The sequence below is a fragment of the Cryptomeria japonica genome, chromosome 11, assembly GCF_030272615.1.
Source record: "Cryptomeria japonica chromosome 11, Sugi_1.0, whole genome shotgun sequence".
NCBI classification, from domain to species: domain Eukaryota; kingdom Viridiplantae; phylum Streptophyta; class Pinopsida; order Cupressales; family Cupressaceae; genus Cryptomeria; species Cryptomeria japonica.
This window is the reverse complement of record NC_081415.1, coordinates 589,928,372-590,000,460: the sequence shown is the minus strand read 5'-3', so window position 1 is coordinate 590,000,460 and position 72,089 is coordinate 589,928,372.

Sequence of the window (72,089 nt, the reverse complement as noted above, 5' to 3'; positions counted from 1 at the left end):
GAGTTTAGCAGAGTTTTTGATCAAACTCAGTGATTGATAATAAACCATGATTGATAGGTTTAAAATGATTTGATAGCTTAAGTTGCTTCAATTTGATTTGATTGGTCGATTGATTGATTTGATTGATTGATTGATTCAGTTTGATTTGATTGATTGATAATTGATGATTGAGTCAATTTGATTTGATTGATTGATTTCTCTTGAAAATAAGAGAAACTTGATGTTCTCCAGTGTCGGGAGAAATTACCAGCCATATGTCATTTAGTTCCAGAGTTGTCCCAGGATAAGATTAGACATATAGATGCCTGTGGTTTATGCCATTTATTATTTATGCCTGAGATTACACATAATAGAGGATTGTTGACTGCATTAGCCGAGAGATGGCACAGCGAGCATAACACTTTCCACCTGCCGACGGGTGAGATTAGTGTTACTCTTGAGGATGTCTACAGGATTCTGCACATCCCGGTGACTGGTGAGCTAGTGTAGTATGATTATCAGGATCGAGTTGGTACAAAGGCTTGCAGAGTCATTTTTGCTGATGAGAGCATCGGTAGAGGAGAGATCTGATGGGTAGATATGGTGATGTACTACGAGACTCTTCATGTTATTCTGGCTGGTTTGATTGGAGGATTCATATGTCCTTATAGGCGATCGTGAGGTTTTTCTGTTGGATGGGGTGAGGTTCTTCTCAGCATGATGCAACATCAGACGCGATATGCTTGGGGTGTTTTCATGTTGGCACATTTATATCATGATCTACACCAGGTTGTGTATGATGAGAGTGCTAGTTTATCGACATGATGTACTTTATTATAGATCTGGTGTTGGGAGCACATTGCTATTACATGGCCTATCCATCATAGAGTTTGTGGAGAGAGGCATCCATATGTTTATTTTTATGCAAGTATCCTTACTCAACATAAGCTGGGTAAGATGGAGTATTGGCGTTGGGTGCTTGATTCTTTAGATAGCATTACTTGGAGACCATATGTTGATTGTGAGCCATGGATGGATGATGCACAAACATTACTGCTTATTATGCAGAGTAGATATCTTATTGGTCAGACAACTTTCATTGTTGAGCAATAATTGATTGGTCAGATTTTGAGACAGTTTGGTATCATTCAGCTTATGCCTACTGGTGTGACTATATATGCGCGACAATACAAAGATAGGCGAGATTGGGGACCATCTTTGTCATTTGAGATTGCTCGTGCAAAGTTTATTACTACTCCGAGAGTGGCATATGATATGAGATTACACATTCTTGATTCTGGGGTTACTACAGAGTATGCTCAGTATTTATTAGCTCATCCATTTCCTCGGATTACGGATCCAACAGATCCTCCTCCTAGCTCAAGAGATGATGATGATGATTCAGATGATCCTATTATCAGGAGACGGAGATGTAGATGAGAGCTTAGAGCTTCTCATGAGGTTGGGAGAGGTGGAGATGATGGTGGGGATGGAGGTGGTGGTGGTGGAGCTGGATGGAGAGGACGTTGATTGAGAGTTCGTGGAGGATCATTTGGATCGACTGGCAGGATTGAGAGACCTCGTCCTATGGGTGGGAGAGATGGTGGATGGATTGGGAGGGATACTGGCAGGGTAGGGATGAGATCACCTAGAGGATTGCCATTGAGAGGAGGTAGAGTGACTGGTTTGGATGGGGGTTGCGGGAGAGGTATTGATTTTGGACAGATTCAGCCAGATCCTAGAGTTATTGCAGCTCATGGTGGTGATGATGAGGATTATGAGGATCATGTTCCCCTGATTAGATGATGGGTTCAGAAAGTTACTTGGACTGAGGTTCCAGCAGTTGGACAAGTTGGTGGTGAGGGGATTGGGGGTCGTGCACCACAATAGGATCTACCAGAGCAGGTTGCACCAGTGCAGGATATGCTAGATGTAGTTATACCAGAGCATGATGTGCCAGGGCATGATACTATTGACAGTCTAAGAGCACAAATTGATCAGCTTCGAGCATAGATACAAACTCTTATGACTGAGAGAGACACAACTGTTATGAGATAGCAGGATACTCAGGGTCTTATTGATCATATTTAGCAGGTTGGATCAGGTACTCTCTCAGCGGACACTATTAGAGAATTATTTTGGGCTGGGAACGAGACTTCTTACTAGCGATGACGATATGAGGAGGCAGTTGCAGAGAGCCAGAGAGCAGGTAGTTATTAGACCACCGTGTTGATGGATACTAGCAGTGGTGGGGTCATGGGACCTCCTCAGAGGAGTGGTGAGCATGGTAGACAAGCATCTAGAGGATCTTCTCACCCACAACCACAGAGACTGACAGATTCAGATGGTAGTAGTACATGATAGCCATGATTTGATTTGGAGCATTTGTATTGTTTATTTGATATCATTGTATACTTGGACTTTTATTGTTTTATGATGATCTATATGCAGACATGGATTCTATATGATGATGCTTTTTATTATGCATGTTACTTTATATGATGATCTATATGCTTATATGCTTTGATTTTATGGATGCAAATGAGTAGATGAATAATGATATGATGATAATAACTTACATGATGCAATGATAAATGTTTTTTCTTTGATTTTGATGACTTTGGATGCAAATGAAAAATGATTACTTAACTTAAATGATACAAATGCAAATGAATGATTGCTTAATGCTTATGATGATGTACATACAAATGGTCTTTATGAAATGTTTCTTTTGAATTTTTATGCATGCAACTAAATGATAAAATGGAATAATGATGATATACTCTATTTGATGATTTATATGGATTTGTACATGAATGATTGATTTGTTTTGTATTTATATGTTATGCTTATAATGATTATGAATCTAAGTGAAAAAGATGCAACTAAATGATCTTTATGAAATGATAATGATGATACTTTACATGGTTAATGAAATGCACTTAATTGAATGCAATTAATGCAATGATAAAATGCAACTAAAATGAAATGGATAATGATTAAAATGAATGCACCTACAATGATTAAATGCAAATTGTTTTTGTTTGTCCAAGTATACTCAATCTTTATTTATGATCGTTGATCTGTTAATGAAATGATATGCTTATAATGCAATGAATAAATGAATGCTTATAATGCAACGAATAATGAGCTAATGAAATGATCTAACTAAAATTTATACTACCATTCTTCATATGCTATCTTGTAATAGTGCTTGATTTCATCATTGAGCTTTAAAATGTTGTAAGAAAAATACAAGGAACTTGACATAATGATTCAAGATGACCTGAGTATTCCTTACATGGATTTTGATATAGCAAGTTAATACAAGCAACTTGATATAATGGATCAAGTTGACCTGAGTATTGCTTGCAGAACAAACAAGGATTATCTCCTTTCATGCATGACTTGGAACATCCTCCTTGATCTTTTGCCGATCATATCCTGAGACAAGTTCATACCATAGTAAGAGATAAACCATAGACAACAATCAAAGAAAATAATCATGCCCCATCATAGCTTCTCTAGTCATGGACATCCTTGAGTTGCATAGAGTACATGATTAGCAATAAAATCAAGATATAAACACTGAATCTTGTATGTCATTCACATGTTCTAATGGTCATTAACTGATATAATCATTTTAATGAATGATCTTGGATAATCTCGTATTAGTTGCTGATTGATTCTTCAGTTTCTGAGTTTCATGATTCAGTTGTTGATGAAATGCCTTGATTTTCATTTATTTGTTTCTCATTATCTGTTTCAAAATCCTAAGTGTTTTTGGATTTTCTAAATTTTTTGAATGTTTTTGGATTTCCAAAGATTCAAAAGATCGCCTTAGCAAAAGGAATTTGGATTTTGCCCCCCATCAGAAACAAAAATTTATTATGGATGTATGAATTTGATCAAGATCCAAACCATAAAGGGATACAAATGCAGATTGATAGATGCTGATAAAATCTAAGACAATGACTATGACAAGTATGTCAAAGATTGATAACTGTTGGTAGGCTGCATATTTTTTGCTAAATGGTTCAGAGAAATGGATAAGCTAGGATATATGGAAGCGATAGATGCGATAGGATGAAGTGGATAGGTGCGTAAAGCGATCTCATAGATAGAGGAACTCACTTTTTAGATAGTGCCTGTTTAGCAGGTTTTCACCATCTAAATTTATTGCATTTTTGTTGTATTTTATATATGCTTTTTATTGATTTTTTTTCAGGACTTTATATGCTTTTTTTCTTTTTCTTTTTTTAGGACTTTATATCTCAAGCATAGAATTTCTTGAGATGGATAGAATTGATAGGTTCATCAAACCAATCACCTTCTGGGGTAGATAATTTGTATGCTCTTGATCCATATCTTGCTACTATGACAAAAGGTCCTAGCCAATTTGGTTCAAATTTGCCCTTCTTTTCCCGATCTTGCTGATTTCTTGGATTTTCCCTTAGAACTATGTCTCCAATCTGGAAAATGCACGGCTTGACTTTGTGGTTATAGCTTCTTGCCATTATTTGTTGATATACTTTTAAATGATCTGTTGCATTTTGGCGACGTTCCTGAATCAGTTCTAGTTCTTGGAGTCGAGAGACTCTTTGTTCTTCTTCTGGTATAAGACCATGCAAGGATACTCGTAGAGAAGGTATCTCTACTTCTATAGGTAATATAGCTTCTGATCCATAGACCAAACAATATGGAGTTGCCCCTGATGGAGTGCAGAGACTAGTTTGATATGCCCAAAGAGCAGGATTTAGCTGAATGTGCCAGTCTTTTCCAGCTTCATTGACTGTTTTCTTCAAGAATTTTAAAATAGTTTTGTTTGATGCCTCAGCTTGACCATTACCTTGTGGATAATATGGAGTAGAGAACCTATTTTGGATATGAAATTTTTTACATAGCTCTTTTACATCTTGATTTTTGAATGGTCTTCCATTATCAGTGATAATGGTCATAGGAACTCCATAGCGACAGATTATATAATTTAGAATAAATGATGATATTTGTTTTCCTGTCACTGTTGTTAAAGGTACTGCTTCAATCCACTTAGTAAAATATTCAGTAGCAACCAAAATAAACTTATGTACATTAGAAGATGAGGGATTGATCTTTCCTACCAAATCCAGGCCCCACTGTGAAAATGGCCATGATCCTGTCATAGGATATAACTCTTGTGCTAGTGCATGAATTAGATTTCCATGAATTTTACATTGTTTACACTTTCTAGCATAGGTGAATTAATCTCTTTCCATAGTAGGCCCAAAGTAACCCATACGAATAAGTTTCTTAGCCAATGTTAAACCACTTGAGTGTGTACCGCAAATACCCGCATGAATGTCATTAAGAACTCTCTCGGATTCATCTTTTTCAAGACATCTCAATAATGTACCATCTAGACCATGCCTATATAGGATATCAGCAATAATGGTATAGCAAGAGGACTGACAGATAAAGTTTCTTCGTTGATTATGAGATAATTCCAAAGGAAGGATATGATCTTTCAAATATTGGTAGGTTTGACTGGTTCCTGATAAATGGCAAATTCGATAGGTATGTTGGAATTGAATGGTAGGGGTTAAGATATCTTCCACAATAAATTTGTAATGTTGTTGATTCTCTTTATTTTGCAAGAGAGATGCTATTGTAGCCATTGCATCTGCTGCTTTATTCTCATTTCTGGGAATCTGGGTGAATGTGATTTCTTTAAAATGTCCTTTAAATTCCTCCACTAGCTGTTTGTATGGCATAAGCTTATCATCCTTTGTTTGATATTCATCATTTATTTGATAAATGACAAGTTGTGAATTACCATAGACATGTAGTTCTTTAACATTCCATTCAATGGCCATTTTGAGCCCTATAACCAATGCTTCATACTCTGTAGTATTATTGGTGCATGGAAATCATAGTCTATATGATTTCAGAATTGTATGTCCTTGAGGTGTGATAAAAAAGATTCCTACACTTGATCCATATTGAGTATAAGAACCATCAAAGTATAATTCCCCAAAGTTTGTACTTACTGTCAAGATATCTGCATCAGGAAATTCGATGTGCAAAGGCATGTTATTTTGTAAAGGTGCATCAGCCAATTGATCAACAATGACTTGTCCCTTGATGGCTTTTTGGTCAACATATTCTATGTCAAATTCACTCAGTATCATAACCCCTTTGGCTAGTCTCCCCGTTAATGTTGACTTTCTCAACAAATATTTGAGAGGATCTATCTTTGCTATTACTTTTACAGAATGAATCAACATATAATGTCGTAGCTTTTGAGTTGCAAATACAACTGCTAGACATATCTTTTCAATTGATGAATAATTTAACTCATATCCAACAAGTGTTTTGCTGATATAATAAACTGCTCTTTCTTTTCCTTCATCATCATGTTGAGCTAGGAGAGCGTCTAATGATACACTTGTTGCTGAGACATAGAGTAACAATGATTTCCCTTTGGTTGGTGATATCAGTACTGGAGGACTCGTAAGATATTCTTTCATTTGTAAAAAGCTTCTTCACATCTTAGATCCCATTTGAATGGAACATTTTTATGTAGAAGATGGGTAAATGGAAGACATCTATTGGCCATTTGGGACACAAATCTCTGAATTGATTGCAACCTTCCTTGTAAAGATCGCAATTGACTTATGTTCTTAGGTGACTCCATCTCCATGATAGCTTTAACTTTCCTAGGATCAACTTCAATTCCACGAGCTGATATAATGTACCCAAGGAGCTTTCCAGAGGTTACCCCGAATGCACATTTCTTTGGATTTAATCTCAATTGATATCTTTCCAGCCTGTCAAAAATCTTGTTTAGAATGTTCAAATGTTCTTTTCTTGTGTGAGATTTTGCGAGTATGTCATCGACATAATCTTCCATGAATGTATGCACCATGTCATGAAAAATTATCATCATAGCTCTTTGATATGTCTCTCCTACATTCTTAAGCCCAAATGGCATAACATTCTAGCAATATGTTCCCCATGCACAGGTGAAAGCTGCCTTCTCTTGATCTTCAGGTGCGATTCTTATTTGATTATATCCCAAAAAGCCATCCATTAATGAAAACATCTCATGCTTTGCTGACAAGTCTACTATGATATCAATGTTTGGTAGCGGGAAATCATCTTTTGGACATGCTTTATTCAAATCTCTGAAATCTGTGCAGATTCTTATGCTCTTATCTGGTTTTGATACTGGTACAATACTTGAAACCCATTTTGGATAAGCAACTAGTCTTATGAATCCCACTTCCAATAGTTTCTTGAGCTCAATTTTTACAAGGAGAGAAATATGTGGGTGCGTCTTTCTTAGCTTCTTCTTAACATGCTTTTCTTTTAAATCCACATTAAGATGATGCATGATAAGATCTGGGTTAAGCCCTGACAAATCTGCATAAGACGAAGCAAAATTTATTTGTTGTTGCTTAAAGAATTCCATGTATTCTTTCCTCTCTTTTTTTGATAATGAGGTAGCAAAATGAAGTATTTTAGGATCCTTTGATGTATCAATGTTTAGTGCTTCTATTGGTTCTATCAGGATAGCAGATCTTTCTTGAAACTATGTAGGAAAAATGTCAAACTTTCCATCTTCTGACACCTCAAGGAGGTTTTCATCATCAGATACGCCCTTTATTTTCTCTTTTGATTGATCTAATGTTGCCATGAAATGGTTTTCAACAATAGGTCTCTTTCCTTGTTTTATTTCACTTTTGCGACTGAAAAGTTTGGCATTCTCCTGACTATGAAAAACATTACTTGATTCTGTAGTAGAAGATATCTTAGGTGGGATGGGTTCAATAGCATTAAGGTACACAACTAAGTCATGATCATTGGAAAAGACATTTAGTTCGGGGTTGTCTAAATTATCCCAATCGATTAGTTCAGGATGAAGAAGGGGTAAATCATAATCACTGTCATCATTAGGTGTTTCAATATTCATGACATAATGATCATAATTTAGCATAGAATAGGTATTATCATAGATTAGATGTTTTTGAGGATTGTCTTTCTCAAGCATTTCTGAATTAGTCTCAACAAGATTAATATTAGCATTTTGTAGTTCACACTCAAGTGGTTCTTCAATTGATGTTTGTCCCTTAAATGAATGGATTATATCAACACACATGTCTTTGGTACCGCAATTTTCTTCTTGATTGACTTCATTTTCATTTTGGAGTTGATAGACTTGTGTACATGATAAAGAGGATTCTTTTAATAGATTTTATCTCCTTTCAAACTCAGCTTCTTCTGGACTAATAGTTAATCCAACTTGACTATCTCTTATTTCTTCTATGGTTCTTGCATATCTGATCCTTGTTTGTGCTTCTTGTGGCATTGTGTCACTGTTTTTGTCATTTGCTTTTCTTTTTGCATACGCCTCTTTTCTCTGAATTCTGAGTTTCTCTTGTCTTCTTTCTAATTTTATCTTTTGTTCTGCAACAGACAAGTCTTCTTTTGTGATAGCTGCTTGATCTTCATTGTGTTCTTTTCTTGATGTAGTGGATAAGGTATCTGGACTCCATTCATATTCATTGGAATCTATTTCTGAATCCTCATCTAAGATTACTCCACTATACCATACTGGAATGTCATGTGGTGCAAAAAGTTCCTTTATTTCTGTCATTTCTATTTTTACTGCCTCTGGAATATCTTGTTCAAATTTTGCCTTATTTGTTATTTTTAGAACTTGTTGACAAGATTTTTCTTCACCTTTGATAGTAGTCTCTTCTTCTTTCTTTTCATGATCTTCTTGCTTCTTTTGCTTATTGGCTACTGTTTTGGCCACTTGATGTAGCTTTTCTTGCCAACTGTCTCCTTTAGAAACTGATTTCTTTCTCCATTTTTGCGGTTGAGTATTGTGTTGCTTTTGATTAGACTTCAGGTATCCCAAACCGGATTTATCTTCTGTGGATTGTGAGTGTGGACAAATAGGTTCTAAAATACCTTGATGTTGCTTACCAATTGGTCCTTTTCCTTCATATCCCATCTTTTGCATGATTTCATATCCTTTGCCATATTGGTTTATGGGAATATTGACTTCTGCTGTTGTTGCTATAGTTTTATCTTCATCTTTGTATAACCAACCAAGAATGTCTTTGTCTTCATTTTCCTCTTCAAGGGTTCTAGCACTAGCAAAAGTTCCTTTAAACATATGTTTTGATTTGCTTGATGTCTATGACTGAATATCTGCAGGTTTTCATATGACTTAGGGGAAAGTGGAAATTTATTCAAAGAATACTTTCCCATTCCTTCATCATTTAACTTGAGCTTTTCTTCAAAAGTTTCCCATAACTTTTCTTGAATTTCTTTAGTAGGATATACTAATTCTCTGTTATGTGGAACTCTTGTATCTTGTGTTGGCTTCAAATTATTGTAATATTGACTAGAATCTTCAATTATAGTGATCTCTTGCCCTTCGTGAGGAAATTTCACACATTGATGATATGTAGAAGGAACTGCTTGTATCTTGTGAATCCAGGGTCTTCCCAGAAGAATGTTGTAGGAGAGATTCAAGTCTAAAACTTAACACAATGTATTCTTTACCACGGGTCCTATCTTTATTGGTAGCACAACAGTTCCTTTAGAAGAACGTTCTGCTTCATCGTAAGCCTTGATGGTTATTTTCTTTTTCGGGTCCACTGCATTCTCTGAATATCCCAAAGCTTTTATCAAACTTAATGCACAAATATTTAAGCCAGTTCCTCCATCTATGAGTACACGTTTGACACAAGTTTTATTAATGGAGACTTCAACATACAAAGGAGCATTGTGAGGATGTTGTAAAGATGCATCATCATTTTCAGAAAATGATAAGAAATGAGGGGCTATAAGGTGTCCTACCATGTTTTGGAACTGATCTATATCCAAATCTTTTGAAACCGTTGTTTCCACTAAAGCTTTCTCCAAAATTTCCTTATGCATAGGTGAAATCTTGAGAAGTTCCAGAATTGATATTTGAGCGGGTATTCATTGTAATTGCTCTACTAAATTGTATTGTTGTGATGTGGATGTTGAGTCTTTTGCTATACCTGGAAAGGTAACCTTTGCTTTGCTTCTTGTGATAACGTTGATTGGTTCTGAAGATTGATTTTCGTTAACAATTATCACATTTACTACATCATCGTATGTATAAGTGTAATTTACTTTGTTTTTTCCTTTGTCATTTTCCAATTGGGATGATTCACCTTTATCATAGTTTGGAAGCGGAGTTTTAAAAGCCAAGTGCGATTCATTCGTCTTATGACTATCCACCGTGATGGTTCCATTATCAATTAGATCTTGGATAATGTGTTTCAATCTTTGGCAATCATTTCTTAGGTGTCCTTTATTCCGATGATAATTGCAAAAATGATTGTCATTCCACCAATTTGGCTTGAGTGATGGTTCATAAATTCTTGCTTCGAGTAAAATAATCAATTTATTAGCAAGCAAATTTTTTAGAGATGATTCTAAAGATTCTCCAATATTTGTGAATTTTCTTCGAGGATTAGAGAAAAAGGATTTGGCTTTATTGTTTTCTAGATTGTTGTTGCTTGGGATTTGACTTGATAGATTGAAAATTGGTTGTTGTTGTTTCACAGTATTGTTATCATCATTTCCTTCATTGCTGACATTCCTATTCTTTGACCAAAACTTGGGTTTGTCATTGTTGTTGTTGTTGTTATTGTTGTATGAATTATTGTAAAGTTTTAGTTCTCCTTTCTTTACCATTGCATTCTCTATTTTCAAACCATTTTCGATCATTTTGGCAAAAGAGGGAGGACATTGCATCCTTAGTCGATAACTCATTTCACTGATAAGATTATCAATGAATATGTCCATTTTTTCCTGATCAGGTACATCCCGGGGATACCTATTAAACATGTGTTTCCATCTTTGTAAAAAGATCATAAAGGATTCTCCATTCTTTTGTTTAACATTGCAAAGATCTAGCATTGTTATTTCATTCCTTATATTGTAGGAATATTGTGATCTAAACCTATTCACAAGTTCTTCAAAGGATTTGATTTCGGATGGTAATCTTGAAAACCACTCCATTGATTGTCCATTTAAACTCCTAGGAAAAAGATGCATAAGGCAAGTTTCCTCGTGAGCAAATTTCATGCTCATAGTATAAAACTCCCTAATGTGATCTTGAGGATCAGATTTTCCATCGTATTTGTCATATTTAGGGATCTCGCAATGTTGCGGAAATGGCATAATATTCAAATTTTTATCAAAAGAATATGGGCATATATCTTGTAATGAATACTTCTTGGAGCTTGTCCCATTTTGCATGTCTTGTATTTGCTGTTGTAGAGCTTGTTGAGTAAGGTTTGATAAGGGATTATCTGCATAGTCTCTCCTTGTTTCGTCATGAGTCTTTTTGTCACTACGCTCTTTTCTTTTATCATCCCTTTCTTTCCTTGTTTCTTTGTTGTTCATATCTTTGTTATTTTGCTCATCTATGTTTTGGGTGTTACTTGTCTCCATGTCTTGTTTTAAGCTTTCTATGTTAAAGTCTTGTGGTAGTTTAGCTCCAGATTTTGCCAACATCAAGAGATATTTTTCTTTTTGTTTTGCCAACAATTTTTCCATTAGCCTATCAAATTTGAAATCTTGTTCAAGGTCTCTAATGGTGCTATTGACTGCTTCTTCGTCAACATCGGTAAATCCAAAAGTGGTATCTTCTTCCTCCATTTGTTGTTGTTTTCTAAGCTGTTCGTATTGGGCTCTAGTCCAAACTGACATGTAATTATTTCAAAGTTGTCAAAAGTTCCCAAGGACAAGGTCAATAGGTGATTATTGGTTTAGGAAGATATGCTTTATTGATCTTACCACTATTGTTTGTTCATTGGGATAAAGCGTCTCTTTGTTGAAAAGCACATCTTTGTAGAGTTTCACCGTCAAATTTTGTACCGCAGCCATGTAAGTAGTGACGAAAATGGTGTAGGAATGTCCTATGTTTCAGCAAGATCTTGCAATTGATATACAAGAATCTTATTCTCTTTTGAGTAGCTTTGTAACTGGGTTTTCTTTTCTTAAGGTGATACTTAAAAGTCATATAAGCATTTGACAGTTTACAAGTTTGATTGATTCCAAAGTTGGTGCAATTTTGGTTTTGATGTAACCTAAGTTCAAAATAGGAAAGATATATCCAAGATTAGGAACCTAGTATAGATTGATCAAGCTTCGTGATAGAGGATTTGATTATCCCGATGAGAGACTTGACAAGGATGTTGATTTTTTTGCACTTAAGATGTTTGAATCAATAGCTTGTTGAATGTTGATGTTTATAGAACCTTTTGGGAATAACCTATAGGATTATCAACCTAGTTGTTTGAGCTATTTTGAAAATATGCGATGGTTTAGATACAAACCTACTTCAAGAATTATTTTGATATTTTGATGTTTTGATACTTTGATTTTGAGTTGGTGTTTCAAGTGTTGGAATGCTTTTTGTTTTATCCTTTTGATCACACTTTTCAGAAATTTGTTGATTTTTGATCTCTTGTAGATGATAATTTTCTTCAATTTTTGACCATTTGGAACATGTTACAGACATAGAAGACACAATTTTTAATAAATGAAAAGCACCAGCAAGTACAAATCCCTATGGCAGGCTGAGACAATAGTTGTTGAATCTCACATGGAGTTTCCCCCGAGGCTATGCTATTCAAAGCAGATATTTAGATGCTTGACCCCACTGGCTCCACCCTTGGCACTCACTTCTTCGGGGCAGCCAAGCACCAGTTTCCATGAAATCTCCTCATGACAAACTTTATATCTCTACTAGGAACCGTATGTGTGTGAGCCGCTTCAGAGGTCCAACCTCCTGCGCCAACAACTAGAAGGTTTTTGGCAACTAGTACAAATAGTTTTTAGTAAAGGCTTCCGGTCATGTGGCCATACATGCGGCACTTTCAGCTCTGTAAATACAGAAGGTTCCCAGCCTATAGAGGTTACGCTCCATAGGGTTTATGGGGAAACATAGTGTCGGTATGAACTTATCAGCACATGTTGTTTGAACTTTCGTCATAAACACTATTTATTTATAGTGGATTGAAAGGACTCGGTATTAGCCCGTTTCCACTTTAGGTCGTTCCCCTCTCACTAGCCCCCTCAAGGCAGCTCGGGAAGGCAGGCCCTCTAAAGGATTTAATTGCTTGAAAGTAAAGAAAGCATAAAAGAGTGAGTTTGGCTTTTTGATCACCCAATTAAGGGGAGAGCATATACCTACCACTTTCGAGACACATAATACAAGTGTTCTTTTTAACTTTCCATATCAATGTGATCTATCCTCTACTTGGAGATGTTGCTCCAACAAACATGGTGTTTATTTTAGCCCCATATAGCAAATGATTTTCTAAACTAGGAATTGGAAATCTTGGTCAACAAAATGAAAATTGTTGCAAAAAGTAACTTGCTTCATAAGAATAGACAAGTTGATTGTTCTTTTTAACTTGCAAAATATAAGATTGATTGTGCTTTTTACTTTTGCAAGAAAATAAAAGATTGTTGTTCTTTTTAGAGCCCAAAATTTGAGGTGTGAATCCTAACTTTGCAAGAAAGTAAATGTTTGATTTGTTGTTCTTTTTACCTTGCAAATGTGATTATTTTTAGAGCCCAAAAACAAGTGAGGTACTTTTTAGAACACCAAATTTGAAAAATGAAGTTCTTTTTTACCCAAAAGGAAATATGAATTCTTTTTAACCAACTTTGAAAAAGTTAGAAAAGAAATCACTATATCCTAAGTTACCTCCTCCAAATCTGCAAGAAACTGTTAGAAACTTGCAAAAAAAAACAAAAGAAGTTAGTGAAAATCCAAAACCTTAGGTGGGCTTCTACAAGCCTAAAGCTATCTATCAAAAGCACTAACCTGTGTTACAAAAGCACTAACTTGCATTACAAAAGCACTACCCTATGATGCAAAAGCACCGATTTTCAGACAAAAGTGCTAACCTACATGACATATGCGCTAACCTATGATGCAAAAGTGCTGATTTTCAGACAAAAGCGCTAACCTACATGACATATGCACTAACCAATGATGCAAAAGTGTCGATTTTCAGATAAAAATGCTAACCTACATGACATATGCACTAACCAATGATGCAAAAGCGCTAACCTATGATGCAAAAGCGCTGTCAAAATTCACACATGCGTGAATCTGCATTACAAAATATGTTAATTTTATTTTTGCGATATTTTTAAAGATATATGCGAGGTCCAACCCCACGGTGGGCGCCAAAATGTGTGAGCTTGAATTTCATCCTTATAATGTTACCTGCAATAAGTTAGTTTCACAAAATACAATGGAAATGCATACAGGAAATCCAAAATCCACCAATGAAACTACATGAAATAAATATTAAAATAAAATATTATTTTACCTTCATGACTTATGTCTCATTGTGTCCTAACTCCACTGTTCCTGGTTGCAGATGGTGTGCTCTCAGACAATGCACTGTTGGCTTCCAAGATGGCATATGAAGAATGGATTGATAACTTGTAGTTAACTGATAGTATGATATGAAAAGCTACATGATTGTGCTAAAATGATAATACTATATGATTATATTGCTAAAATGATATTTGCTATTTGCTTCAAAAACTCATGGATGCATAAGATTGGCTTGAAGACTATTTTTGAAGACTCACTTCCTCTCAACTGAAGCTCTTGATTTTATAGACTTTGAGAGGATTAGATGATGTGGCTTAGATCAATGGTCATGATCAGATCTACAGATTTGAATGGCTATGAGCAAAGGTGAAGGTTGAGAGAAAGGGGGAAGGAGAAGACAAGTGTAACTCATCTCACCTTGACTGGGTTGCTGACTGAGGGAATCTAGGGATGGTTGGAGGAAATTTAGGCATGGTAAAGTGGACTCAAGTCCTTCCCAAGATGTAGGGGGTGTTGGAGGGAATATAGGAAATGGTTATGAAATGTGTGTACGTACACAATTTCATTAATTTTGGAGGTTGAAGATAAATCATGAATTAATATTTAAGGAATATTAATTTCTTTAGCCACATGTTTGATGAGTTGGCAAAGGGAAGATGAAGTGGAGATGGAGGGTGAGTTGGAAAAGGGATTAAATAATTTTGAGAATTATTTAATATTTGAGACTATAGGATAGGAGAATAATATTAAATATTGGATATTTAATTGTTTGGAGAAGATAATTAAATATTAGATATTTAATTAATTAGAGGAATAAGATAATTAAATATTAAATCTTTAATTAATTCGGAAGAATAGGATAATGAATTAATTAATATTTGAGAATAATATTAAATATTTGTTTTGATTCATAATCTAAAGCATTGCAACAAGGCTTTTGGAGGGAAACTGATTTGGAAAATGTACACTAATCCTGTTTCCAAATGGTGCTAGATTATGTAAGCTAAATATCTGGACAACACTCAACCATCTAGAGTATTGACAATTTTGGATCCTCCAAAGGGGTCAGCTATTTGGAATTTCATGATGGATTCAAGAAATCTAATATCTAAGTATGTTTCATGGGAAATCAATAATGGTCTCAATGCTAACTTCTAGATAGACTCATGGTGTGGGCATCCTCCAATTGCTTAAATAGATAATATGGAAGATATTATGAATATAGCTATAGCTCATTGGGGTACAAAATTGAGTGAGTATGTGTCTGCTGTAGAAATATTTTCAGGAAAAATAATCTGGAAAGACCCAACTCTTCTCCCAATATCCACCCAACAATCCTTCTCCTTGGCAACTATCTTATTGAATAGGACAGTTCTCATGTCTAACAAAGAAGATGTGTTAATTTGGGCAGCTTCTAAATCAGGGCAATATTCAATTAAAGAAGGTTACAAAGCCTTACAATAGGGTTGTAGCAGTAAGGTAAGTAGTCAGGCATACTCATTCTATTGGAATGATATTGTTCTACCAAAAGCAGGTTGTTTTGCATGGTTAATGTTGAACAAAGAATCCTAACAACATATAGACTAGTAAAATTGGGCATTTCACAAGATTTTAATTGTGTATTTTGCGGCTTAGAGGAAGAATCAGTTGATCACTTATTTTTACATTGTACCTTTGCCTCTCAATGTTGGTTCTTCATCATGAATAAACTCCAAGTTATGATGCCCTTCCCAAAATCACTTTGGGATATGTTTAACTCTTGGCCTCTTTTACTTTTTTCATCAACTTTCTTAGACATTTGGAAATGTGCTCCTGCTCACATCATTTGGGCCATTTGGTGGGAGAGAAATAAAAGAATTTTTAGAAAAAACATCCTCTTCTCTGGATCAAGTTTTGATCAATTTGGAAAATTCGATTGCAGAAATTATAAATTCTTCTCTCACTAATTCCAAGGACATTCAATCATTCATCTAGTGGGATAAGGTAATTGAAAAATCATGGAATGGCATTATTTTGCCAATAGGGATTCCCCTGAATTGGTCCTCAGCTCATGTTAGAGATAGGTCTTCCATAAAATGGGTATCCCCAGCACCTAATTTCTTTAAGATCAACTTCGACGACTCTTCCCAGGGAAGTCGGGGATTGGAGTTTGCATTCGAGATCAATTTGGAAATATGTGTGCTTTCCAAGCTTCTCCCATCCCTCCGGGTACAAATAACTTGGCGGAGGCAAATGCCTTACTAGCTAGCCTGGTGTTAGCAAGGAAATGCGGTTTCTCCAACATACATATAGAAGGGTATTCATTAGTTATTATCAATTCAATTACATCAAAAATATCTAAGACTTAGCACCTTTCGTATGTTTTGAAGCATATCTTGGATTTACTTGACACATTTTTGGATTACATTGTCAGCCACACATTAAGAGAGGGCAACTCTGTTGCTGACAAATTAGCAAATATGGGCTGCAATGGCATTTCAGTTGAGTCAGTTGCATCTCCCACCAAACTATCTTCTTTTCCCAAATTGCTTCAACTGGTACAAAAGGAAAGTACAACACTCAAATCACAAATTACAACTTAATAAGTACTCGCATGTGTGCATGTAACCTGAAGCTTGCGAACATGATGACTGCCAAGACACTAGCATTTATGCATTTAAATGTAGTTTGCGGATGGTATGAATGAAAGATTAGTGCAAGTACTCTGAGATTTTCATGATGTCATTTCACATGGGGCAAAATAGATTTTGGCCTCTCACACATCCTCCCGAGTACATTACGGTCACAAGTTAATGCAAGAAATCGCAAACTTGATTTTAAAGTTTGATTAATTATTGCACTTCGAGATGTTAATTTTTGTTTATAAATGGAAACTTGCCTGGTTTTATATACACAGTTCTCAGCGGAAGTTTTCGAAGTTTTTGATTTTTGAAGTATCTTAGTGTTCTGCAATATGGAGAACGGCTCTTGCGAAGGGTGCATGCAAATGCATTGGGAGTACATGCCATGGAACAACCGTGTTCTAGTACGAATTTCAGAACCCTCTGTGGCTTTTCATGGACACATAAATGACAGTGACCTCGACCAACTGTTTCTTCTGCACAACCCACAACTAAGAAGAGCAGTTAAAGATTTCATTGGTGAGGAGATTTTGTCCCCTCAAGCCAAAATAATTCTTTTTCCCTGTCAACTTCTCAGTTCTTTTCTGTCCAACGCTCTGGATCTCTTGCAATCGATTCCTCTACTTGAACTTGTGTTTTTTAAGTTGGTAAGACAGGATGTGCTTGCACCTGCCTAGATCCTTATAAGAGTATTTTTAAGGATTTATATTTTTCTACTTGGGATAGGAAAGTTCCCAAGCAAAATAAGATAGGGATATTTAGATGTCACTAACATAGGAGAGCCAAGTTCCTAAGCTAATTAACCCAAATGATTAGGCCTAAAAAAGTATAATACTTAAGATAGGAAAGCTCTTAAGAACCACACTAGTTAGAGATTACAAAGGATTAAGGAACAAAGTACACTTTTACTAAATCTTGACATTGGATTTTGGAAGATCGATTTGATGAAAGGATTAAATTTTTTTTATTTAGGGATGAAGAAATATGATTGTTGAATGATGGAAATATTAGTAAATTTTGAAGAAAAGAGATTGGAGAAATTCGATTTAGTTTGATTTCCTAAGTCTAAAAGCGTGTTTGTTGGTGAAAAATGGGGGCTAGTGATTTATAAGGTTATTCTAAGGGAAATATTTTTGGGAAGATAATGGTTAAGTTTTTTCTTGGAAGAGGATTATGAGGGTAATGTTGGTTTTAGGATTTGGATGGAAGTTTTGGAAGGTTAGCTAATGAAAGGTTTGTCTTAGGATTCTGGGGGGGTTTCAAGTTTGATAGGTCTTTCTAGGGTCATTCATGGTCATAATAGATGTTAGGGACCATGTTTTCTCAAAATTTGGACTCACAATTTTTTGGTTAGGTTTTTCAAAGCATGTAAATGACAACAAATTAAGGGCACAAATATCAATTTCTAGTTAGAGACATCGATTTGTATAGACAATGTTTTGCAGATAGGTCTTATAGACAATTGTTTTTTGATAGAGTACATGATTCAAAATCCAATGCACAAGAGCCGATTTTGAAATGTATGCATGTAGGCATATACACCAAAGTGCAGGTGCAAACACCAAAGACAATTTTGGAATGTTGATTGTTTTGAAAAACAATTTGGCTTCTCTTAGCAAGAGATAATAAATAAAAAGACAATTTTTGACTCTTGACTTGTAAAAAGGTAAGGATAGATTGGCTTATACTAGTTTTTCATATAAAAACATGTCAAGAACATTGCACAATTCCTAATCTCAAGTGGGTATGTTATACTTGTGGACTAACAAGGCTAACATGTTCCCCCACTCTAGGAGAATGGTGACATCAATCCCCTTAGTGCCATATTCCATGTGAACGATAGGTAGAGAATGTATATTTATGGACCATCATACACCTCTTACCTTGGAGGCCAATCCTTGCCCAAAATAGATGATATCTCAATCACAAGGAGACACAACGTGAGAACTTTCTCTCCCAAAAATGGTGCACCACAAGTATAACGGGTGAAGGCTTTAGGATTTTACAACTTATCTAGGGAATCCTCTATATACTCAAGGTATGTGAGGTACAAATTGTGAACACCAGTTCGTCACAAATGTGGGATGGGAACATCAGTTAAGCTGCTCAAACCAGTCTTGCATTCCTATCTTGGCATTACCCAAGCTTTGGGATTTTGTTACACAACGTGACATAGATTGGGCTACAAATTTTGTTCTCACCTCTTTGATATACATCGCTTGTTCGCATGGTTTAGGTCATCCCTTTGGATGATAAAATCCCCAAGAACGTTTCCTAATAAAATAAAATAAAAAAGGTAGAGTGTGGTATTTATATTACACCCAAGATCCATGAAGACAAGGGGAGAGGATACGTGCATGCACCCTAAGGATCTAATCTAAACAAAAGATGAAACTAGGTCTAGTTTTTTATCACCTGAGTTTGCACATGGAGAGAATAAAATTACTACTTTCTAAACATGAAAAAAAAGTAAGTTAACCAACTAACTAACTTAAGTACAACTAAAACTAGTGAGACAATATACACTTTGGCAAGCGAACCTGTAAACCCACATGTTAGTAGTTGCAAAGTTTGTCTTTGATGACAATGTTCAAGTTGCACAAGTTAGTGGTTTGAAAAATAAAAACCTAACTACAAAGGCACCTACATTGATGTGTAGGCGTAGCCATTGAAAATCAGGCACAAACGCCCAAATACAAAAAAGAAAAAAAACTGAAAGCTTAATCGAAATAAGTTTTAAAACAAAAATTAAAAACTCCTATATTTTTTTTATATTTTTGTTTCCTTTTAATTTTTTATGTTATTTTTGCTTTTCAAAAATAATAGAAGCAAAAAAAAAATGATTGAAATTTGTGATGTGAAAATCTAACTTGCTGTAAGATTAATAAACTAAGCTACCACAAAATATAAAATGTTACCAAGTAACCAAATAACCAATGAAACCAATTAAACAAGTAACTTAAAAAGTTATACCATCATGCGGGTTCCATTTTGTCCTATCAACTTCGATCTTTCTATTTAGGATTGCTCTTAGAATGCACAAATATTGCTTCAAGATGACAATGAGTTGAATGGATTATGTGGTATGAAATGCAATGGAGTCAAACTACAATGCAACTATAATGATAATGGTAAAGGTAATGCAATGAAAGGATGAAGCTATTATGATATTAGGATGCAACTATGAAAATCTGCTAAATGTTATAATGCTAAAGCCAAAGGCACACTTTTCAATTATTTATTTGTTGGAAAAACTAGAATGCTTGAATTCTCTAATATTAACTAGCTTGAAATGGTGGCTAGAGGCTTCCTTTTATAGATTTTACATGGCTAAAATCTAAGGTGGCAAAGATCAATGGTTGAGAGTGAATCTTGAGATCATGAATGGTTGAGAGGAATTTGGTTGAGATGTGAGAGACAAAGGGGGAAGATGTTCCTCCTACGCTAACAAGATAGATGATACAGTGGAAAGAGGAGACACATGAAAAGATGCTCACCTTGACCAAGGGTGAAGACTCCAAAGATGTAGGATAGTTAGAGAGAATACAGGTGTACACAGGAAAAATGTGGTGATCAAAATGAATAAATCAAGATCAGATGACCTACATACCAACGAGACTCTCAGTGCATGTATAAACTAATTTAAACTAGTTTAACTTGCCAAGGGGTGTCCCATTGTTCTCTATCTCACATGATCCCTAAAGTCAATGTTTTTCTCTTAGATCATTGAGCAAATGACTTAGGAATGACAACTCCAAGAACGAGTGATATTGTGATCTATATGCATGAATGCATTCTAAGATCTATATGATATGTTAAAAGCTATGATGATTAAATTAAGATGAAGATAGTGATATGATAAAGATATTGCTAAATTATCCTAATCATGATATACTAGCATGGATATACTATTGAAATGAAAATGAAATGCTTCTAAATGTTTATGATGATATTTTAACAAAGAGAGGCTAAAATACTTAGTAAATTAGACTATAATGTAGATGCATGAAACTTGGATATATGGAGAATGAGGAATGAGAGCTCTATTTATAGGAAAAATAGGGCAATGGATGGTTAAGATTGAATAATATTAACAATGGTTAAGATTGAAAGCTACTCAATCCATGTTTACAATTTTCACCAATGAAATGGTGACAATTGTCAACAAAAGGTGGCTTCAGAGGAGATGCAAGAGGCATTAAATGCCTGAGGAGACACGAAGGTTACCTTAGGAGGTAAGGTTAAGGTTAGGTTATATTTATCCATTGGATAAATCTTTTACCCAAGGGATAAACTCTTGTGCAAAGGTTAATAGGATAACCAAGGTTAAAGCCATGGGTGCTTGATAAGACCCTTGGGTTAGATGAGGGTTAAGTTAGAGAGAAAGTGTCTAACCATGAGGGGAAGGTTGAGTTAACCATTAATGGTTTAGAAGATTTTGGGGACATATTTGTAAGAGTCCTTCCAAATTTGGGGGAACTCAACAAGTTAGCTTGTTGAAGAAATAAAGCCTTAAATGCATTTAGAAGACTTTCCTCCAAATTTGAGAAGTGACTTCCTCAAATTTAGGGAAAGAAAATGTTTAGAGGGATTAAAGCTAATTAAGATAGTTTAGAAGAATCTAGAAGGCTCTAGAAGAGGTTTAGGAGGCAAGTGGGAGATGTAGGAAAATGCAAGCAGGGGGATTTAGGATTTTAATTAAAATAAAATGTTTTATTTCAACTAAAATAGATGCAACTTTGCATAAATACAAGTGGGGGGATTTTTATAAATAAATTAGATTTATTTATATGCAAGGGTCAACTTAATTAAATGTAAATTTAATTAAAAGGAAGAAAGGATAATTAATTAAATTAAGTGATTTATTTAATTAAAGGCTAGAAAAGATTTAGATGAATTTAATTAAATAAATTGAGTAATTTATTTAATCAAATAGATGAAAATGAAGAAATTAATTAAATAAGATTTAATTAATATGGGGTCAGGGTTAAAATAAATATTAAATATTTATTTAAGAAAGTGGTCAGATTTATACATCTACAATAGGTTTCCCAAGACATGAAGGAGTCAACAATCTAGGGAGGTTGGAGAAGATTTAGGCTTCCTAGGACAAGTGGACAATAAGTCACTTAGACCGGGTTGATGTGGACAAAACCACCCTCTAAGATGTAGGGATGTGAGAGAGAATATAGGAGATAAGAGGACACATAGGTTTTCCTTATCCTATTGAATAGGGATTAGTGTTGAAGATAATTAAGGAATTCAATATTTAAAATATTTGATTTGTTTAGCCACATGGTGATGAGCTAGCATGATGATGAAAGAAATGAGATGTAAAGATGACGTGGATTTTTGAATTTAAGCCTTAGGTTAGATGATTAATTAAATAATTTAGGATTATTTAATTAGGATATACTTTAGAGGAATCGTGATGAATTTTAATTAATTAATATTTAATTAATATGTTGGTTTAGAGGAATAAGATAAATGAATCAAATTAATAAATTATTCAATTTATTTATTGATAGAAGAATAAAGCCATTTAATAAATACTTAATAAATATTTAATTATCTCTAGTCATTTTTAGGTGCATACAAAATTTAAAAAAAAATAGAAATAAAATAAGTAGGGGCAAAGATGCCAGAAACCTGGCATAGACGCTAATTATGTCAAATGTTGGTTGGGAAGTGTAGATGTCAATCTGCACACATGTACACAATCGTTAGTTGAAACATCATGAAAGCCTACAAAATGGATATGTTACATGCAAATATAACTATCATGTGTTAGCAAGTTAGCAAAAATTCAAACAAAATCAAGCACAAACCCTTAAAAACCTGTAATGTTAGTGAAACCCTTCAAAATAAACAAGTTAATGTAATATAGCATAGATGTTGAAGCGTAGATCCAAACACCAATCTTCTACTTAAGACGTAAAAACTTCACAAAAAAAATAAATTTTAGTTAGTAACTAAGGGACATGGGTCCCACTGGGTGTGCCAAAATGAAGACAATAAAAAGTAAAATCTAACTAAATACAAAAACACGAGAAGCTAATATAAAGACACAATATTATACCTTCATTACTCCTTGATGAGCTATAGTGAGTGGACCCAATCTTCACTTGATTTGGTCTTTGAATGATTTTAGATTTGGATTACTCTCAACAACATAACAACAAGGATCTCATGATATAAATTCAAGCACAATAAGGATACAATTTCAAGTGATGAATTTGTGAAGGAAGAAGGCTCCAATTTATATATTTTGGGTGGAGAAATGGATGGTTAAGATTCATAGTGGCATGGAGGACTAAGATTGAAGGAGAGGAGATGAGTTGGATTGAGTTTTTAGCATTATGACATGTGCCACATGGTGGAGGCATTGGAAAGACCACTTGTCATTGGCAAGAGGGAAAGGTGTGTTCACACATGTGTGATCACATCTTCGGAAGAACACGAGGAGGACAAGTAGAAACAAAAGTGGAAAAGTGGAAGAGGTGTAAGAGATGGGAGATAGAAAATGGATGAAAGAGGAAATTGTGTTGGTAAGGACACTCTCACACATGTGAGAGCACCGAATACAATTTTTGGTCAAAAGGTGAGATGGAGATTGGAAAATGACTTGTGCATGCAAGTTATTTATGAGAGGTAGTCACATGTGGACTTGGGTATTTGGGAAGAATTCAAAATAAGAATAAATATTAATGAGGCGAGGAATCAAATTGATTCTCTTATGTAATAGAAAAAAAATGTTCACATCTAAAAGCAGATCAGAATAATTAAAAGGCAGAATGTTCTGCCATGCTAATTGTCATGAATTTTTAAATTATACCAAGGTAGGGACTAGTGCAAATGCCATTATCTTGGGAAAAAACCATGATCTTTTATACAAATCTAAGGATTGAAAAACCAAGAAAGGTGTTATCATCTACCAGAAAAAACCAAGCAATCCAAAAAAATCTAGGGCAAATTTCCTCCACCTCAGCAAGTCAACATCAATATAACCTCCTATTCTCCATCCAAGAAATGGAAGATTCAATAGGTATTGGTGCAGTCACCAGTTTGGAGGGACCTCAAAGAGATCAATCCAGACTGGGCAACAAGAGTAAACACAATGGAAACAAAAGAATATGATGGAGGCAATGCAAAATTGAATGAATTAGATTATGAAAACTGATTACAGATAACCGGTAACATTCGGGTTACAAGATTTGGCTCACTAGACTTCTACATACATGATCAATTACATAATCGGTCAACTCCAGACCTCTAATTATCAAGATATGTCTTCTATGTTCCATTTGATTGAATTATGATGCTTAATTACATTGATTTATATGATCTAGAGGATCTGGTCAACCCAAGAGGGATCAAATGTCGAAGAACAAGATCAAACGTGTAAAATTCCATGTTGGCCTCGGCCAAAGAGATTCTTCCAGAAAATCCAAAGGATTAAGTGTGGATCAAAGGGAATGTCAGCTACATGCCAAGGAACATTGGAATCAACAAACTGAGCTCCGCAAGCTACAAAAACGATCCACAAGATTCACCAGTAGCAAATAGGTCCAAGCGGTTATGGTGCCAGAAAACTGTCTTGGAATCTGGAATCGATAACTTGCCGATAAATAATCCAAATGCTCTATGATTTAGGAATAACGAAGATGATCATGTTCACAAGCAAAATCCAGCTCCGCAAGATCCGATGAGTAAAAGCAAGAAAATGTAGAAAGAAATGCTAAAACTGCAAAACATAAAACAAACAGAAAAAATAAATGTTTTTGGTTGATACAAGATTGCCAAGAACTGGGGATGCTCCTGCATCAGATATCTAGGGTTATTGAAAAAGTGAGTCTCTCACTTTGCTGGGGTTAGAGGAAAACCAAGGCGGTCCACCTCTTTTTGAGAAATTCAAGATGAATCTTCAACTGGTCTGTTCTTCCATTTCACAAGATACTCCTTATACTGACTGCTCCGAGTACTACGCCAAATCCTACTATCCAAAATATCTTCAATTTGATCAGGCTCCTTCCAGGGCAACTGTTTCTCTAAGTTTGCAATATTGTCTTCACTGAATTTTGATTCATGATACTGATGTAGATCTGCAATGTTGAATATAGGTGAAATAATCAAACTATCCGGTAGCTCCACTTCATATGCATTTCCGACACTAAACTTCCTCAAGATCTTGCAAGGTCCAAAATTCCTCATTTGTAACTTGTTATAGGTTCCAACTAGAAATACTTCTTTTCTTAGATACACCATCACTTCATCGCCAGCTTCAAATTCCTTATGTCTTCTCTTCTCATCTGCTTTCTCCTTATACTTGTTGTTCATATCCTCCAAATGTTGTTTAACCTGAATATGTAAGGCTATCATGTGGTCTGCAAAATCTTTTGCTTCTTCACTCCTCTTGTCTTCATTACTGACATCTCTTAATTCTGATATACCTCTAGGGTGTGCTCCGATAATGGGTGTTCTTCCAGTACTCCTATTCAATGAATTATTGTAGGCAAATTCTTCTTATGCAAGAATCAAATCCCAACTTCCAGTCTTCTCTCCAATTAAGCATCTCAACAAATTTCCCAAACTCCTGTTTACTACCTTTGTCTGTCCATCAGTCTATGGGTGAAAAGTAGAACTAAATTTCAAATGTGTCTTCATCTTCTTCCAAAGTGTTCTCCAAAAATAACCATCAAACTTAGTGTTTCTGTCTGAAATTATGCTCTTAGGCAATCCATGTAATCTCACTACCTCCTTGAAAAATAAGTCGGCTACATGGACTACACCTGACATCTTCTTACAAGGTATGAAATGAGCCATCTTTGAGAATGTATCCACCACCACAAATATAGAATCATTTCCTCTATGTGTCTTAGGTAATCCAAGTATGAAATCCATTCTTATGTCCTTCCAAGGTCTCTCCAATACTATCAAAGATTTATACAATCACACATTCTAACTACTACCTTTTGCAATCTGACAAACTCTACAACTCTGCACAAATTTCTGACATCCTTACGAATCTATTGCCAAAAGTAATATTCACTCACCAATGCTACTATTTTGTCAACACCAAAGTGTCTGACTAATCCTTCACTATGATTCTCTTTTATCAGATTCTCCCTCATAGAACTCTTAGGTATACACAACTAAACTCCTCTGAATAACATCCCATCCTGAATGAAATAATCCAACCACTTATTTCTGTCCACCATAATCGATTCTCTATATGCTCTCCAAGGTTATGCAAAATCAAGGTCATCATCATACAAGGTCTTTAGCTCTTCAAATCCTAATACTGTCACTCTCATCTCTGTTAACAAATTCCTTCTTCTACTTAATGCATCAACAACTTTGTTTGACTTTCCACTTCTATGCATGAACACAAAGGTGTAACTCTGCAAGAACTCTACCCATCTCATATGTCTTTGATTCAACTTACTCTGATTGTTCAAATACTGCAAGGCTTGATGGCTAGTATACAACACAAATTACTTAGGCAACAAGTGATGTCTCCATTTCTTAAAGGCTTGAACTATGGCATAAAATTCCCGATCATACATTGAATATCTCCTCTTGGCATCATTCAATTTTTCACTGAAACAGGCTACTGCTCTCCCTTCTTGACTCAATACTGCTCCAATTGTTGTCCCACTTGTATCACAGTTCACTTGAAATACTTTTATGAAATCTGGTAAAGTTAACATAGGCTTCTTAGTGACCTTTTGCTTCAACAATTCAAAACTTTTATTTGCTCTGGTTGTCCGCTTGAATTCCTTCCTATCTCCTCTCATTGTCTCAGTCATAGGGCTACAAACTGAATTGAAATTTCTGATATTCCGGTAGAAACTAGCCAATCCGTGAAATGATCTTACTTCTCCAATGCTTTTCGGTGTAGGACATTCAACAATTTCTCTTAGGGTTCATCTTTGATCCATCCACAGCTATCACAAATCCCAAATAGACTAACTCTTCTTTCATGAAAATAAACTTATTTAGATTTATCAGCAACCTATCCTCTCTCAACCTCTACAAAACTTGTCTTAAATGCAACAAATTTTCCTCTTTTATCTTATTGAAAATCAGAATGTCATCCAAATATACAATAACAAACTTACCTAAGAATTTCTTCAATACCTCATTCATCAACCTTATGAAAGTACTTGGTGCATTAGTCAACCCAAAAGGCATCACCATCCATTCATACAATCCTTCATTTGTCTTGAATGCTATCTTCCACTTATCTCCTTTTCTGATTTTGATATGATGATATCCACTCTTTAGGTCTATCTTTATGTAGTATTTGGCTCCACTCAAACAATCCATTATGTCATCCATCCTAGATAATGAAAACTAGTACTTCACTGTGATCTTATTTATTGCTTTGGAATTGGTACACATCCTCCATTCTCCATTCTTTTTAGGTGCTAACACTGTTGGTACTGCACAAGGACTCAAACTTTCTCTGATAAAACCTTTCTTCAACAGCTACTACACTTGTCTATTCAACTCCTCATTCTCTGCCGATGTCATCTGGTGTGCAACTTTGTTAGGCGCACTAGCTCTAGGAATCAGGTCCATGCAATAACTGATAATCATCACAGGTGGTAATCCATCAGACATATTATCTGAAATGATGTCTTCATACTCTTTCAACAATTCTTTTATCTCCCTTGGTTGTTCTTCGTCATGCTCTAGGTTCTCAACCTTCTTAGGAACTAAGGCAAAACACACATTTTCATGTCTTATTCCATCCAAGAATTTCCTTCCATGCACCAAACAGATTCTAGCATTCATACAAAATTCACTCTTCAGGGGCTCCTCCAAGGGTAACAAGGTTTGCTTAATCCTATTTGCTACAATAGTGTATATGTTCTTTCTCCTATCATGTATTGTCTATTTATCAAACTGCCAAGGTCTACCCAACAAAAGGTGACAAATGTCCATAGGCATAATATCACACAAAAATTCATCATGATAATTCCCAATTTTCAATTTCACCAAACATTTCTCACTTACTAACAACTTATGGTCATCCTGAATCCATGCTATCTGATAAGGCTTAGGGTGTTTCAATTTTTCCAATTTCAATTTATTCACCATTTCTTCTGAAACAATATTACCCAAACTACCACTATCAATAACTACCTTACAACATTGCTCTTGGCTTGCAGCTTGTCCCGTTTCTATGTCCTAGGCTCTCTTATGTCTCTTTAATGCTTTATCTTTAAATCTGTGTTGTAAGGGGTTTTGGGTCCCCTCCAAACTTGTTTTTGCTTAATCAAAAACTACCTTACAACACTTACCAGATACCTTACATTTGGTCTTGAAAAAATTTCTTCTTTGCAAGGGCTCTTCATCCTCTCCGGTATGACACAAAGCTCTCCTCATCATCAACAGTTCTCCATCCTCCATTTTGTTAGCTGATTCAGTGGGGCTTTCTTCCATCAATGTTGTTCTCCCCGTGTTCTCTATCTTCCTACATTCAAGAGCACGATGTCCTTCTCCTCCACACTTATAACAAGTACCTCTAAACACTCTATTATCTTGTTTTCTATCATATTTTCCAAAATTTTCATTCCAGTAACTATCAGGTTCTCTTCTTTGGTATAAATTTTAGTCATCTTTCTGGTATGAGATACCATATTTTCTTACTTCCTTGTCCTTGTTCTGATCTATACAGGTTTCTCTTCCTCTGAAATATCCCCTTCCTCCTTGAAATTTTCCTTCGAAAAACCTTCCACCTCTACCTCGCTGTCTCTGCTCATGTCTTTTGTTCAACTTCTCTTATGCTTTCAAGGCATATTGGCAAGCTTCTTCAACACTCTGCAACTTGATCAAACTGAGTTCATCTTGTATAGACATCTGCAATCCATTCAAATATCTCACAGCTTGTTCAACCTCATCATCAACATGTCTGGATCCGATATTCAACTTTTAGAACGCTTTGGTATACTCCTTCACACTAGATTCCTTCTGCTTCAAGTTCTGCAACTTTTGGAACATATTTACTTGATAATCAACTGGCATAAACTTCTATTTAACTTGGCAACCATCTCCTCCCATGATTTGATCTTTTCTTTTCCTCTTCTTTGTCTATCAACTTGCAAATGTTCCCACCAAAGAGATGCATGACCTTTCAACTGGGTACAAGCATATTTCACCTTTCTTTCCTCTGCGGTGTTCTCAAAATCGAAATACTTCTCCATCTCCAAGATCCAATCCATCAATTCATCCAAATCTAACTTACCATCATACTCTGGTGGGATAAAATATGGTTTAGTACTTTCCTTACACAAAACCCTCAAGAATCTCTCTTCATCCGGATCGATGGCTGGTGGATTTTCTACTTGTTCTTCAATGCTTCTTCTTCTTCATCTTCGCTTACATATTAAATAGGTCGACCTCTTCTCTAGGCTGTCTCAACAGCTTCTAACTGGACTGCAATTCCTCTCAACATTTCCATCACAACAGGGTTTGCATTTCCATGCGCTCCACCATTCCTATTCCCTTTCCACAACATCTTCATGCCAGTCCTTTGCAGCTGTAGGTCGGATCCACAATCCACAACCCCACAACAAATTTTTTAAGACAACACAATCTCCAGAATGAAATCTTGCTCTAATACCACTTGGTGCAGTCACCGGCTAGGAGGGAGCTCAAAGAGATCAATCTGGACCGAGCAACAAGAGTAAACACAACAGAAACAAGATGATATGATGGAGGCAATGCATAACTAAATGAATTAGATCATGAAAACTAATTACAAATTTTTGGTAACATCGGGTTACAAGATTTGGCTCATTGACTTGCTACACACATGCTCAATTACAAAATCGGTCAACTTCAAACCTCTAATTCTCAAAATATGTCTTCTATGTTCTATCTAATAGAATTATGTGTTAATCCTATGAGGATCCGGTTAATATTGAGAGGGGGGGGTGAATCAATATTAAGACAGACTGAAACTTCAACTCCAAAATCAAACTTATCTCAAATCTGAAACCATTTAACAAATATCTTATCTTCTTTAATCAGATCTAATAACCTCTTTATCAGATTTTCTTAACACATTAATCAAATCATTAACCATATCTATCAATAATTTCACCACCAAAGCAATCATATAAACTTGATCATTTACCAACTCATTAACTTTATCAATAAGATGAAATACTTTCTCAAACAACTCCTTATCAGTATCGGTAACCTTTGATAAACTTCTAATAAAATATCATAACCAGTGTCTCATAAATAATGCATGAAATGAAATATAAACAATAATATCACATGAAAAACATTCCACATATGAACAACATAAGTTTTTGATGTGGAAACCCAAATAGGAAAAAACCACAATGGGAGTTGGCACCCAAAAATATTTGTACTCTTTTGAAGTACGCCTTGTTAGGAGCTTACAATATGCCCGGTTAGGAGCAGACCCTGTAAAGAGTCGCTCGATTAGAAGATTTGCCTTGCAGCCTGGTTAGGAGCTTGATTATTTGTTAGGATCAACCTTGTGAGATGATTTAACACTCTTTTGAGAGCTGCCCTTTTAAGGGACTTAAATTTTTAAGGCCTGTTAGGACCTACCCGGTTAAGGGATTTAACTTGCTGCAACTGTTAGGATACAACAATAAGCAAATGATCTATTACTTGTACTTCTCTGCTTTCTTAATCAGATCCAGTTATGCACAACACTCTACAACTCTCAGGAAGATCTCACACTTCTCTTGGATGACTTAACACATTCTCTAAGACCATCGACAAAATAAACATCAACTATGTCATCCTAAATAGCCATCTCAACTAGGTCAGCCACAAAACCCTAATCACATCATGAGTTTACAATTCAAATAACAAGAGATCATCATAGATCATTATATAGATCATTACAACAAACTACAATGCAATATCAACCATTGGTTGATCATAACCCATCATGGAAATCCGATCTGTACAAAAGTCAAACCCTCAAAACACTCTACTAAGCGTTTTGCTGATTCCCAAGAAAATCCTTGAATTGCACCAAAACAACAATTAAATATTTCACGCGGGTTGTGCCATGTTACCAAATTCATGTAGACTCATCATCAATCACCATCATAATAAAAATCATTGTTGGTTTGATGATTTCTTCACCGGTCCTTAAACCCTACTAAAACCTTAGCAAAACTTCATCAGAAATTTGAAACACGCCTTCTGGTAATCTCCACAAGTTCTGGTTCCGGTCATATACACCTTTCCATGATACAAGTTCACCATCCAAACTAGAAATTACCAATCATCGCTGATCGATGATCCAATCAAAACAACTCTACTTTACCGGTTAAAGTCCTATTTCATAGACTTTAGTTCACTACCGGTAAACCCTGTCTTCTGGTAAACCAAATCAATAAGATGACAAAAAAAACATTAGGAACATTAGTTGACATTAATGACAACACAAATAACTGATCATGTCATTTATTCATAGAATCTCAATCTCTTCATCAAAAATAGACTTCTATCCTTTATAGGTGCAGTCATCCATCTTCAACTACTTACAGGTGCAGTCATCCATCTTCAACTGCATCACCTCATCTACATCAATTATACCAAATGCCAACAATATCATCCTTTGGCATTGATGGAAACACCAATCAGATATACAATTAGAGTAACATCATCATCTGCAACTTGCTTGCTGGTATCACATCTCTATTGATTCTTCTCCTTTTGTCATCTCCCTCTTAACCAATGATACTCTCAATCTGATCTTAAACTTCTCCCATAGTTGCCATATCTGATTTCTATTCTTTTCTTCCCCCCCTTTGACAACAATGCCAAAGATGTAAATGCATCACTTAATTTCAATTATGTTGCTGCCTCTTCCATCATCTCTACTACTCAAATTAGAAAAATTATAATAGAGTATTAAATCAGAACTTTTCATTAAACTTGCTCCCCTAAAGGAGTAGCCTGCACCTTCATCAATCCTTAGTGAGAAAAGAAACATGAAATCCACAAGATTGATGGATCTCCATAATTATAGTTCTTCCAGTGTAGGGGTCTAACCCCTAGTTTACTTCTAATAAAGTCAAAGGTAGCCTTTGGTAAGGGCTTAGTAAAGATATTGGTTAATTGATCTTTACTCTTCACATATTTTATCTTCACCTCTTTTTTTTGAACTCTTTCCTTTAGGAAGTGAAAATTCAATTCAATGTGCTTGGTTCTGGAATGAAGTACAAGATTCTTAGAAATGTTTATTGCACTTGTATTATCACAATAGATAGTCATCAGTTCTAACATATCTACCTTGAATCCTTCTGGCACATGTCTCATCCATATTTTCTATGTGCAACTCATTTATGCAACTACATACTCTGCTTTAGCTGTAGATTGAGAAACATAAGTTTGTTTCTTGCTTGTCCATGCCACTAATCTTCCTCCAAGTAGAAAATCTCCACCGATTGTGCTTTTCCAATCATCCACATTACCTGCCCAATCAACATCAGTAAAGACATCTAAAGTAAAATCTCGTTTATAGGGATACCATAAACCATAGTCTACCGTGCCTTTTAGATATCGAAAAATTCTCTTCACAACCACCATGTGACTCTCTTTAGGATCTTTTTTAAATCTAACAACTAATCCAACAACATGAGCAATGTCTGGTCTGCTATGGACAACATAGTGTAGCTTCCCAATCATAGATCTCTACTCTTTTTCACTAACAATAGGAGAATCATCTTCCTTTAACAACTTGCAACTAGTTACCATCGGTGTCCCTACCGGTTTGCAGTCTTCCATGTCGAAAGTCTTCAACACCTATTTGATATAATTGGTTTGACAAATAAAGATACCACCATCCAGTTGTTGGACCTGTAAGCTAATAAAGAACTTAATTTCACCGATTAGAGACATTTCAAATTCCTTTTTCATTATATCAGGAAAGTCCATACACATCTCATTATTTACACCAAAAATTATGTCATCAACAAACACTTCTGCTATCAACATCTTGTCTCCATCAGTCTTCAAATAAATGTTGTTGTCCTCATTGGCATGTTGGAATCCAATTTTGATCAAATGTGCATGTAATCTCTCATACCATGCCCTCGGTGCCTATTTTAGACCATATAGAGATTTGGGAAATTCACACACCATGTCTTTGTCATCAGTCAAAGAAAATCCATTCGACTGTTCAATGTATACTTCTTCTTCTACAATCCCATTTAGAAAGGCTGATTTGACATCCATTTGGTAGACTTTGAATCCCTTATATGCAACAAATGCCAACAACATCCTTACTCCTTCTAATATAGCAAAGGGTGTAAATGTTTCACCATAATCCCCACCTCCCTCTTGAGCATACCCTTTGCAGACTAACCTTGCCTTGTTTCCTACAATTCTTCCATTTTCATCCAATTTATTCCTGAAGACCCATTTTGTTCCAATTACATATTTATCCTTTGGCTTAGGAACAAGTGACCATGTTTGATTCTTCTCAATTTGATCTAATTCCTCATTTATTGCATTCACCCAATCATCATCCTTTAGTGCTTCCTTAACTGTATTGGGTTCAATTGTAGATATCAAACATGAGTTCTCTCGGATCTTTCTCCTGGTTTGCACACCTGCATTCTTATCACCAATTATCTCCTCTTCATGTGAATGGTTTAATCTAACATATCTAGGTATTGCCTATGCCAGTTCTGCATCTTCTTCACCAGGTTCTTCATTTTCTTCTTCACTGTCATCACTTACCGGTTGAGCATCCAACTCTACTTTTGCTGGTTCTTCATTATTATTTTCTTCCGGTTCAATGATCACAAACTTTTCCTCATTATCATCCTTTTCAGGTTCTAATATGCTTATACCTTCAGACTTATCAGATAGATCATCAACTTTTACATTAGCACTTTCAACAATTTTATTAGTTCTCTAATTGTCACATTTATATGCTTTACTCTTAGAAGAGTAACCAAGAAAAATTCCCTCATCAGATTTTGAATCAAATTTCTTAGTGTAGTTATCTGTCTTAATAAAACATTAACTTCCAGATATTTTAAAATAACTAACAGAAGGAGTTTTTCCATACTATAGCTCATAGGGTGTCTTATTGTTACCTTTTTTTACTAGTACCCAGTTAAGAGTGTATAAAGCAGTACTGATCGCTTCTCTCCAAAACATTTTGGATACATTACCCTATAATAACATGGTTCTTGCAACTTCAACTATTGTTCTGTTCATCCTTTCTGCTATGCCATTCTATTGTGGTGTCCTCGAAGAAGACATTTGTCTCTTTATACCCTGTTCATCACAATACTTAACAAAGTCATCAAATGTGAATTCACCACCTCGGTCTGATCTTAAACACTTCAAGTTCTTACTAGTTTCCTTCTCAACAAGATCTTCAAATGATTTAAATTTATTAAATTCTTTTGATTTCTCTCTCAAAACTGTCACCCACATCATTTTAGAATAGTCATCAGTGAAGATCATGAAATACCTATCACCATAATAACTCTTTGTTCTCATAGGGCCACATAGATCATTATGTACCAAATCATAAACATTCGCAGAAATACAATTCTTGCTCTTGAAAGAAATAGAGGTCATCTTACCAATTTGGCAATCTTTGCATATCACACTATCCGGTTTGATAAGTTGGGGTAACCCTCTTACAACACTTGACTTTCTTATCTTAACCAAATTATCAAAATTAACATGACAACATCTTTTAAGCCATAATCAACTCTCTTCCATTCTTGCAACAAGACAATTATTAATATTAATATTCAATTGGAATAAGTTACCTCTAGCTTTCTTCCTAGTAGAAATCCGTTCACCATTACCTCCAAGAATTTTGCAAACTCCACTTTTAAATTCAAGCAAATAACCTTTATCATTGACCTGACCAACACTTAAAAGATTATTCTTAAGACCATCAACCCAAAATACATCATCAACATCAGTCTTCCCATTTAGAGACATTGAACCTTTACCTTTCACCATGCAAGGAGAGTTATTTCCAAATCTAACAACACCTCCATCAAATTCATAAAAGGGTTATGAAGTTACTCTTATCTTCGGTCATGTGGTGTGAGCAACCACTGTCTATAGTCCATTCATCACTATTCTCCATATGAGATACTAGTGCCTTTTCATCTGACAGTTCCTCCTTCATGGCTATAAACACAATTTCTTCATTGCCATCTTCTTCTTTCGACTCCTCATCGGTCACACCTTTATCTACTACAACATAACAATGTTTCTTTCCCTTTCCTTTGAATCTTCTAAACTTTTCTTTCTTATCAGTGTTAGGGCAGTTAGCAGCAATATTGCCAATTTTACTACAAGAGAAACTCTTCAAAGGTGGCTTTCCTTTATACTTACCAGTTCCTCTTGGAGATCTCTTTGCTAATAGTGCCTCAAGTTCCATCACTTGATCTTCATTGTCTTCATTTCCCTGGTTACTTCCATGACTTGTCCTGCACTCATGATTTTGACATATATCTTTTCCTTATCTAGTAGATGAACCAATCACAGAAGCTTTAAAGGCAGATTTAGTAGATTCTGTCACACTATTGTCAAAACTATTTAACTCGAAAGTTGTAAGCTTACCAATCAATGAATCAACAATTACCTTATCCTTTGAAATGGATCTAAGTTCTTCGATTGCCGATACTCTTATAGCATACTGAGGTTAAAGAGTTCTGAGCATTTTACTTACTATAGCATCATCTTCTATTTTACCTCCTGCACTCTTTATGCCACCAACAACTTCTTTGATTTTTTGACCATACTGTCCAATATTCTCTCCTTCAAGCATTCTCATGTCATCAAACATTCATCTCAAGCCTTCCTCTTTGGCTCTATGAACATGCTCATCTCCTCCATAGAGTGTCTCTAACTTTACCTAAAACTCACCTACAGTTTCCAATCCTTGAACATCAATATATTCTGAATCAAATAAAGTACTTACAATAGATTCTAGGGCTTGCATATTATCTTACTGCTCTCTGAGTTCATCCGGTGTCAAGAAAGCAGTGGTAGGAGAAACATATGTTGTTTCAAATTGCTTCCAATATTGTGCACCAAGACCTTTGATGTAGATCTTCATTCCAGGTTTCCAGATCTTGTAGTTATCCTTGTTGAACTTGGGACCCTCTTTCTTCATCATCTTGTCTTCCTCAGAATCTTTTCCTTAAGCGGTTAGGCTTTCTGCACACAAAGGACCAAAGCTCTGACACCAATTGTTAATCCTATGAGGATCCGGTTAATACTTAGAGGGGGTGGTGAATCAGTATTAAGACAAATTGAAACTTCGACTCCAAAATCAAACTTATCTCAAATCTGAAACCATTTAACAAATATCTCAACTTCTTTAATCAGATCTAATAACCTATTTATTAGATTTTCTTAACACATTAATCAAATCATTAACCATATCTATCAATAATTTCACCACCAAAGCAATCATATAAACTTGATCATTTACCAACTCATTAACCTTATCAATAAGATCAAATATTTTCTCAAACAACTCCTTATTAATATCGGTAACCTCTGTTAAACTTTTGATAAAAAATCATAACTGGTGTCTTTGAAATAATGCATGAAATGAAATATAAACAAGAACATCACATGAAAAACATTCCACACATGAAAACCATAAGTTTTTGACGTGGAAACCCAAATAGGAAAAAATAACATTGGGAGTTGGCACCCTCTGATATTTGTACTCTTTCGAAGTATTCCCTATTAGGAGCTTAGCCATGTTAGGAGCTTACAATACGCCCGGTTAGGACTAAACCATGTTAGGAGTCACCCGATTAGGGGATTTGCCTTGCAGCCCAGTTAGGAGCTTGATGATATTTTAGGATCAACATCGTGAGAGGATTTAACACTCTTTTGAGAGCTGCCCTATTAGGGGACTTAAATGTTTAAGGCCTGTTAGGACCTACTCGGTTAAGGTATTTAACCTGTTGCAACTGTTAGGGAACAACAATAAGAAAAAGATCCATTACTTGCACATCTCTACTTGCTTAATCAGATCCAGTTATGCATAACACTCTGCAACTCTCAGGAAGATCTCATACTTCTCTTGGACGGCTTAACACATTCTCTCAGGACCATTGACACCATAATATCAACTATGTCATCCTAAATAGCCATCTCAACTAGGTCGGCCACAAAACCCTAATTACATCATGAATTTATAATTCAAATCATAAGAGATCATCACAGATCGTTATACAAATCATTACAACAAATTAAAATATAATATAAACCATTGGTTGATCGTAACCCATCACGAAAATTTGATTTGTACCAAAGTGAAACCCTCAAAACACTCTACTAAGTGTTTTGTTGATTCCCAAGAAAATCTTCCTTGAATCATGCCAAAACAACAATTAAATCTTTCATGCGGGTTGTGTTGGGTTACCAACTTCATGTAGACTCATCGTCGATCACCGTCATAACATAAATAATTACTGGTTTGATGATTTTTTCATCGTTCCTTAAACCCTACTAAAACCTTAGCAAAAATTCATCAGAAATTTGAAACATGCCTTCTGGTAATCTCCACAAGTTCCGGTTTTGGTCATATAACCTTTTCATGATACAAGTTCACCATCCAAACCATAAATCACCAATCATCATTGATCGACCGATCCAATCAAAACAACTCTGCTTTACCGGTTAAAGTCCTATTTCACATACTTTAGTTCACTGCCAATAAACCCTATCTTCCAGTAAACCAAATCACTAAGATGACAAAAAAAAACATCAGGAACATTAGGAACATCAGTTGACATCAATGCCAACACAAATAACTGATCATGTCATCTATTCATAGAATCTCAATCTCTTCATTAGAAATAGACTTCTATCCTTTACCAGTCCAGTCATCCATCTTCAACTGCATCACCTCATCTGCATCAGTTATGCCAAATTCCAAAAATCTCCCCCTTTGGCATTGATGACAATACCAATCAGATATACAATCAGAGTAACATCATCATCTGCAACTTGCTTGCCGGTATCACATCTCTGCTGATTCTTCTCCTTTTGTCATTTCCCCCTTAACCAATGCTTCTCTCAATCTGATCTTAAACTTCTCCCATATTTGCCATATTTGATTTATATTATTTTCTTCTCCCCCTTTGAAAACAATGCCAAAGATGTAAATGTGTCACTTAATTTCAATTCCGTCGCTACCTCTTCCATCATCTCTACCACTAAAATAAAATAAAATTATAATAGAGCATTAAATCAAAACTTTTGATCAGACTTGCTCTCCTAAAGGAGTAGCCTGCACCTTCATCAATCCTTAGTGAAAAAAGAAACATGAAATCAACATGATCGATGGATCTCCATAATTCTAGCTCTTCCAGTGTAGGGGTCTAACCCCTAGTTTATCTCTAAGAAAGTCAAAGGTAGCCTTCGATAAGGGCTTAGTAAAGATATCAGGTAACTGATCTTTACTCTTTACATATTCCATCTTCACCTCTTTTTCTTGAACTCTTTCCCTTAGGAAGTGATACTTCAATTCAATGTGCTTGGTTCTGGAATGAAGTACAAGATTCTTAGAAATGTTTATTGCACTTGTATTATCACAATAAATAGTCATTAGTTCTGACATATCTATCTTGAATCCTTCTAGATGGATGTAACTACATACTCTGCTTCAGCTATAGATTGAGAAACACAAGTTTGTTTATTGCTTGTCCATGCCACTAATATTCCTCTAAGTAGAAAATCTCCACTGGTTGTGCTTTTCCGATTATCCATATTACCTGCCCAATCAGCATCAGTAAAGACATTGGAAGTAAAATCTCCTTTATAGGGATACCATAAACCATAGTCTATTGTGCCTTTTAGATACCAAAAAATTCTCTTGACAACCACCATGTGACTCTCTTTAGGCTCTTTTTGAAATCTAGCAACTAATCCAACAACATAAACAATGTTTGGTTTGCTATAGACAATATAGTGTAGCTTGCCAATCATAGATCTTTACTCTTTTTCACTAACAACAGGAGAATCATCTTCCTTTGACAACTTGCAACCAGTTACCATTGGTGTCCCTACCAGTTTGCAGTCTTCCATGCCGAAAGTTTTCAACACCTTTTTGATATACTTGGTCTGATAAATAAAGACACCACCATCCAGTTGTTGGACTTGCAAGCTAATAAAGAAATTAATTTCACCGATTAGAGACATTTCAAATTCCTTTTTCATTATATCAGCAAAGTCCATACACATATCATCATTTCCACCAAAAATTATGTCATCAACAAACACTTCTGCTATCAGCGTCTTGTCTCCATCAGTCTTCAAATAAATGTTGATGTCCTCACTGGTACGTTGGAATCCAATTTTGATCAAATGTGTATGTAATCTCTCATTCCATGCCCTCGATGCCTGATTTAGACCATATAGAGATTTGTGCAATTTACAAACCATATTTTTATCATCGGTCAAGGAAAATCCATCCAATTGTTCAATGTATACTTCTTCTAGAATCCCATTTAGAAAGGTTGACTTGACATCCATTTGGTAGACTTTGAATCCCTTATATGCAGCAAATGCTAGTAGAATCCTTACTCCTAATCTAGCAATAGGTGCAATGTTTCACCATAATCCTCACCTTCCTCTTGAGCATACCCTTTGCAGAATAACCTTGCCTTGTTTCTTACAATTGTTCCTTCTTCATCCAATTTATTCTTGAAGAACCATTTTGTTGCAATTACATTTTTATCCTCCAGTCTAGGAACAATTGACCATGTCCGACTCTTCTCAATTTGATCTAATTCCTCATTCATTGCATTCACCCAATCATCATCCTTTAGTGCTTCCTTAACTGTCTTGGGTTCAATTGTAGATATCAAACATGATTTCTCTTGGATTTTTCTCCTGGTTTTCACACTTGCATTTGTATCACCAATTATCTACTCTTGTGAATGGTTTAATCTGACATATATAGGTATTTCCTGTGCCAATTCTCCATCTTCTTCACCAGGTTCTTCATCTTCTTCGTCACTTTCATCACTTACCGGTTGAGCATCCAATTATGCTTTTGCCAGTTCTTCATTATTCTTTGCTTCTGGTTCAATGATCACAAACTTTTCCTCATTATCACCCTTTTCAGGTTCTGATATTCTTATACCTTCAGAATTATCAGATAGATCATCAAGTTTTACATTAGCACTTTCAACAATTTTCTTAGTTCTCTTATTGCAACATTTGTATGCTTTACTCTTAGAAGAGTAACCAAGAAAAATTCCCTCATCAGATTTTGCATCAAATTTCTTAGTATAGTTATCTCTCTTAATAAAACATTGACTTCCAAATATTTTAAAATAACTAACACAAGGAGTTTTTCCATACCATAGCTCATAGGGTGTCTTATTGTTACCTCTTTTTACCAATATCCGGTTAAGAGTGTATACAACGGTATTGATCGCTTCTCTCCAAAACATTTTGGATACATTACCCTATAATAACAAGGTTCCTACAGCTTCAACTATTTTTATGTTCATCCTTTCTGCTATGCCATTTTGATGTGGTGTCCTCGGAGCAGACATTTGTCTCTTTATACCTTTTTCATAACAATACTTAACAAATTCATCAGATGTGAATTCACCACCTCGGTCTGATCTTAAACACTTCAAGTTCTTAACAGTTCCTTTCTCAACCAGATATTTAAATGATTTAAATTTATTAAATGCTTTTGTTTTCTCTCTCAAAAATGTCACCCACATCATTTTAGAATATTCATCGGTGAAGCTCATGAAATACCTATCACCATAATAACTCTTTGTTCTCATAGGGTCACAAAGATCAGTATGTACCAAATCTAAAACATTCTCAGAAATACAATTCTTTCTCTTGAAAGAAATAGAGTCATCTTACTGATTTGAGAATCTTTGCATATCAAACTATCTGGTTTGACAAGTTGGGGTAATCCTCTTACAACACTTGACTTTCTTATCTTAACCAAATTATCAAAATTAACATGACAACATCTTTTATGACATTACCAATTGTCTTCCATTCTTGCAACCAGACAATTATCAATATTACTATTCATATGGAATAAGTTACCTCTTTTTTGCTTCCCGGTAGCAATCCATTGACCATTACATCCAAGAATTTTACAGACTCCACTTTTAAATTAAACCAAAAAACCTTTATCATTGATCTAACCGCCACTTAAAAGATTATGCTTAAGACCATCAACCCAAAATAAATCATCAGCATTACTCTTCCCATTTAGAGATATTGAACCTTTACCTTTCACCATGTAAGGAGAGTTATTTCCAAATCTAACAACACCTCCATCAAATTCATTAAGGGTTATGAACTTAATTTTATCTCCAGTCATGTGGTGTGAGCAACCACTATCTATAATCCATTCATCACTATTCTCCATATCCTTTTATCTGACAGTTCCTCCTTCACGGCTAGAAACACAATTTATTCATTGTCATCTTCTTCTTCCAACTCCTCATCGGTCACACCTTCATCTACTGCAACATAACAATGTTTCTTGCCATTTCCTTTGAATCTTTTAAAATTTTCTTTCTTATCTGTGTTAGGGTAGTTAGCAACAATATTACTAATTTTACTACAAGAGAAACATTTAAAAGGTAGCTTTCCTTATACTTGTCGGTGCCTCTTGGAAATCTCTTTGCTAACAATGCCTCAAGTTCCGTCACTTGATCTTCATTGTCTTCATTTCCATGGTTACTTCCATGACTTGTCCTGCACTCATGATTTTGACATATATCTTTTCCTTTTCTAGTAGATGAACCAGTAATAGAAGCTTTAAAGGCAAATTCAGTAGATTTTGTCACACTATTGTCAAAGCTATTTAACTCAAAAGTTGTAAGCTTAACAATTAATGAATCAACAATTACCTTATCCTTTGAAATGGATCTAAGTTCTTTGATTGCCGATACTCTTATAGCATACTAAGGTTGAAGAGTTCTGAGAATTTTACTTACTATAGCATCATCTTCTATTTTACCTCCTGCACTCTTTATGTCGCCAACAACTTCTTTGATTTTCTGATCATATTGTCCAATATTCTCTCCTTCAAGCATTCTCCTGTCATCGAAATTTCCTCTCAAGCTTTCCTCTTTGGCTCTTTGAACATGCTCATCTCCACCATAGATTGTCTCTAACTTTTCCCAAACCTCACCTACAATTTGCAATCCTTGAACATCAATATATTCTGAATCAGATAAAGTACTTACAATATCTTCTAGGGCTTGCACGTTATCTTGCTGCTCTCTGTGTTCATCAAGTGTCAAGGGAGTAATGGTAGGAGCAACTTATGTTGTTTCAACTTGCTTCCAATATTGTGCACCAAGACCTTTGATGTAGATATTCATTTTGTCTTTCCAGATCTTGTAGTTATCCTTGTTGAACTTGGAACCCTCTTTCTTCATCATCTTGAATTCCTCATAATCTTTTCCTCAAGCGGTTAGGCTTTCTGCACACAGAGGACCAAATCTCTGATACCAATTGTTAATCCTATGAGGATCCAGTTAATACCGAGAGGGGGGATGAATCAATATTAAGACAAATTGAAACTTCAACTCCAAAATCAAACTTATCTCAGATCTAAAACCATTTAACAAATATCTCAACTTCTTTAATCGGATCTAATAACCTCTTTATCAGATTTGCTTAACACATTAATAAAACCATTAACCATATCTATCAATAATTTCACCACCAAAGCAATCATATAAATTTGATCATTTACCAACTCATTAACCTTATCAATAAGATGAAATACTTTCTCAAACAACTCCTTATCAGTACCGGTAACCTCTGATAAACTTCTGATAAAACATCATAACTAGTGTCTTAGAAATAATGCATGAAATGAAATATAAAAAAGAACATCACATGAAAAACATTCCACACATGAACACCATAAGTTTTTGACGTGGAAACCCAAATAGGAAAAAACCATGGTGGGAGTTGGCACCCACAAATATTTGTACTCTTTCAAAGTACGCCCTATTAGGAGCTTAGCCTTGTTAAGAGCTTATAATACGCCCAATTAGGAGTAATTAGGAGTCACCTGGTTAGGGGATTTGCATTGCAGCCCAATTAGGAGCTTGATGATCTGTTAGGATCAACCTCATGAGAGGATTTAACACTCTTTTGAGAGCTTCCTTGTTAGGGGACTTAAATGTTTAAGGTCTGTTAGGACCTACCCGGTTAAGGGATTTAACCTGTTGTAACTGTTAGGGAACAATAGTAAGAAAATGATATGTTACTTGCACTTCTGTGCTTGCTTAATCAAATCCAGTTATGCACAACACTCTACAACTCTCAAGAATATCTCACACTTCTCTTGGATGGCTTAACACACTCTCTAAGACCACTGACACAATAAACATCAACTATGTCATCCTAAATAGCCATCTCAACTAGGTCAGCCACAAAACCCTAATTACATCTTGAATTTACAATTCAAATCATAAGAGATTATCACAGATCATAATACAAATCATTACAATAAATTACAATGCAATAGAAACCATTGATTGATCCTAACCCATCACAGAAATTTGATTCATACCAAAGTCAAACCCTCAAAACACTCTATTAAGCATTTTGTTGATTCCCAAGAAAATCTTCCTTGAATCGTGCCAAAACAATAATTAAATCTTTCACGTGGGTTGTGTCGTGTTACCAACTTCATGCAGAATCATTGTCGATCACCATTATAACATAAATCATTATCGGTTTGATGATTTCTTCACTGGTCCTTAAACCCTACTAAAATCTTAGCAAAACTTCACCAGAAATTTGAAACACGCCTTCCGGTAATCTCCACAAGTTTTGATTCTGGTCATATACACCTTTCGATGATACAATTTCACCATCCAAACCATAAATCACCAATCATCGTCGAGTGACCAATCCAATCAAAACAACTCTACTTTACTGGTTAAAGTCCTATTTCACAGAATTTAGTTCACTGCCAGTAAACCCTGTCTTTCGGTAAACCAAATCACTAAGATGACAATATAAAACATCAGGAACATCAGTTGACATAAATGGAAACACAAATAACTGATCATGTCTTCTATTCATAGAATCTCAATCTTTTCATCACAAATAGACTTCTATCCTTTATCAGTGCAATCATCCATCTTGAACTGCATCACCTCATATGCATTAGTTTTGCCAAATGCCAATATTATGATGCTTAATTACATCAATTTGTATAGTACCGAGGATTTGGTTGGCCCAGGAGGGATCAAATACCGAAGAGCAAGATCAAACGTGTAAAACATCAGGTTGGCCTCTGCCAAAGAGATTCCTCAGGAAAATCCAAAGGATGAAGTGTGGATCAAAGGGAAGGTTGGCAACATGCCAAGGAACATTGGAATCAATAAACTGAAGCTCCGCAAGTTATGAAAAGGATCTGCAAGATTCACTAGTAGAAAATAGGTCCAAGCAGTTCCGATGCCAGAAAATTGTCTCGGAATCTAGAATTGATAACTTGTCGATAAATGATCCAAACACTTCGTGATTTAGGACTAAGGAAGATGATCATGCTCACAAGAAAAATCCAGCTCCACAAGATCTGGTGAGAAAAAGTAAGAAAATGCAGAAAGGAATGTTGAAACTGCAAAACAGAAAACAAACGGAAAAGAAATGTTTTTGGTTGATGCAAGATTGCCAAGAACCGGGGTTGGTCCTGCATTAGGTATAACCCTTGAACTCCCCCATTCTTAGGAATGGGAACAAAATCTGTTCCTCTTCCTTTGGTAGACAAAAGGAAAATGGGATTCATGGTTGATATACTGCCTAAATAGACCTCAAGCCACAACAGAAAGAAAGAAGTTGACACATCTCACAAAATGGGGGGTAGTGGGAAAATATTAGATTTCACCTAAAGAAAACATGAGGAGGACAATGGTCATCCCTATCACCATAATCAAGATGGTATGGAATCACTTGGAAGAATTTTGTTTATTAGTAAAATGGACTAGAGAGAATGGTTTGAAGAAGAACATTACCAATTGATGGAATTCTCAATTTGACAAAAAGGTGAGTACCAAATACCTTTGTAATGGCTTTTTACTGCTTGATTGTTTTAAAAAATTTCTTAAACAAGAGATTCTATTTGGGAAATGGTTATTGTTTGAAGGATTTTGTTTTGACAGAATCAATTGGGAGCCTAATTTTGATCCCAACAAGTATTCACCCAAACAATACCCTAGATGGACTAGGTTGAGAAAAGATTGGAGATGCTCTTGTATCCCTCATAGATATTGAAGAGGTTTTTTTCTGGGAAATCAACCTCTGAGCCAAAAATCCTTGTAGATATGTAAACAATCTAAATTACATAGACAATTTGGAAATAATCATGAAGAAGGGTTTATGGATTCAAAAGGTGGAATTAGACATGAGAGGTTTCAAAGGAAGATGTGTTCTAGGGAAAAGATTTGTCACTAGTTTCTCTAAGAAGGCCGATGTTTATTCAAATAATGGTATTCCTTTGGGGTTGAAAGACTTCGAGGATAACAAAGACTTCCTCATCAAGGAATTGGAAGAAGGGTAAATTCTGGCTATGAATATTAATGGTCCTACTAACAATATCAAAATAGGGGATAGTTGTGAAGAGCTGAAGAAACTTAATTTCCCCCTAGAAAGAGAAGAATTAATCATACACATACATTAGGAGATTCAAAAAATGGTGGCAGAAACTGAATCTCTATGGCTAGAAATCAATAATCATATTGAAACAACGACTCCTGCTTCACTTTCAAATTGAGAACTTGAGAATAAACTTTACTTGAAGTTGGGTGAAGAGGCAGGAAACACAAGAAGGTCTTAGGAAACTATTTTGGAGGCCACTTGTCTAGAGGAAATTGAATGGTGACGAGGCTTATGAATACCAGAATGGGCTATTGCCATGCCTTAGAGTTAGAAACAATTTGTGAGCTTATGGGAATCTCCTAGAATCCAGAGAAAGATAGTGAGGAAACTCAAAAGGATAAATTATCCCTTATACAAAATATTTTGGAACTGGAAGATATGGAAGACAAAAAATTTGATTTACTCTTTTCTGAGAATGAAGAAAATCTTGAACAAGGGACAGTTACAATCCTCCAATTCCCTTTGAATAAATCAAAGCCGGATTGTGGAAAGAGAAATTCTAAGAGAGTAGGGAGAAAGTCCTTTTAGGAACTTGCAATCATGGCTGGGCAAGCAATAGACTAACTAAATATCATAGATCTATTAGATTCAAGGAAGAGAAGCCCCTTCCCTAAGAATTGTGATGATCTTATCTTTGAATGTCATGGGTCTTAATGTCCCTAGAAAAAGATGCCTAGACAAGTAAAGGATTGGCTTGGATAGGGCATAAATTGTCTTAATCTAAGAAACTAATCAGTCTAAAGATGACAAAACTTACTTTTATAAGCTTTAAAAACTAGAAAGTGAAAGCGGTCTAGGCCACTAGTGCTTCAGGAGGATTAGCAACATGTTGGAACTCCGCCTTTGTTCAATGTGAACTTCTCAATTGTGGCAGTCATTGGATGGGAGAGAAAGTAAGGAGCTTGGCATCTAGTTTGTAGTTCATTTTGATTAACGTGTATGGGCCTGTTTCCTACCTTAGTAAGAGACAATTATGGGCTGAAATTGACATCTTCCTAGTTTCCTTTCCATCAGAGTACATCATTCTTGGTGGTGAATTCAATGCTATCCTATATAGGTAGGATGAGAGATGTGGCATCGACAAACTAGGGCAAACCCAAAAGGATTTTTAAGGATTGGGTTTTAAGGAATAATCTTCTGGAGCTAGAGTTAAAGAATGCATCATATACTTGGAATAACAAGAGGCTAGGTTTTAGCAACATTGTAGAAAAATTTGATAGATTATTTTTTACGGGCGATTTATCCTCCTTTCCCTTCACCCTTGATGGGTCAATCCTTCCATGTTTAGGATTAGACCATTACCCTATTCAACTCAATATAATAGGTGAAGTAAAGCTTCAGAAGTCTCCCTTCGAATTTGAAAACATGTGGTTAAAAGATGAAAACTTTATATCAATATTGGAATCTTAGTGGAAGGAGGCTTCCTTCCAAGGCTCGAAGCTCTTTACCTCACAACTAAACTCAAGTCAATCAAGAGGAAAATCCAAGATTTGAATAAGGATCACTTTAAAATATCTTTTATTCCAAGACGACAATTCAGGCAACCTTAACAGAATTGAATGAAGTAGTGAATAAGTATGGGATGAATGTGGAGAGTTACTTGAAATAATCAAAGCTCTTGAAAGATTATGAAGACATTCTATCCAAGGAGGGGATATTTTGGAGACATAAATCTCATGAGCTATGGATCACTTTTGGGGACAAGAACACCAAATATTTCCACAACATCACAAGACATAAAAGGGATATCTATAGGATTAACAAATTGGAATGGGACAATAGAGGGGTTTGTTAGCACATATTTTTACAAAATACTTTGTGCTATATATAGATACCCTTTTTCTTATCATTCGAGCATTTACTATGGGTGTTTAATATGTAGGAGCATACTCAAGAAAATGGAGCTATCCAAAGATTAATTGGCATCGCCAAGACTCCCAAACCTATGCATATAGAATGGTGGAAAAGGCTTTAGAAACTTTCAAGTGTGCTGCACTAGCAGAGGGAAAGCCTTTATCCCACATTGTTTGTGGGATAATCTCGTTTAACGTTTAAGTCCAAAGTGGCCAATATGATAACTGTTGAAAGACAAAAGGCTTTTTGCGTGAAGAAGGCTGAAGCCAGTGGCCCCCACGTGTGCGCGTATCCTGAGGAAACCAAAGTTTTACAATAGACTGGCAAAAATGGAGGCTAAAGCTCGAGCAAGTTTGACTGATTGAACGGTGATCACAGAGGATCTGACGACTGTCACTATGTCACAAGATAGAGATGCACGCTGATTTATCCCCGCGGCTTGGCGACTAAGCACGTGCTAAAAATGATGATTAACGAGCATGCAGGTTCGGATGGATCAACGAAGATCGGGGAAGATCTAATGGCGGTCACTATACCACAATAGAAACTTGCATGACCCATATTCCCCGCGACATAGTGACTTCCAAGGTGGCAGATGAGGTGTCATCCCAGTGGATCTACAAGCAAATTAGGATGTGCCATGTAGCGGAGCGTAGAAGAAGAACCCAGGTCCAATGGCAGATGAAATGACAAAGTAGATGGTGTCCTATGGCAGTCGTGGTGGATCCGCGGGCAAACCAAAGAGTGACATGTGGCGTGGACAGACAAAGAGAAGAGAAAGCTACTGTGGCAAGGTTAAAGGCTGAGCAGATAAGGAAGATCAGACGGTTAGACGAATCGATCCAATGGTGGTCGCTATACCGCGATCAGAAGGTGCTCGATGTATATTTGCCGTGACATGGCAACTGAGTGGTGGGGCCCGCTAAGGAAGCAATTCAAAAAGCCTCATTTCGGGGGCAAGTCCAGGTCGTACTGAGGTGGCAGGATAAAGACCCTGGAGTTAATCAAAAGCAGATACATGGCACGAATGATGCACAACAAAGGGAAAAGTTAAAGTTAAAAGTATAGCTCAGACTACAAGGAGGAAATACGACCGAAATACTGATTGCTTAAAATAATAAAAGGGAAGTATTTTATTTTACTTGTCATATAAAATCTTTTACCTTAGATTATGAAAAAAATATCATTATGGTAAATTATCTTATTAAAATAAATATTTACAAGTGTTTAATACGTTGATTTAAATGAATTATTTTAACAAGTATTTGTATAAGGAAATAAAGATTATTGATTTTTCCAATTAAGACCTAATTGAAGGTGAGATATTTTAATCAAGGAATTTGATTGGCTTATCTTTGTGTGCAGAAAATAATGAGATGATGAATATTTGTGGAATAATTTTATTGAGACGAAGATTAGAAGGCACATTATTAAAGCATCATTTAGTATTTTTTAAGGGTTCTCATTTGTAATTTTTTATTAAACCAAAGGGTGTGTCCTTTGGAGGTAAACTGTTTGTAACTCCCTTTTGTGTATGAAAGGGTGTGTCCTTTCATATATGCCTTTTGATTTACATACTTATAGGGAGTCATTTTTTATGTAAAAGGGGGGGGGTCATAAGAACAAGATACTGCTGTAGGGATTGAATATCATTTTGTATCAGAGAAGTCTATAGGAAGAAGAAGTATCATTTTGTGCAAACAATCTGTAATGAAGTATCTGCAAGTGCAACTTATGTATGCAATTATTTCCCAAAGATTAATATACAAGGTTCACTATTTCTTTTTCCAAATATTGTATACACTTTTGTGTTGATGATTATCTTTGTCCTCTTGATAAATCTATTTATAGATTTGCTATGATGTGAATCACATGCCGTTGCATTAAGTGAAAGATTGAGTTCTTATTGTTTGTGTAACGCATACTGAACCTTCATAGTTGATGAGAAATTGTCTCTTGAGTTGATAAGATATTTTTTCCACAAAGTGTCATAAATATCCCTGGATAGAGGCACTAGCCTGTTATTGATCTTTTAAGGTTTTGATCTGTATGGTCCTTGATAGAGAAACGTTCTTCTGAAATCCTATATGAATTGATCTATGTAGATTTAATTTAAGTCCTGAAAGCAATCTCATTTTAAATATACATTCACAATCATTTCTTTTCAAAGCATTCAGTTAAAGCACATAATAAAGCATAGTTGCAGAACAATAATCTGCTAGTTGTGTAAACTTTCTAAAAGGTTTAAATCCACTATAAATAACCTCTTTTTGTGCTTGAGAGGAAAAAGCACACCCACCTAGGTTCAGTGGAGACTAAAGAGTAGAGGGATTTGGTATTTGACCATCCCTGTTCGTTGGCCAAGGGCGATTGGACTACTTAAGGATTTGGCAAGTCTTCTGGTTTTCCAATCTGTGGTTTTGGGCACCGACATGGTTACAGAGGATCCCAAGGAAATCAAAGATAGAATTGTAGCCTTCTAGTATGACCTCTTGAACATAGAAATGAGCCCCAACCTCTGTGACCAAAATGAGCTCCTTAGCCACACTCCAACAATCATTAATGGAGAACAAAATAAGATTATTAATAAGAAATTTTCCACAACAAAGACTAAAAAATGCCCGAGTCAAATGAATCCTCATAAGGTTCCTGTCCTAGATGGATTTTTGGTTGCCTTTTTAAAAAAATGTTGGGAGTTTGTGGGGAATGAACTTGTAGATTCCCTAGAGGCTACCAAGAACTCAAGGAGATTTCTTCGAGAGATTAATAACACCTTCCTAGTTATTATTCCAAAGAAAGAAAAGGAATCTAATTTGGAATATTTTAGGCACATTTCCCCAGTAACACATTATATAAAATCATGTCTAAAATAATATCTAAGATCATGTCCAATAGACTCAAGAAACTGATTCCCTTAATCATCTCTAAGGAGCAGACTGACTTCATACTTGGTAGATCTATATAGGATGGGGTTATCATAGCTCAAGAAGTTGGATATCTGAAAAGCTTATGATATCAGAAAAGCTTATGATAAAGTGGACGGGTGATTCCTATGTAAAACAATGGAGGCTTTTTGTTTCAATTGATAGTTCATAAATTGGATTTTCATATGCATCTCTACGCCTAGATTTTCAATTTGGTTAATGGCTCTCCAAAAGGTTTCTTTGAGGCATCTCAAGGACTTAGATAGGGGATCCACTATCCCCCTTTCTCTTCATCTTCATGGCTGAGGCCTTAGGTCGGGCTATCAAGCATGCAACTCTTTCAATACTGATTGGAGGAATCAGTGCTACTAATATACCCATCAATAGTTTGTTGATGATACAGTGCTATTTGGAAGAGATAAAAAGAAAAGAGGTAGGGAAATACATTAGGATTCTCTCTCATTATACTAAGGCCTCTAACCAAGTGGTGAATCCCAACAAGTCTAAGGTATTCTTCATAAACAAACATCCTAGGAAGGATGCATGTTTAACTTTAGGAAGGATACCCTTCCATGTTTTTATATAGGTCTCCCATTGGATAGGGGTCTGAGAAACACTAAGCTATGGGATCCTCTAAAAGACAAGATGGAGAAGAAAATGAACTCTTGGAAAGGTAACTAGTTGTCTTGGGTTGGTAGAATCTTGATGTTAAAAACAATTATCTCCTCTCTTACCATCTATCTCCTTTCCTATCTTGCCCTCACTACACGTGTAAATAAGGTCTTCATTTAGAAATAAGCTTTATTTTGGCATGACCTTTTTGAAAAGAACAAGGTGGCTGTCATCTATTAGGATAAGAGTTGCAAGACAAAAGAGTATGATGGTGTGGGCCTTAGAAATCATTTATGACAAAACACAACACTTGGCGCAAATTTAATTTGGAAAATGATCAAACAAGCCTACCTAAAATAGGTCCTAATTATTCAAGACAAATATCTCAACAATAATGAGGAAAAAGATATTGCAAGAATAAACAATCCACTAAGAGGATCTAGGGTATGAAATTTTATGATGAATTACATACCCACTATTTTGAATTATTTCTCTTGGGATGTTTATGATGGAAGCAATGCCCTTTTTTGAGAAGATTCATGGTGTGGGTACCCAAGCATTGATAGCTTGATTCACATTAAGGCTACCAAGAATATTCCCAAAATCAACTATTGATCCAAGATTTGCAACTACATCATTCCTTTCCAGAATAACTTGTCTTTGGGATGGAAATGGAAGGATTTTAAATCTGCTCCCTTTCCTATTGGAGAAATTACTAATTTAATCAATATCATCTCACAAAGGAAGATCAATTTTTTTTATTTTGGACAAGAAGAATTTGTCTGGGTTAAAGCCAAAACTGGTGAATACAATTCTAAAGATGGCTATAGAGTGATTTTTGGGTATGAAGGATAGGGGAAAATTGGCATCCCTACCAAACTTTGCTGGGATAAACAATACGTTCCTAGAGCTGGAACCTTTGCCTAGGCTACTCTACAAAGGTGGGTCTTCATAATGGATAAGTTTAAGAGAATGGGATTTGAGGGCCCCTCTAGGCATGTCTTATGCAAAATGGAGGAAGAGACAAGTGATCATATTTTTATTGGATGTTCATTTTCCCAACAATGCTAGAGATGGCTATATACAAAACTAGGGTGGATTTATGCTATGCCTAATTACATTGTTAACCTCTTCCAATGCTAGCCAATAAGAAAGGACATAGATTTTCTTAGTATTTTATGGGTTATGTCTCCATCCCTCATGATTTGGGCGATATTGGAAGAAAGAAATAAAAGGATTTTTTATGACAAGGAAATGACTCTTGTCTTATTCCTAAGCAAGGTGAAAGTCATGGTGGTAGAAGCTGTAAACCACCTTTCCTCCATTCAATCTTCAATTGAAGGTAATTTCACTGAATGGGATGGAAATATGAGTTTCAGATGGGATGGATTGAAAATTACTTCCTTTGTTGGTAAGGGTCCTAAGGTGGAAGTCAATAAGAGGAGTATGGCCTTTTGGTCTCCCACAAGGTTTAGTTGGTTCAAACTGAATTTTGATGGGGCCTATAGAAAAAACCCAAGCCCTTTTGGTGTTTGATACATCATAAGATTGTGGGATAGAGATGTGGTCGGTAGAATTATTGTCCCATTAGCAAAAGATACCAACAACATGGCAAAACTTAATGCCCTTACCGTAGGGCTTTTTTTCTGTAAGTATCTTGAGATTGAATATGTAGAGATTGAAGGGGACTCAACCATTGTTGTCAATGCAGTTAGACAATGCTCCACCCCTAATTGGATACTTAAGGAAATCCTTGAGAGGGAGTTGGAGATCCTACAGGAATTCAAGGCCTTCACCATTAATCATACTTATAAAGAATAAAATAATGAGGTAGACCACCTGGCCAATCAAGTAGTGAATGCCATAAATTATGGTGTATTCGTCTAGTTTAAATTGCTTATGTGGAGAAAGTTGGGACATGCCAATTAGGTTCAATAGATCTAAGTATTTAAGGATTGTATGGCTTATGTTGATTTCCATGTTAGTTACTTGTCATAAGTTCCAAATAGACTCATTGAGTTGGAAATCCTTGATTTGACATACAGGTAATGATAGTATGAGGTGATAGTTTCCCCAAGGTATTAATGATATATTACATGATTTCTAATTAAGGGTATCTCACATGTTTAAGGGATGTGAGGTTACGACACTTGGAAATATGAGTACTATCTAGCATCTTGGTTAGAGATCGATCTCCTAAGATCGACCATCTCTATTATTAGCATTAAAGGACATGAGTGGGTAACTGACATTAAATATTTAGTTAAATCTCTAAAGGGATAAACATCCACATTCTCATCTCGAGTTTAGTGTTTCCTCTCTATATTCATACTTCGAGTATGACATCCCCTATTAGACTAGTCTTTGTCAAATGACAAATGGCATTTTTGGGTGAAATCAAGGACAAACACTTTAAGAAAATCCTAAAGCATCCAAAATTTCTCCATATCCATGTGGTAAAATAGATTCTGAGAGAATTTTGTCTCATGTCGGACCATAGGTATCGCATAAATATAGATATTGTTGTTTTCTTAGCTACAATGATAATATTGGAAGGGGCCAAGGTGTTTGTTGGGATTTTATTCTAAAAGGTTTTTAAGAAAGGTTTCTAGGTGAACTGGACATTGTGATAGCTAACATTAACGAATTTCATTGTATGCCTCTACCTAGGGATTACTATGCAGTCCATTGAGACAATAGATAAATTAAAAAGTTCTCTATTCTCAGAAGCCCGCTGTTCTTGCAAACGTGCATTGGCATGAGGTTGATGAATGGTGAGGATTGGATTCAAACCTGCATTCGGGAGTAAGAAATTGACCACTTTGTGAGTATCGAGCTTGTAGTGTCCTAAAATTGCACCCTTGTATAATTTTGACCACGTTGGGTCCCAACCTTAGCGTTTGCACCCCTGGGTCTAACCGAGACCTAATTTTGCTCATATCACTTAAGTATGACTGCATTTTTTACTTTTACATCAATATGACACCTTGTCCTAGCCCTCAATTGGGGTAGGGCTAGAGCACCACGCCCTGGTCCTAACTAGGACCAGGGTGCCACATTCTAGTCCTCCCTAATTAGGGCCTCTTTAAAACCCTTTTCCCTATTTCAAAATTGAGTGGGAATTCTAGCTTTGTGTCAGCTCATGTCGGGAAATTAGCAACTTTTTTGATGGACAAGTATAAAGGAGGATTTGCCCTCTCATTTTGGGATCCATCAACAAGAACACACATATGAGATCAAGATTCAATCATTCGTTCAAGCATTCAAGCAATTAAGAAAGTGACCAGTCTTCCTTCAAGCTTAGGAGCAACAACAAAATCAAGATTCAAGCATTGAAGTGGACATTCACATCCTATTTTATCAAAGAATTCATGAAACCCTAATCTCATGTGGAGACAAACAAAACTTCACAAAGGGGTATATCATTTGGTTTTCTATCATTATTCAACATCTCCCTCAAAAGGAGAATATTCATTTACAACAATTCAATTATATTTATCTCTATTTCATGGTCAATTCCAAAACCAGGGTTTGACTTAGGCAAGCCCCTATTCCCAAGCTATTTCCCTTTCTTTATGTGTGCAGGAAACAAGTATGGAGCTATGATAATTATAATAGGCATTATTTGTAGAGATGAATCAACCCCCTTTGGCGTGCGAAAAATTAGGAGGACCAGAGAGATGGGCATTTTAGTCTTGTCATTTTTGGAGATTTTTCAAGGATCAGATATGAATTTGTGTATAATCCTCAAATCTAAGTGTGTGTCTCAGTCTCGCATCTGTAGCTCTCTATTTCCGCATTTTTCCTTCATTTTCAACAATTTACCCCAATTTTAGCAATTCAATTCACAAAAGAGGGTAAAAAAATAAATTCCCTTGAAATCCAATCAACATTCATTCCTTATACTTTTGGTTTGTGAGTGAATCTATTGGGTTTCACCCCTCTTTTCAATGTAATGGTAAATTAGTGGTTTTCATACATCTAATGGTGGAAACCCTAATTTTTCACCTATTACATTTTGATGAACCTGACTCCTTACACCTTTAATTTTGATTTATGTTCTCAGACCTGAGTGTTTATGCAATTTAAAAATCAAATTTTCACTTACAAGTTTAATTTCCAATCAAATTAAAAAAATTTAGAGGTTAATTTCAAAAACCCTAATTTTTAAATTTAAAATTGAACTTGTGTGTTGTTTAAATTTTGGATTAATTGTTTCATATTTGATTGTGAATGTAATTCAAATTTAAAATTGCAATCTTAGATCCAATTTCAAATTAATTTTAAAAAATTAAGAGGTTATTTTCACAAAACGATGATTTTTTAAATTTAAATTTACTAGTGGGTTGCATGTTCTTTATGAATTTATATTTTCAAAATCACAAATCAATTTTCTTAATTGAACAATATTTTTTACCCAAATTTTGCATTGTTTAATTAGTTTTAAATTCAAATTTCAAATTCAAATTTCTAATTTCCCTCCTCAGTGCATGAGTTTTACTACTATTAGTCCAACCTGTAATATCCTTGTAAGAAGAAGTTATAGAATTAAGGCTTCCCAAGGTTTAATTACTGAGGAGATGGAGCATAATTTAAATAAATTGTTCCATGAGGATGTTGGTGGTTCTTCCAATTCTACAAATGACCCTGTTTATCCACATTCTTTCCTCAATACTCATGATGTGGATGAGTCACTAACTAGGGTTTTTGTTGTCCAATTGGCAAAGATTGACAATCAATTTGAAAATCTTCAACAATGGATGAGTCAACAATATGCAAAAAAATAAGCTCTACCGTTGATTGAAGGATTAAAAAGAATGGTTCAAAGTGATAAACTTAGTGGTGATGTGTTACGTGGTATTTCTCATATTGTCGATACTAATATAATATGCCTATGAAGAGTTGTGCGAAAGTCCTTGGTTATACACAACCTTCTATTCAAATTAATCATTCCATTCCTACGACTACTCTTATGGCTAGTGTTCCCACCTTTACATCCAACATCATGGCTACCTCTACACAAAATGTCATACCTACACATGTTAGTCAAGGGGGCAAGTCCTCTAATCATAATTCTTTCACACTTCCTCCTATGAGTTTTCCATTTGTTACCCAATCATCTCCCATACCTACCTATCATAGTGTCCCACCTCCTTATTCTCAAGCTCCTCCTCATTCAACAATGTTATCCCTCCTTAATCAAACATGTCTAATTTCAATCCGTCCACTAAAGCTACCATCAATAATCTAGCCCAAACAATGTCTTTCTTAAAACAACAAATAGTTTCCATAAATCAATCTAAGTATAATGCTCCCACATTTGATGTAGTGAGCCCATTATCCAATGACATTGTTCGTATTGTCCCTCCTAAACATGTGGAAGTCTCTCAATTGGAGCTTTATAATGGAAAAGGTGATCCCTAAAACATTTCAAACTTTATATATTGACTTTTCTCATGACCAAAGATTGTTGGATAAATTGTTTACTAGAATTCTAAGGGATAAATCTTTGCAATTATATTGTTATTTTCCTCCTTATTCGATTACTTCTTTTCAAGAATTTCACAATAATATTGGTCCTAAGATTAGTCTAACTAATTTGATGCATTGCAAGCAAGGTGTTAAAGAAAAGTGACCGATTTTATTAGTAGATATAAACATCTGTATTCACAAATTGCTTTTCCTATGCCTAATCAAGATATTGAAAGAATTTTCATTTCTAATTTGCAAAAAGACATTAGAGATAAACTTCTCTTTTCCGTGTTTACTTCCTTTACGTAGTTGTGCGCATTACATCACAATTATCACCTTACCGTGATTCAATTGGAACTATCATCTTCAATGGCTCCTAATGATAAAAGTGAAAGTTCTCAACAACCTTTTGCGAATTTCAACCCGAATAAGGGATTGATCAAGTTCAATGACAACAACAATAGTCAAGTAGCAGTCACAACAATAGGTGTGCCTCCTTTGTCCAAATACTTCAGAAAATATTTCAGTCCTCTTAATGAATCTTTGCATAGTATTATGACACAATTGTTACAAAGGAATGTGTTGAAGCTTCCCCCTATTAAACCAGTTGACATAAATAAGCCTTTGTCACCTGCCTTAGATTCCAAATCTTTTTCCCAATATCATCGTCAACCTGGTCATGATACTAAAAAGTGTTAATGCTTAAGGAGTAAGATTCAAGACTTGATTGATAACAATACCATATTTGTGGCTAGTGTGAATGATAAAGAAAATAAATAAGTAGCTCCTCCTAATCAAAATCTTCAAATTTTCATTAATCCTTTACCTCCCATTCTACTAATGTGATTGAAAGTGATCGTCTTGCCTTCTCTCCTAATGATCTTCACCTTGAGTCTAATAATTTGGTGAACCTTATTGATAAAAGTCAACCTCCTAAGGACTTATGCATTACATTTATTCTTAGTGAGACTATTAAGGCACTCGATGTTCCATTACATATCACTACGAGAATCAAAGACATACCCTCACGAGGGCTGCTCATTGATCTGGCTTGTATGGTTAATGTGATAAATAGAAAAAAAAATTATACCTTACAATTGCATCTAGTGACATATGATAAATCTAATGTGGTGATTAAAATATTTGATGGCTTCTCTTGTCCTACTATTTGTTCCATCACACTTCCAATTGAGGTTGGCACTAAAAACTTAGATGGTGTCTTTGCTATCATTCCTACATCCGATCAATTTCATGTGAATTTGGGACATCCTTGACTCTCTTCCCTAAAAAAGATTGCTTCTATTGTTCATAAGTATTTGAATTTCCTCATGATGGTAAAATCATAATTGTTAATCATAGCACGTATCAACCTATGGTGAGGAATGGAGATGTTTGTCTTGACCATTTTTGGTCCAAACAATTCAACTTCTTAAGCCTAGAAGTGATGTTATTTTTCAATCTTATCAAAGATGGAAGATGACACGATTTTATCCTTGAGTAGGCCTAGAAATCCAACACTTAGTCTTCCTCCTAGTAATGAACATATTCCTTCTCCTAAGGATGCTCTCCCACTTCTTCATATAGATAAACCTACTCTTCCTCCTAAGGTATGCATATTATTCCTCCTAATGATAAACCAATTCCTCCTCCCCATGATGGACCTGGTCTCCTTCCTAGACCTTCTATTCCTCCTTTATATGGTGCAATCCTGCTTCCTAAGTCTTACAAAGGGAAGCACTTGACATCTCTTATTGTTCAACCTAAGATACCTTCTCCTATGAATCATTCATTAAAGGAAGAGAAGAAGTCTATGCCTACTGAACCTAAACCTTCACAACCTTCAACTAAAACTAAATGAAACCATTGTGTGAGAGAACACAAATAGATACATTGTGCTTGGGCTCGTGAAATTTCTTCTCAAACAACTTCCTCCCCGAAAACACCGACTGTTAACTTAATAATATTTTCTCAACCTTATCCTAACCAAGAAGTTCAACCTAAATCTCCAAGAGGTAAAATGATTAAGACAAATGATGGTTCAAATTCTATTCCTATTAGAGATCAAATTTTTGTTCATCTTAATGAAGAAATAGATGAGAATGTTATTCATGATGAAAATATTGTTGCTAATAGTTCAAATGATGAATATGAATATATTGATGTTGAGAATGATTTATCTAAACAATTTCAAAAGCATTAATCCTAGCTCCAAGCAACAGACAAAGTGACTCATCATTAGAGCATGGTCCTTGTTTGGAACTTGTGATAGCTCCATCTACAGTGATTGAAGTGTCTCCTCTTGCATGTTGTCCACCTTCCCAAAATAGTGATGAGAAAGATTGGGAGGTGAATGGTTTGCATGATTAGCTTCATTTGTGTCATATATTATCTATCTCTCCTCTCTTGCTTGTTTGTGATCTTCTTCTATTTGTCTCTCAATTATTCTATTTGTTGCCCCTAGTGTTGTCTACTTGAGGACTATGGAAAGTATTGAGATCTCTTTTGGTCTCTCCCATGTTGACTCAAAAGACATATGTGCCCTTCTTCCACGGTGGTTTTTCTTTCTTTGGGGGATGAGGATATACATAAACATATACATATACATATACATATGTGCCCTTCTTCCACGGTGGTTTTTCTTTAATTTGTGTCATAAATTCTCTCTCTCTCCTCTCTTGCTTGTTTGTGATCTTCCTCTATTTGTCTCTCAATTATTCTATTTGTTGTCCCTAGTGTTGTCTACCAGAGGATGATGGAAAGTATTGATATCTCTTTTGGTCTCTCCCATGTTGACTCAAAAGACACATGTGCCCTTCTTCCATGGTGGTTTTTCTTTCTTTGGGGGATACATATACATATACATATACATATACATATACATATACATATACATATACATATACATATACATACGCATACGCATATGCATACACATACGCATACACATATGCATACACATACACATACACATATGCATACGGATACACATACGCATACACATACGCATATGCATATGCATACGCATACACGTACACATACACATACACATACACATACACATACACATACACATACACATACACATACACATACACATACACATACACATACACATACACATACACATACACATACACATACACATACACATACACATACACATACACATACACATACACACACACACACATATACACACACATATATGATATACATTAATGATATACACCGTTTATCATAAAAAGTATACTGATCCCAGAGTTAAGAGAAACCACCTTGTGTTTTATGTCTCGTGATCATTATCCTTTGATTTGACCTTTCTTGGGGGCATATTATTGTGATAACATGCTGGTCATTTTGGGTGTATCCTACCTTAAAGCAATTTCTCCCAATAAGGCATACATAATCTCTTTAACGTGGGAGCACACACTCTGCTCAATGATCTCTCTCTTATGCATATCTCAATACTTAGATTAGTTAGCAAACTTAGTCTCTTGCTTCATGATTTTGGTATTTTTATTTTCATGACTCATAGTAAGAGGACCTTACTAGTTGGTAGTCATGGTTCCCTCTTTCTCTTTATCTCATGATCTCCCTTTTATCTTGTCATTGAAGTTGTAAGATCCTAAAGTCCATTGGGGGCTTGGTGTATCTTGCCTTCTTGGCCACTTGGTGAAAGTTTTTCAATGCGAACCCTCCAACTTTACCAAGAGTATGATTGACTTCATACTCCCGCTAAAGTGGGGGCTAAATGTAGCATTCTAAAATTTCACCCTTGTACAATTTTGATTGCATTGGGTCCCTATCTTAGCGTTTATGCCCGTAGGCTTGAATGGGACCTGATTCTTCTTATATCACTCAAGTATGACTACATTTTTTACTTTTACATCAATATGGAACCTTGTCCTATCCCTAAATTGGGGTAGGACTAGAGCACCATGTCCTAGTCCTAACTAGGACCAAGGTGCCATGCTTTGGTCCTCCCTAATTAGGGCCTCTTTAAAACCTTTTTCTCTATTTGAAAATTGAATGGGAATTCTATCTCCTTGTTGGCTCATGTCATGAAATTAGCAAGTTTTCTGATCGACAAGTATAAAGGGAGGCTTTCCCCTCTCATTTTGGGATCCATCAACAAGAACACACACACGAGATCAAGCATTCAAGAAATTGAGCAAGTAATCAGTCTTCCTTCAAGCTTAGGAGTAGCAACAAAGTCAAGATTCAAGCATTGAAGTGGAGATTCACATCCTATTTTATCAAAGACTTCATGAAACCCTAATCCCATGTGGAGACAAAAAAAACTTCCAAAGAGATATATCATTTATTTTTTAGTCATTATTCAACATCTCCCTCAAAAGGAGAATCTTTATTTACAATAATTCAATTATCTTTTATCTCTATTTCATGGATAATTCCAAAATCGGGGTTTGAATTAGGAAAGCTCCTATTCCCAAGCTATTTACCTTTCTTTCTGTGTGTAGGAAACATGTATGAAGCTGTAATATTCAGAATAGGCATTATTTGTAGAGATGAATTAACCCCCTTTAGCATGCAAAAAGTTAGGAGGACCAAAGCGACGGGCGTTCCGATCCTGATATTTTTGGAGCTTTTTCAAGGATCAGATTTGAATCTGCTTATAGTCCTCAGATCCAGGTGTGTGTCTCAGTATCGCATTTGTAGCTCGCTGTTTCCACATTTTTACCTTCATTTTCAACAATTTACCCTAATTTCAACAATTCAACTCACAAAAGAGGGTAAACAAATCAACTCCCTTGAAATCCAATCAACATTGAGTCCTTATCTTTTTTGTTTATGACTAAATCTATTGGGTTTCAGCCCTATTTTGAATGTAATGGTAAATTAGTGGTTTCAATACATCTAATGGTGGAAACCTTAATTTTTCACCCATTATAAATCCTCCTAGTGTTCTTTTGGTAGAAGATAGTGAAGATGATGATCAAAATGTTGGAAGTTTTGGGCATGAAGGAGTTGTAGCCTTTGGTGGGGTAGGACCATGTTGAATGAATCTGGGCTAAGTGTCTCTCCTCCCAACTATTTTCTCCTTTCCTTTCTCGACATATGGTTATATATCAATATATACATCGTTTAGTATTTTCTCTAGGTTTTTGGTGCATGCTGCCATTTTCTTAGCCTCATCTAATGTAGTAGCGTCAAGATGGGTAGGGTCTGAAGCTTTGTCAATATGGGTTTGAGAAAATTTTGTTTTGTTGCTTTATTTTTCATAATTAGAAGACTCATTCACCTTTCTAGTGTTGGAATTTTTGTGGGTGTGGTGTATGGGTGGGCTTGAGATCATATAGTGGATTAGTCTAGTTAGTTGGTTGGCTTGGGTGTCCAATTTTGTAATCTTTTTTCAAGCTTGCAATCAACCAGGCTTGGTCCTCTGCCACTCAAATTGTAACTTTTTATATTATTAATCTAAATTCCTTCAAATTGCAGAGTGGTTGGACAGATTTCTCATTTCACAATGTTGGAAAATTAAGAAAGTAACCATTGAATCTGACATTCTTCTATTCATAGGGTCGGACCACTATCCGATTTCTCTAAACATCTTAGATTTGGATGTCTCTCTAGTGCACAAACCCTCATTCAATTTTGAAAGAATGTGGTTCTGCCATCCATATTTTCTCCCCCTTTTACGTCAATGGTGGGTTAGTGCACCTTTCCATAAAGGTACTAAATGTTCCAATTTAACATGAAAATACAGTACATCAAATCCCAAATCAAAATATGGAACATTCAAGTCTTCAAGAATATTTTTGTGGAGAAAACAATTGTGCATAAAAAATTAACAGAAATTCAAGACCACATCATATTGAATGGTCTAGATCCCCACACTTTTGAAAAACAAAGAACTCTACAGTCCTCATGGGAAGAACTATGTAGGAGAGAATAAATTTATTGGAGACAAAAATCGCATGAACTATGGCTAAGAGAGGGAGATAGAAACACTAAATTCTTCCATGCATTTGCCAAAGTCAAGTGCGGTGCAATAAAATTTTTCTCCATTAATGATATGCAGTCTCGAAATTAAATTTAACTAAATCTGAGGAAATTGGAGAGGAGGGAGTTAATTTCTTCAAAAATATATTGGCACCACCTTCTTCCCCTCCCTCTGATGCGAGTCATCAACAATAATTATTAGATGCTATCCTGAAACTTATAACTGCCCAATATAACTATGATCTTATACGACCCTTTAATTTAGATGAAATTCATAGAGTAGTGTTCTCCTTACCTCCTGACAAAGCTCCTGGACCTAACAGTTTCACTGCTCTATTCTTTCAAAAATGCTAGGATTTTGTTGGATTTTACTTATTGAAAACATTAGAGGAATCAAGGAGAAGCTCATTTGTTGTGAAATTTTTTAATGTTACCAACATTGCAATTATTCTAAAGATCAAAGATCTGAAAACTTTTGTAGACTTTAGGCCAATTTATCTCTACAACACAGTTTACATAGTGCTTACAATAGCTATCTATTTGAGCTTGCAGCATCTAATAGAAATAATAGTCTCTCTAGAGCGGGGGGTTTTGTTCCAGGAAGAGATACAATGGAATGGGACTTAGTTTCCCATGAAACCTTGCACTCAATTCACACTTGCCAAATCCCATCTTTCATTGTCAAACTAGACATGATGAAAGAATATGATAAGGTTGATTGATCATTTCTCCTACAAGTTCTTAGTAGGTTTGGATTTTCAGATAAATGGTGCAAATGGATAAATTCATGCATTTCAGGAGCTTTCTTCTCAATTATGATCAATGGAATGCCATTAGGTATTTTTTCTGCGACTTAGGGAGTGAGACATGGAGACCCCCTTTCACCTTTCCTCTTCATCATCATGGAAAAGGCCTTTAGTAGAATGATCAAAGCTAGTAATGAATTGAAATAGTGAAAGGGTATTCAAATTCCAAGAACATCAATTGCAATCACTCATACCTTATTTGCTGGTGATACTCTTCTTTTTGGACATTCTGCCTTCCAAGAAGCCAAACAAATAAAAAAAATCTAGGATATATATACTTCAGGTTAAGGACAAAGAATCAATGTTTAAAAATCTGAAGTCTATGTATTCAATACAAATGTTGTTATCACATGGAAAATCATTAAAACACTAGGCTTCAAATTAGAAGAACTTCCTTCCACATAGGAATTCCTTTTTTATGGGTTCCAACAAGACTCTCTTCTGGAATAATATTAAAAGGATTAAAAGAAGAGTTTCAGCTTGGAAAGCCAGATGGCTATCACTCTCTGGTCGCACATTCTTCTTATTAAAATTGTCCTCACAGGGATCCCTAACTATTATATCTCTCTTCTCAAATCACCCAAGATTGTGATTAATCAAATTGAGAAAATTATTAGGAATTTCTTATGGAAGGGAAACCTATCGGAAGAGATAAAGATACCTCTGACCTCATTGAAAAATATGCATGTGAAAAGAAAATGGGAGGGATAGGACTACATGATATGTCTAAAAGAAACATAGCATTTGGAGGAAAATTGGTATGGAAGATGTATTCCAAATCTGATGCAACATGGGTCCAAATTATGCAAGAAAAATATCTAGACTCTCCAAATCCATTGAGAATATTCACTATCTCAGACCCACCTGTTGGATCAGCCATGTGGAATTTCATGATTTCATCCAGAGATGTGGTTACTAAATTTATCTCTTGGCAAGTTCACAATGGTGAGAGTTCAATTTTGGGAGGGCTCTTGGAATGAATTCACTCCTCTCAAGTATATCCAATCTCTCTAGGAAACAATTCCCGTCCTCACCAACTTATGGGGACATAGACTCATCGATTATATCTCTGTAGTTGAATAGTATCAAAAAGGGCTATTTGGAAATAGTTGTCAGAATGACCCATTCACCCCAATCAAAAACTTATTCTCCAACAAATTCTATCTCAAAGGATTACATTTCTTTCCAATAAAGAAGATTCAATTGTTTGGGCTCCATCCAAAGATGGTATTTATTCAGTAAAATATGGATATAAGCTATTGTAACATATGTATATTCATCATCATGAAGAAAGAGCATACTCCTTCTATTGGAATATTGTAATACTACCTAAGGCAGGCTACTTTTCATGGCTAGTCATGCAAAAGAAGATTCTAACTAGTGATAAACTGGCTAAACTTCACATTTCCCAACCATTCCAATGTGTTCTATGTGGGAAGGAATTTGAGGATGTTGATCACCTATTTGTACAATGTATGTTTGCTCAACACTGTTGGTATTTTTTCATGAATAAGTTAGATCTTCCCATGCCACTTCTGTACACCATCTGGGATTTGTTTCAGTCTTGGCCAACATTTTATCATACCTCACTATTTTCCTATATTTAGAAAATTATCCCATCTATTGTTCTTTGGTCTATTTTCTAGGAACGAAATAATGTATATTTAGAAAAGAGATCTCTCCCATTAAAAAGGTTTTAGAAGGTATTGAAAAATCCATCTCTGAATTGGTAAATGCCCACATTCAAAAGTATTTCACTTGCTCTTCTCTCTTTTCTTCATGGGATGGAAGAATTATAAATAGCTAGAAACAAATTTCAATTGCATTTCCAAATGGTTCTTCTACAGAAATCAAGAATAAAATTGACAAAACTCGCATTAAATGGTAACCCTCAGATGTGAACTTTGTGAAGATTAACTTTGATGGTTGCTCTCATGGCAATCTGGGTAAATCAGGCCTTGACATTTGCATAAGAGATCACATGGGCAATATAAAAGCATTCAAATCTGCATCTCCCCCTCCAGGTACCAATAACATAGAAGAAGCACATGCTCTCCTAGTGGGCTTAATCATGGCAAAAAAAATAGGCTTTTCTAATGTTCATGTGGAGGGAGATTCGAATCTAATCATAAACTCATGTAAGAGAAGACAAGCCTTTAATTGATATCAAATATGTCCTTACACAAATATGGAACCTCCTTGACTCTTTTGATAATATTTTTATCTCACATGTTTATAGAGAGGGAAAAAATATCGCGGACTTATTAGCCAATCTTGAGTGTGACAAGGTATAACTAGAGTCATTGATTTTGGGACTTGGATTAGAAAAATGGCCAAATGTTTTAAATATGATTAAAAATGATATGCCAACTTGATTTGTAAAGGGTACACATTATCGAAAAAATATTACTTGTCACTCAGCTCACAAGGAATTAATTCTAAGTGACCTTACACGTGCAGATTTACTTCCTCTATCATTTTATTTCAAGAGTATTGCCCTTGTAATCTTTATAACACAATGTGTGAGATTTTAATTGATGCATTTGCATGCCATCATCATTATTCTTACATGCTTCAAGGTTTAATGGTATGTGAAATTTATTTCATGCCGTCCTAGCTTCAGTCATCTAATAAATTGGCATGAGTGTTCACTCTTTCTACCCAAGTTTTCATTTTATCAGTGGTTACAAGGGCTTCTAAATATCCAAAATTGCAAAACTCCCAAGGCCGACGCCATGCATATTAACTCTTCCTCCATAGAAATAGGTGAGCTAAATATTGCCAACCCCTTCCCTGCAATAGACTATTTACCTAGACATTATAGAGTTTTTATATTAGTTGATAGTTGGGAGCAACCAATTGAACATCATGTTAGTGATGAGAAGCTAGGGCAAATCTTCAGAACTCAATCTGTGCAGTTTAAAAGGAGTGTAAAGTGCATAAATGGGGATGAGGTACTTTATCCACAGACAAGGAGAGTGTTGTTTCCCTCTCAACTTCTTTCAATATTTTTCTCAAATTCCCTAGATCTTACATAGTCCCCTTCTCAATTAGATATCATTATAGACAGAGTTGTCCATCAAGAATTTATACCACAGGAAAAACTTAAGTTGGCAGTGCAAAAGTATGATGTCTGGAAAGGGCAGGCTCAAATTGGAGGGATTTTTCTATGGCACTTCCTCATTAATGGTCATGTTTTTAATTTAGTTTATGATAGTACTAAATATACTCTTGAGATGTAGGATTGCAGCTTCATGCAATAGGTCTTGGGAAGACATGGTCGAGTCCTAGGGCAAGATTTGAAGGAAAAAATCCAGCGTCGAGTGCATGCAATTCTCACTACTTTGGGTCATGATCATATGTTTCCAGTCAATGTTCCTATCCAACCAAGTCAGGGGCTAGAACACCATGCTAGACAGGGATCTCAAGTGCAGCTAGGTTACCTACAACAAGATCTCAACGCAACCCCATCTCCTCCCTCTCCTCCACTGAACAATGATGCAAATTTAGAACAACACCAGGATGAGAATGAGGTTGATTCTCAGGCTATGGAGGAGTAATCCAAGACAATTAATTTCAAATTTTGACGTACTTTATATTTATCTCCATGTGGCAGAACGTGCATGCATTTTTGGAATATGTATTTTACCTTGTCAACTGATATGATCTATTTTGTTCTCATTACTAGCCATGATTTTGTATTACTATGGCCTTTTTTGTTCTTGTTAATTGGCCATAATTTTGTTCCTAGATCATAGGTTAGTGTTGTTTTAGGGTAGTCGCTATTGGCTTTTGAGTCAGAAAGGAAACATAGATTGTATATTGTACATACTTGAGCTACAACTAGAGGGTTTCTTGCTGGTTCTTTCCTCCTGGTATGCTCCTTGAACTAGTGTTGTAAATCTTATTATATAAATAATATTATATGGTGGCTTGCCATCTTTGCCTAAATTTTTTTTATAAATTCCCTCAACTACGAAACCTTAGCAAAAAACAAAAAGGAGGTTAGGAATCAAGAAAATTAGTAAATTAATTAAGAATCAATTAACTAATCTAGATTAAAGGAATTTAGGATTTTTGGCTAAGGTGGGGTTTGATTTTTTAAAATTAATCAAATCTTAGAATCTAATATTTGGAAAAATAATTAATTATGAAATTAATCATGTTTAGGGATAAAACTTAATTAAATATGATTTAATTAATTTTTTTAGAAGAATAAAGGCTTTAGTGAACCTTAATTAATTAAAACACTTATTTAATAAATTTGAGTACTCGAATTTAGGGTGTCTACACCCATGTTTTAATTTAGTTATCACTTGGTTACATGACTCCACACATTGTGATTGCCAGTGTGCCACTTTGGGCTAGGGAAGCATTGAGAGCCACTCCCTGAACCCACTCTAGTACCTAATCCTAAGGCTTATCTCATCCTCCACAATAAGGAATCAAACAAAATCAACAATGCAAGTATCACGTTTTTCCATCTTTTCACCACATAATCATTATTTCATAATCCTCAACAATATCATGAGACATGATCCAATTTGATCCAATTCAAAATGTCATACACCAGTTCTATCATTTTACATAATAATCAACCAATATTTGACCATAATTCAAATTTTTAACACTTTTCCAATTTTCCTCGAAACTAGTGAATAGTGGATTTTACCATTGAAATACCTTCAAGAACTCAAAGTTTTAAACATTTGAATTTCAAAAATCTAAAACTGCCCTTTTGGTCTTTAGGCACCCAACATCTAGTTTCCATAATAAAATTAACAATTTGCACATTCTAACAAATAATGACCATGGTGGTGGTTTAAAAATGGATTTTTCCTAGTTTTTTTTTGTTTTTGGTAACTCAGAGGTGTCCCTGCGACTTAGCCTGCGACCTTGTTATCGAGTCAGTCCAGGTAAGGCGAGACTATTCCTCTGGGCTACATGATGAACAACATGGGCCCCACCATGTGCATGGTTGGGTAAACCCGCTTGGGTACTAGATGAGGCTAGAACCTGCGTTTGTTTCCTGGCTATCCACCAGCTCGACCGACCGGTCTACAACTTGGTATTTTTCCTAGTTTTTCCTAAACAAATTAAAATGAAATGATTTACATGAATAAAGTGCATCTTTCAACATATTTGTTCTTTTCCAAACAATTATAAATGAAAAGAATGACAAAAGTGAAAGATATGAGGTTCCTACCTACTTTAATTTTGAACTAAATTGAAAACTCGAAATACTTCCCACACACCAAATGAAATCATAAATCCACGGAATAACACAATCCTTTACCTAATCCTATTATTTTTCAATAAAACCCATCAAATGCCCCTCACAACGCACTCCACAATTGCAATTTATAAATCTAAGTGTAGAGAGGGTTTTGAGCACTCAAAAATTCCAAAATAGACTAAGTGTAAAAATGAACTAGTTTTGCCCTTATAAAACCCCATTGATGTTTTACTTTTTGAAAATAATAAAATAAACATTTTCTTTAACTCCCTAATTTCATCTACATGCCCTAATTATTCAATGTACATTACAATGAGTACACATATGCCCTGAATTGATTTCCAAATATTAAATTATCATTTAAAAGCACAAAATTCATTTCTTCATTAAAAAATTTATGAAATGCAATTCAACACAAACATGTAAGCACTCTTCACTAGTCGATCACAAGGGGGATTAGGGCTTTCCAGACATTACCAATCATTGTATTTGGGATATGTACTAGATATAACATGGGGTCATTGTTAGGTCCAATATGGAAAGCTAATGTACTGAGAGGGGCGGGGTGAATCAGTACTTCAAAACCTTTTCTTCAACAGAAACTTTACTATTAAGCATAAACTAAATATTGCTGAAACATAATATAAAGCTAAACTCTATGACTCCTTTCTTCTATAACCGACTGCTTTAGTGCTTACCGATTGAGTATTTCGGTAGTAGTAACCGACTAGAGTATATAGGATGACTTTGGACATAAAACTAATGACAACTTAGTAAATAGTAACAATCTCCCCTTTTGACATTAGTTTGGTATGTTTGACAAAACTCTTTTCAAAGTCATAACTCAAAATCTATATACTTACAAAATTTGACTAAACTGACAGTATATACAATTGTCAATAAATAGTATACTCAGATATACTCCCCTTATCAATATACTGTACATAACTCTGATTTTGCATGCAACTTTACTGTTATGTATTCACTGCTCGGTGTTCACTACTCCCCCTATCAAAATTACTTGTACATCTGGATACTCTAATCTACTCGGCATACTTCCTCTTGTATACACTATACTCCCCCTTTTTGACAAACATCAAAACTAGTTACCATTCAGTGGAGGCACCTGATCAAAAATAGATTTGTACTTAGTTCGAGCATCGGTGAGAGCATTGGTAAGGGCACTCTTGACACTGTCCATTAGGGAATTCTGAGTTGTAATATCAACTAACCGTGAAATCAAACCATCTAAAGTGCTTCCCTCTTGTTGAGTGGATAAATAGGTAGCTTAGTTAATCTGCTCTTGGACGGAGGACAAGTGTGGAATGAATAAGGTTTGAAGAGTCATGACATCCATTCTTATTTTGTGCTCTTCATTCCGAAGTTCCAACTGTCAAGCCATAAGAGTTTGCAGCTTGGTATAGAAATTTTGAACAGAATTTGGCTCGGTGGTCAATTTATTTGAGAGATTTGAAATCTCTTGTTCAATGACTTCGGTCTTATGTTTGTTATCCTTGATAAATAATGAAAATGTACAGAGCTTTTGAAATAAATAAAGAATATGTTTGAGTTGAGGGGACAACTCAACAATGAGTTCGGCTAGCTTAACTTTACTGATAGCAATGGATTTTTGTACCTCTTCAATCATTTTGGTAGTGAGCTCTTTGTCCTTCAATTTTCTCAGGTATTCAGATGCGTCTACTCCAGATGCTTCTATTTTAGTGAGGAGTTCATCCGGTTGAATATGGATGGCTGCATCTTTTGTCACGATAGCTTCAGGTAGCATTTCTATTAATAATGCTTTAACCTTCTGAAGTACTCTGTTTTTCTTCTGTATAGCCATTTGTCTCTCTTGTTCTGCTTTGGCTTTGCATAGTTCCCCGAATTCAATGAGTGCTTGCCCTTTCAGTTTTGAAATGTCTACATTTGGAAACACAATCGGCTTTGACAGATCTAGCTTGAAACCATGCTTCTTCATTTTCTTCTCTTTAGATGATGAGGCTTTCATCAGTTTAACCAGTACAATGGCTTGGGAGGCTTGTTTATCCTCGGTAGGTTGCTCGGTAGAGGCAACACTTTTGTCGGTTTCTTTAGCCTCAGATGTAGCCTTCGGTGATTCCTTGCTTGGGGTCTCGGTGGCAATAGTTTCAGTGCTTGTTGGGGCTTGAGAAGTCTATTCCCCAGTGGTCTGAGAAGTAGCTTCTCCTTTGGTAGATTGTTGACCCTCTTTGCCTTGTTCAGTGTCCTGAGGTGTCTCGGTTGAAACATGCTGAGTTATCGGAGGATAGGACTTGACTTGTTCCAAAACTGATTCACATGATACCAATTTGGCATAGGCATTCCCTTCTATCATCTCCTGTTCCTATACCTCAGTGTCCATGATATCCTCATCAAGTTGTATAGTACCAGTAGGATCTTGCTTGGTGATATCAACTATTTCAACTTCACCTTGCTCATCAACACTCTTGATTCGAAAAATGTCTTGCCATTTTTCTTTTGTCTCTTTCTCTACTTCAAGATAAAGGCCATTCATCAGTTTCAAGGCTCTTTGCTTGACTAGGAAGTTTGTCTGGTAGTTTTTTAGATGTTCACTTATCTCATCTACTGACATGTCTGGAAAGAGATGTACCAGACTTCTTTCTCTCATCTGCTTTTCCGAGTCCATAGCATATTTCCATCTGTTATCAATGTGTAAGTACAATGCTTTTGGAAGAGAATTAGTTACTTCAATGGGACTAATCAGAATTTAAGAAGTGTGCAAATTACAGCTTCTTCAATTTGCCTCTTTTCTGCATTAGTTCTGGATTCATATTTTACATATCTGAATGCTCCAAATCCACCATATTGTTTCAGATTTGCACAAAAATTATCAACACTATGTACATCTTTCTTTGTGCTCTTAACAATTTGAAATTTACTTACGTCTTCATATTTGGTGTCACTTGACTCTTTATTCAAAATGAGTCTCCGAGTAGACTTCTTATAATTTTTTGTTACCTTAGGCATTGCAACATTTTTCTGCTTCTTACTCGGTGACACTGTAGATGATCTAGTATTGGGGCGCTTCACTGGAGGAGTAGGTGATACCTGTGATGTATCATGTTTCTTCCTTTTCAAAATTTTGCCTTTTGGCAACTCGATGCTCAATGTAATTGCTGCTTCTTGGGCTTCAGATTCCTCCTCAGTGATGACTTGATTTCTCTTGACAGGAGTGGAGGAAGAACCTTCTCCAAATTTCTCTGTTAATACTTTGATCATTTTGGTTGCTTTCCTTGTAGCCTTAGGAACTACAATGCTCATCTTAACTTTTTCTTTGACCTCTTCATAGGTATCATACCTGATCTCGGTAGCATGCCTTGGGAGTGCAAGAAAGGCATCTATCTGCTATTACGTAATTTCAGAATCAATCTCATAACCCATAGGCGACAAGGATTGAGTTCTTGGTTCTACTGCATTGACATAACAGTAGTCGGTGTCCACTTCAAAACATATATTATCCTTGTATTTCTCCACTAACTGGGGTGGTATTCTATG